At 35.1% G+C, this 71,271-nt stretch overlaps 7 protein-coding genes across 8 annotated transcripts in view; 3 read left to right on the forward strand and 4 right to left on the reverse strand.

The window, feature by feature from the left end:
• Positions 1-560, reverse strand: part of LOC135831432 (zinc finger protein swm-like) — a 3,236-nt gene extending 2,676 nt beyond the window's left edge. The window contains exon 1 of the mRNA XM_065343918.1: positions 1-560. This exon is cut by the window's left edge and continues 2,676 nt beyond it. Coding sequence (XP_065199990.1) covers positions 1-275 — 275 coding nt within the window. The 5' untranslated portion in view covers positions 276-560.
• Positions 561-3,633: 3,073 nt separating this feature from the next.
• Positions 3,634-5,416, forward strand: LOC135831441 (uncharacterized). Its single transcript, XM_065343930.1, has 2 exons — positions 3,634-4,175; positions 4,268-5,416. The coding sequence occupies exons 1-2, from the start codon at positions 3,823-3,825 to the stop codon at positions 5,190-5,192; spliced, it is 1,278 nt and encodes a 425-aa protein (XP_065200002.1). The 5' UTR covers positions 3,634-3,822; the 3' UTR covers positions 5,193-5,416.
• Positions 5,417-5,482: 66 nt separating this feature from the next.
• LOC135831448 (uncharacterized) lies at positions 5,483-9,547 on the reverse strand. 2 transcript variants are annotated; one of them, XM_065343953.1, is made up of 5 exons: positions 7,765-9,547; positions 6,971-7,687; positions 6,750-6,882; positions 6,345-6,636; positions 5,483-6,264 (listed from the first exon to the last, which is right to left on the reverse strand). In XM_065343953.1, the coding sequence occupies exons 2-5, from the start codon at positions 7,013-7,015 to the stop codon at positions 6,000-6,002; spliced, it is 735 nt and encodes a 244-aa protein (XP_065200025.1). In that variant the 5' UTR covers positions 7,016-7,687; positions 7,765-9,547; the 3' UTR covers positions 5,483-5,999. The 2 variants fall into 2 exon arrangements, with proteins under 2 accessions (XP_065200025.1, XP_065200015.1); XM_065343943.1 differs by having other exon boundaries at positions 6,971-9,545.
• A 2,754-nt stretch (positions 9,548-12,301) lies between these two features.
• On the forward strand, positions 12,302-20,468 carry LOC135831455 (polycomb protein Asx-like). Its single transcript, XM_065343968.1, has 15 exons — positions 12,302-12,593; positions 12,674-12,833; positions 12,924-13,163; positions 13,236-13,554; positions 13,696-13,846; positions 13,921-14,155; positions 14,226-14,704; positions 14,780-15,005; positions 15,077-15,184; positions 15,293-15,696; positions 15,779-15,965; positions 16,073-16,353; positions 16,430-16,599; positions 16,689-16,839; positions 16,917-20,468. Exons 2-15 carry the CDS (start codon positions 12,728-12,730, stop codon positions 17,277-17,279), a joined length of 3,420 nt encoding a protein of 1,139 aa, XP_065200040.1. The 5' UTR covers positions 12,302-12,593; positions 12,674-12,727; the 3' UTR covers positions 17,280-20,468.
• Positions 20,469-21,164: 696 nt separating this feature from the next.
• Positions 21,165-25,020, forward strand: LOC135831464 (uncharacterized). The gene is made up of 7 exons (XM_065343979.1): positions 21,165-21,889; positions 22,053-22,212; positions 22,290-22,458; positions 22,531-22,643; positions 22,726-22,912; positions 22,984-23,120; positions 23,193-25,020. Exons 2-7 carry the CDS (start codon positions 22,100-22,102, stop codon positions 24,385-24,387), a joined length of 1,914 nt encoding a protein of 637 aa, XP_065200051.1. The 5' UTR covers positions 21,165-21,889; positions 22,053-22,099; the 3' UTR covers positions 24,388-25,020.
• Positions 25,021-36,355: 11,335 nt separating this feature from the next.
• LOC135831474 (RNA polymerase II elongation factor ELL-like) lies at positions 36,356-39,007 on the reverse strand. The gene has a single exon (XM_065343991.1). The coding sequence runs from the start codon at positions 38,781-38,783 to the stop codon at positions 36,897-36,899; it is 1,887 nt and encodes a 628-aa protein (XP_065200063.1). The 5' UTR covers positions 38,784-39,007; the 3' UTR covers positions 36,356-36,896.
• Positions 39,008-46,584: 7,577 nt separating this feature from the next.
• On the reverse strand, positions 46,585-50,573 carry LOC135831484 (nardilysin-like). The gene is made up of 2 exons (XM_065344002.1): positions 47,003-50,573; positions 46,585-46,916 (listed from the first exon to the last, which is right to left on the reverse strand). Exon 1 carries the CDS (start codon positions 50,296-50,298, stop codon positions 47,038-47,040), a length of 3,261 nt encoding a protein of 1,086 aa, XP_065200074.1. The 5' UTR covers positions 50,299-50,573; the 3' UTR covers positions 46,585-46,916; positions 47,003-47,037.
• Between the last annotated feature and the right edge of the window lie 20,698 nt (positions 50,574-71,271).

Here is a 71,271-nt window from a genome sequence, read left to right on the forward strand (position 1 = left end):
AGGTTTACTGGTTCGGATGGTTGGAATTCGACGTCATCGTTTAGATACTTTTCGTTTTCCAACACGTCGATTAGGAAATTAACAAATTCTTCGGTACTCGATTCGAGAAATATGTCTAGTTGAGATATCAGACTTTCTTTCAACTCACCATCACTTTTTTCTTTTTTCAATAACGCGCAAACGTATTTAGATACTGGTTCGGGATTCGCTTTACAGATCGGCTCGAGTTGTCGTATTAACCACGAACGAAATAGTTCAGGATTTTTTAAATTCATTTCAATATTACTTGCCAAACGATGGACGGATGGAAGCTTAGATGCTCGAAGGAATGTCGTTGAAAACTATACAATACACGATTGATATCGAGCGATACTGAGTCGACGTTTTGCAGCAGGATTAAAGTAACATTATCACCGTTTATACTGATTTATCACCAATAATTAATTACAAAAAGAACACCAAAATAACAGCAATTTTACTTCTCAAAATTTGAGTTTGTTGAGTTTTCGAAAAAATTATTTTGAGGAAAGTTTTCAATTTTGTTGGGTTGAGAGTTGAGACTAGAGCCCGGGCGCAGTTGCGCATATTAGCAAACCCTATCTGTTCACACTGCATTGAACGAATGAACGTTGATTTGACTGGTTTGGCACTTTTGACAGTTCTGTTCTGGTTCTGGCAGGTTTTTTGGCGATTGCCGATTTATGTCAATATGTGAAAAAAAATGGGCATTGTGAAGTGGCAGTATTTTTTGAAATTTTACAGGGCTGGTTTCAAAGTGATTCATTATTCATTCGCAAGTTCGTTATTGTTATACAGTAGAATAAATATTAATAACTACTAGAGCGCGAGCGTAGAGCTAGAGCAATGGAGATGAGATGATACGAAATTTTCCACTGAAAGTTTCACTTTTTGTTTTTGGAAATTTATTGGGAAAATTTCTGGTAATTTTCAGGTTTCAACTTTCAAACCCATAAATTTCCATTTTCCAGTTTCCACGGAAATTTATGAAGGAAAGTACCTAACCAAAGTTATTGGAAATTTATTAAATTGTATCATTCATGGACCTATAGTAATAGGTACCTACCTACATGTGAGTTGATAAATGACATTTTTCCAAAATAGGTAAGTGTATAGACTATGTACATTGTACTAGGTACCTCAAAATTAAAAATTGAAATTTCATCAATAAAATTTATAATTATTGTTTGAAGTTTTTTATTCTTAATTTGTCTTTGTCGTGCTTTTAGTTTCATTTAGACTTTTATAGTTTAGAGGGGGAAAAAATCAAAATGTTACCAAATTCAAATTAACCTAGAAAGCTGAAAATTGGGATGTACCCTATTTTTGACCTTCCAAATCGATTGAAAACTGTTTCAAACCGTTTTGAGCAGTTCTGGAGCCTCCAGCAGATTTTTAAAACTTGAAATTTCCCCAAAATTTCATGAAATGTAATTGGAAAGCAGAAATTTATTCTGCAAAACTAATTTCAATTCTCTACGCAGTCGACTGCAGGTGAATTTGAAGTCATTTTGGGGCCTCCAGCGATTTTTTGAAAATTACTGGAGCCTCCAGTAGATTTCTGAAACTTGAAATTTCCTCAAAATTTCATCAAATAGAGATGGAAAGCCAAAGCTAAAATTAACTCTGTACTCTAATTTTAACACCCTCTGAAGACGACTTCAGGTGGGTTCAAAAGTTATTCTGATGGAGCCTCCAGTGACTTTTTGAAAAGTTTCATGGCGTTTTTAGGAAAATTGAAATTTCCAAAAAGTAGCTGAAAGCTTCAAAACCACTTTAAACCACTGTGCAGTCGACTTCATATTGTATTGAAATTAGTTTGCAGTGTAAATTTCAGCATGCTAACCCCATTTGTTAAAATGTTGTGAAAATTTCAAGTTTCAAAAATCTGGTGGAGGCTCCAGTAATTTTCAAAAAGTCGCTACAGGCTCCAAAATGACTTGAATCCAGCGGAAATCGTCTTCAGAGGGTGTTAAAATTGAAGTAGAGGGTTAATTTTAGCTTTCCATCTCCATTTGATGAAATTTTGAGGGAATTTCAAGTTTCAAAAATCTACTGGATGCTCCAGTAACTTTCAAAAAATCGCTGGAGACTCCAAAACGACTTCAAATTCACCTGCAGTCGACTGCGTATAGAATTGAAATTAGTTTTGCAGAATGAATTTCTGCTTTCCAACTCCATTTCATGAAATTTTGTGGAAATTTCAAGTTTTAAAAATCTGCTGCAGGCTCCAGAACTGCTCAAAACGGTTTGAATCAGTTTTCAATCGATTTGCCAGGTCAAAAATAGGGTATAAATTTCAGCTTTATAGGTTAATTTGGTAACATTTTGATTTTTTTCCACACTTTTTGGTCAAAATTTGATTTTTGAAAATTCACCAAAAATCGAAAAAGTCACTCTAGCACTATGGAAATGTTACAGATTTAAAACTATAGATAAATTTATCGAACCACGAAAAGAGTCGCAGCTAAAAGAGTCTGACTCCTCTCAGACTCCTTCATTTGAAGAGTCGCACTTTGGAGTCGCGGACTCTTAAAATCCAGGAGTCGCGCTAATGAATCGTGGACTCTTAAAATCAAAGAGTCGCCCCAGCTCTGCTTTACCTACATATCGCATTCCCATTCTCCCTCCCAGGGAATGTGATGGCAAAACTTTTACATTTCAGTTCGAGTTTTCAGTTTTTAATTTCAGTTTTCCATTTCAGTTTCACTTTTCAATTTTCATCATTTTTTGAGGTTCAAAAATAAACCAAAAAAGGTGAATTTTTCTTTTCATTCGTGAATTTTCGTACACTAATTTGCACTTGGCAACAAAAACTTCAAATTTCAAATTCAAACTCAAAAATTATGAAGAAATGGAAGAAATACGGACATCTCAATTGCAGTGATGACAAAACTTTTACATTTCAGTTCAAGTTTTCAGTTTTAAGTTTCAGTTTTGCTTTTTTCCATTCAAGTTTTCACTTTTCACTTTTCAGTTTCGGATTTTCTCATTTCAGTTTTCCATCACTGCTCCCTCCTCAATCAAAACAAATTTGATTTTTGAAGTTTTCTCTCACACGATAGGTGTAAATCAAGCAATTACAAACACCCCCTCTCCCGCCCCCTCCCAAAAAAATGTTTTAAACATCTCGTAGTCCGTAAGATAAAATTCAGGTCACTAATATTTTTGGCATAGGTACAACTCGTACGAGTCCTGTAGCTAGGTATAATTATTTTCAATTTTCGCTTGTTGCAATTTGTGTACCTATACTATACCTACGTAACACTTCATTTTCCTGGCTTCTTGTCTGATGTCTTGAATGAAACTTCAAGTTATAGGTACCTATAATTCTCGCAGTGTAATAGGTACTTATGAGATCACCAAATCAGTATGTTAGGTCTTTTCTAAACACCGTTTGACAATAGGTATGTATTTTATTTACCTACTGAACGAATGTAAAAGTAAAAACACTATTCGGACATAGAATAGGTATGGAGCGCTAGTGTACAGGGTGGCCAGAAATATCGGGTACCCCTAAGGCCCGTAACACACTACTGCGATGCGATGCGATGCAACGCTTTCTGAAACGTTGCATTGCAGGACATCGCAACATTTGACAACACACCTCTGGTACTGCAACGTGATGATTTTGTTGCTATTATCAATTATCATTATGTTATCACCAAACAGACCAAATTGTAGGATAATTTTAAAATTTTTCACCTTTGAATAATAATTTGAGAACTTATCTATATTAATTAGGTTGGTGCAAAATTATCCTGAAGTTACGTTTTTGTCTTATGTTATTGCTGTTTCGGAAAGATGGATGAATTATTTGAAACACTGTCATCTTTTTCTGAAGATGAAGAGGATAGTGAATATGAAGATGATCTTGAGGATTTCGCACTGCTGCTTCTGATACGCAGTAGAATGAGAAGAAGAAAAAATCGAAACATATGGACCCATGCCGTTCGAACTGAGAAACACCGTAAGCAGTGCGGAGTTTATCATACTTTACTTCCAAAGCTGACAGATGAACAATTCAAACATTACCTAAGAACTACGAGGACAGAATTTGAAGAAATCCATGATTACATTAAAGATGATTTGAAAAAGCAAGATACCCGGTTTCGTTTAGCGATTTCTAGTAAACATCGATTAGCTATATGTTTGAGGTACCTATATTAACTTAAAACATGATTTTAAGTTGAATAATGTGAATCACATTTGGTGATATGTACCTAATTCGATGTTTTGTACATTGTAGATTTCTTGCTTCTGGAGAAACATTTCGCAGTTTGAGCTTTCATTTTCGTTTGGGAGAGAGCACAGTTTCCATCATTGTGAAGGAAGTTTGCGACGCTATATGGCACCGCATGGCAAATGAATATTTACCAATTCTCAGTGTGAAAGATTGGGAAGACAAGGCAGCTGAATTTAAAATGCGCTGGCGGTTTCCAAACTGTCTCTCATCGATCGATGGAAAGCACATTACAATAAAAAAACCAACTCGATCAGGCAGTGAATATTACAATTATAAGAAGTCGTTCTCAATTGTGTTACTCGCTGGCGTTGATGCGAATTATAAATTTACCTTCATTGACGTCGGAGTTAAAGGAAGATTCAGTGATGGTTATACATTTGCTCAAAGTAACTTTGGTAAACGGTTAATTTCCAATCAACTGAACATTCCAAGTCCTACGAAGATAGAACCAGGTGGTGATGAAATGCCATTTGTTTTTGTTGCCGATGCAGCTTTTCCTCTTTCAGAAAATTTGATGCGACCATACCCCGGAACCAGTACAAAAAGTGACATTCCAAACAGAATATTCAACTATCGTTTAAGTCACGCGAGGCAAACCGTAGAATGCGCTTTCGGTATTTTATCTGCGAGATTTCGGATTTATCAAAGGCCACTGGAGTTTGAGCCAAGAAGTGTGGAAGCATTTGTAAAAAGCACTTGTGTTTTGCATAACTATTTGAGAACTAAAAGCATATCTTTTGAGCATGAGTTGGAAGAAATTCCTAATGTAGATTTTGAAGATCCTCACAACCAGTTAATTGATGTGCCTTCAACAAAAGCACGATCGGCGCGAAAAGCATATCTTATTCGTGAAAAGTTGAAAAATTATTTTATAAATGTTGATCCTATACCTTACCAGGAGCAAGCTGTTCGTAATGGCAAATATTAGGTTTCGAGGTATAATTGATTTCCTTTAGGGATTTATGCTGTAGAGTTTTGAGTACTTATCCCCCTTGAGTAATTTATTCTATCCCTGTAAGTTTATAAGTAACTTATTCTCACATTGTTAGTTTAGTAATTCATTTTATCTCTTTAAGTAATGTATTCTCACCCTATAACAGTGTAACTACATGTTGGCAATAAATAAATGTATTTTTTTTAAAATAAATGAAAGTTTATTATTGAAAGTTATCCGTAATAGTTGAAATAGGTAAGTTGAGCTATAGATACCAAAAAATTACAATAAAAGACATAAAAGTCGAGGTAAAAATTGGAATTAGGTAAGTTGAGCTATAGATACCAAAAAATTACAATAAAAGACATAAAAGTCGAGGTAAAAATTGGAATTAGGTAAGTTGAGCTATAGATACCAAAAAATTACAATAAAAGTTGAGGTAAAAATTGAAATAGGTACTTATATATATGACAGACACAATGAGTAACAAGACTGAAAATTAAAATTACAGGATACAGGACAGTAAAAGTTAAAATAAAGATAAACTAAAAATGAATAACATGATAGAAGTCAACGAAAAAACGAAATAAAGATGAACAAAGTAATGAATAACATGATAAAAGTCAACATAACAATTAAAATGTTATAAAAATGAATAACTAAACAAAAATTGAGATAAGGTGATGCGAGTAGAAATATAAGAAGGATAAAAATATATGATAAGCGAATATTATGAGGAAATAAAAGCAGAAAGCTTGAAATGAAATACAAAATATAACAACAACCAATACTTTTTCGTTTTTATAAATCATTTTCTAATAAACTCTCCTCCTCTTCAATATCTAAAATGGCTTTGCTGAAAATCCGCTTTATTTTTATTTGATTGGTCCGAGACATACTTTTTACAGAAGCATAATATGCCTGAAAGCAACTTTTCAACGAGTCAATTTTATCTGTCCCTTTTGTTTCCTTCGGAGTCCTGGATCTTAAAAATGTAATAACTTCTTTGTCCAGAGCCTGCAGGACTTTTTTACCACGTAATTTTTCATCATTTCTTGAAAGATCACTGAAAATTGAAATTTTTATCATTAGGTACCTCTCCAAAACAAAAATAAAAGGCAAATTTGAGCTGTGAACACTGCTTACCTATCATTAGTTCCTTGAGTGCTTTCCATTTCATTTTCATCGTCAGATAATGCTTCCTCCACTGTTTCCGTTTCATTGACGTTGTTACTATTATTAGTAGGATTTGCTGGAATATTGGAGGAGGTAGACGCTTCATCCATGATGTGGTCTTTCAAGAAGGCCATCTGCTCGATAAACCTCCATGGTTTGAATTTCTTGGCTCTTGAGCCGCTAGCCTCATATTTTGCTACTCTTTTTAAGGCATTTTTATATCCTTGTTTAAGGTTCCTCCACTTATCTTTGGCAGTATCTCCTAATAACACACAAAAAAAAGAATATTTCATCATTTTTTTACCTATAATGATTCCTTTTTACACGCAATATTAGGTATGCACTGAACAAAAATGAGAATGTTACTAAACTTACCATTTTCCAATCCAGTCGCCCTAGCTATCTCAGCCCATACATCACTCTTCTTCTTAATGTTTTTATAATGGGGATCTCGGAAATTGTACATCATGGGTCTTGACCGGACTTCCTCGATCAACAATTCTTCAGTCTAAATGAAAACAATTCTATTAGTTCTTAATCAAAATGATGCTTAAAAGTAGTACTCAACTCAACGAATTTATATTATAAGAACTTACCTCTACTGGCATAACCTCCACCGTCTGTATTTCTTCCGAAGCCATTGTAAAAAGTTGAAAATTTAATATTCAAATCATTAAAATGATGAAAAATCGACAAGAATTCAATAATTATCAAACCACAAGAGAGTAAAAAATTTCATCACTAATCAACCGGTACCATGATAAAAAAACAACAAACTGATAAAATCGACCAATCACAAGAAAGCATCGCATGCAACGTTCTAATTTTTGTGATCGATCTACAACGCCTGCAACGCGTTGCAAACTTTAACCATCAAAAATGCATCGCAATGCATCGCATCGCAGTAGTGTGTTGCATTCCATATACCACAGTATAACTAGCGCTGCGATGCGACGTCACTTTACATCGCATCGCATCGCATCGCAGTAGTGTGTGACGGGCCTAAGAAAGTTTTTCATTAAAAATATAGGTTGGCAACGTGAAATAGATGCATATGATTGGTGGAATGCAGAGTTGGCGCGATTCCAGGAGCTTGAGAATCGGATTCCAAATGGTGTGATTCCACAAAATTTTGAGTCCCGATTCCACTTATCAGATTCGCCAGATATAGGAATCCGAATCCGAATCGTAATTTTCGATTCCGATTCCTTTCGCGACTCTGATTCAGATTCCACTCACGACTCATCTTAGGATCCTCTCACGACTCCAACCAGATTCCTCTCACGACTCCAGCCAGATTCCCATCACAACTCCTTAAATTTCATAAAAATGAAGCATTGAAGATGAAATGAACATTCTAACAAACATTTATGTAAAATTTTCAACTCACCATGTTATTAGTAAAACAATGATAAATTCTAAATTCATCATTCAGATTCACTTTCACAACCACTTTTCAGCGCCAACCGGCAAAAATTAGATAAAAGAAATTTGGGCTTTTCTACAATCCGCGGGTTGCATACTCTCTGCCTGTTCTTATCACTCCTGGTAGGCAAAACATTCCTCTGTGCTATTAAAAATACACGGATTTCGAAGTTTTTATGTAAAAAGTCCAACTTTTTCGATTGTTCGCGGATGCTGGTGAACTTGAATGTGGTCTCAAATTAAAGACAGTGAAATTCCCTATCGATTGATGTATAATTTTTATCATTTCGCGTAAAAATAACGGTTTTATGAATACTTTTATCCACCGTTTCTTCATAATGTCAACTTTGAACTAAAAATACTCGAAATTTCGATCAAACACATAGGTATTTTACTATATCAAAATGTTTGTAATTTTATTCTCTTTAAAATGGGTGCTCGCCCAAAGCTCTACCTTTTACCGTTCAAAAGTTTTCGAAGTTTAAAGTTGCGGAAACAAGCTTCAAGCGGTAAGTATTGAACTTTGAACTAAAAATACTCGAAATTTTGATCGAACACATAGGTATTTTATTATTGCAAAATGTTCGTTATTTTATTCTCTTCAAAATGGTTCTTCACCCAAAGCTCTAGCTTTCACCGTTCAAAAGCTCTCGTAGTTTAAAGTTGCGGAAAGTGGTTAATTCAGTATGTTAATCCGTCCGCCATTACCATTACTGGCCGTTAGTGTTGAACTGTTGATCACTAACCACTTTCCGCAGCATTAAACTACGAGAGCTTTTGAACGGTAAAAGTTAGAGCTTTGGGTGAAGAACCATTTTGAAGAGAATAAAATAACGAACATTTTGCAATAATAAAATACCTATGTGTTCGATCAAAATTTCGAGTATTTTTAGTTCAAAGTTCAGTACTTACCGCTTGAAGCTTGTTTCCGCAACTTCAAACTTCGAAAACTTTTGAACGGTAAAAGGTAGAGCTTTGGGCGAGCACCCATTTTAAAGAGAATAAAATTACAAACATTTTGATATAGTAAAATACCTATGTGTTCGATCGAAATTTCGAGTATTTTTAGTTCAAAGTTGACATTACGAAGAAACGGTGGATAAAAGTATTCATAAAACCGTTATTTTTACGCGAAATGATAAAAATTATACATCAATCGATAGGGAATTTCACTGTCTTTAATTTGAGACCACATTCAAGTTCACCAGCATCCGCGAACAATCGAAAAAGTTGGACTTTTTACATAAAAACTTCGAAATCCGTGTATTTTTAATAGCACAGAGGAATGTTTTGCCTACCAGGAGTGATAAGAACAGGCAGAGAGTATGCAACCCGCGGATTGTAGAAAAGCCCAATTTGAATTTGGGTGATTTCGTTCATTGTGAGAGTCTAGAGAATCGTAATGAGGAGTCGTGAGAATCGTAATGAGGAGTCGCGAGAATCGAAATATCGGAGTCGCGAGAATCAAATTACCGGAATCGCGAATCATATTACATTTGCGATTCCTGCTTGAAAAGAGTCAGATTTCACATTTTTCGATTCATCTGTCAGGTGAATCGAAAATGGAATCCGATTCCGGAATCGGATTCATGCGATTCTCACGACTCCTTAAAAAAATCGGAATCGCGCCATCTCTGGTGGAATGTTATCTCTGCAGTCCAACAACCAATCATGTGTTATCATTATTATCATTCACTGTGACCAACCGAAGTATTTAGTTAGAAAACTTTTTTAGGGGTACCCGATATTTCTGGCCACCCTGTACATATTGTTAAGTAGGTAACGAAAAGGTGAACAACAAACGTCGACAACCAATCATAACATTGTTCCGTTCATTGACTATTGAAAAATATATGGTTCCCTTTGTTCTTGAGGATGGCAGAGAGGATGGCGGAGGGTTTGTTGTTCACCTTTTCGCACCTTTTCAATTTTGTCACCAGAGTTCAGCCACTCCGCGCGCTAAGTCCGAATCCACCTCATCATTAGTTATTGCTTATTAGAGTACAAAAATAGGTAGGTATCTCTAAGTAGGTACCTAAACCTATGTACTTCGAAAAATGATAATAAATCTAGTGAAGAGTGTTTACCGTTTTTCAATCGTAAACTCTAACTACATTCACGTAGATCTACTTGAGAAGTTGAGAAATAAATCTCAATATTTCAATTTTTTTTCTTTTGAAGTTTTTAGTCCATTTCAATATTAATTTTCCAAAATTTCACCAGACACGCAAACAGGTACTGAGGTACAGTCCTGCCTCCTACTGTACCCTGTACCTATACGATACGATACAGTACGATCAAAAAAATCCTCGTTCATTGGCATACACAGTATCTTTGAGTTTTCAGCTTTTCACTCTTCTGTACAAAATTGAATTAGGACATAGAAAATAATGCATGTATTAAAATTCAAAAAACCAGTGTTGGCGTCCCGTAACGGTAACTGTAACGAAAAACGAAAATAACGAAATTTTTTCCGTTACAGGTAACGGAACTGTAACGAAAACGTTATTTTGATCATGCGATGTTGTGTAACTAAAATGTAACGTAACGATATTTTTCTGAAAGTAACGTAACGAAAAACGGAAAAATTTTGTTACCTTTTTTGTTATTTTTTTAGTGACAAATTACAAAAGAAACCCTTAAAAAAAACTCTGATTTGTGAGCAATTTTAGCTGTAGCTATGAAAATTTGAAGTGAAGTCAAAAAAATGAGTTTTCAGTGTTTTTATTTGTATGATTTTGAGTGCTGTAACGCTATATTTTTCGTTACACTGGTATTTGAACCTTCTTGTAACGTTATTTTTGTCACATTTTTTCCGCCACAAGCAATTTTTACATCGAAATATACGTTGAAAAAACACTTCTGTAACGAAAAAATTGTAACGGAAATAACGAAAATAACGTAACGAACAAATCTAAATACCAGTGTAACGAAAAATACTGTTACAGCAATTTTTTTGTTACAAAATACCATAACGAAAAACGTAACTAAAAAAATATCAATTTTGTAACGTAACGAAATAACGGAACGAAAAAAAATATCGTTATGGCCAACACTGCAAAAAACAAAATTTTAATTTCTCATTTATAATTTTGAATTTGAATAATCGTACAGAAAAATTTAGGTAGGTACTACAAAACATTATAGAGAGAGTCAGAGAGACGATAAACCCAAAATTTTGTATTATGGGAATTGGGAACTCGCGGAAACTGTTTAGATGTAGATTCTAGAAATTTATGTTCAAAGTTCAAATTTCAAAATGTGAGGTAGTCCACTAGTCCCTTGTCGGCCTTGTCCCATTTATATTTTATTTTATTCATGAATTTTTTACTTTTTGTTTTGACTTCTGACATTTTTTCCTCATTTTAATTTAATTTTAAACTCTTTAATCAGGGGTGCTAACCTTAATTATGTTTATTAAGGTTACGGTTTCACTCCAATTTTTTTGTTGACATTTTTCGGTTTTTGTTTCGGTTTTGGTTTTAAAATTCAAAATTTCAATTTCGGTTTGGGTTTTGGTTTTATTTACAAAAATTTTGGTCTTGGTTTCGGTTTTCGGTTTTTTTCGGTTTACATATTTTTTAAAAATTTCTTCAAAATTTCTCAATCTCAAAACACAAAGCGATTTAACAACCCTAAAAGCAACAAGTCAACAACAACAACCAAGGACCTAATTTGATAGGTTCATTAAATTTATCAATTTCCCCGGATTTCGAGTCTCAAAAGTCGAAAATGTGAAAAAATCCCCCCAAAAAAAATTGAAAAAACTGAAAAAACCCAAACTGAAAACAGTGAAAACCGAAAAAAACCGAAATAAATTATATCGGTTTAGGTTTCGGTTTCACTCACTCTGCTTCATTATTATTGTTATACAGGGTGGCCAGAAATATCGGGTACCCCTAAGAAAGTTTTTCATTAAAAATATAGGTTGGCAACGTGAAATAGATGCGTATGATTGGTGGAATGTTATCTCTCCAGTCCAACAACCAATCATATGTTATCATTATTATCATTCACTGTGACCAACCGAAGTATTTAGTTAGAAAACTTTTTTAGGGGTACCCGATATTTCTGGCCACCCTGTAATATGGTTTTTTAGGGTTTTTAAAAAACTTATGAAATTTCGGTTTTTGTTTTCAGTTAGGGTTTGAAAATGGCTAAAATTAGGTTCTTCTTTGGGTTTTGGTTACGGTTTTCGGTTTTTTGCGGTTACGGTTAGCACTTAGCAGTGTTAGCACCCCTGTCTTTAATCAATATTTTTCATTATTTTTTTCAAAAAATGATGCACTTTTTTCACAATTTTCTCACACTTTACAACAATTTTTCATTTTTCTCCAGAAATTTCGTTCATAAATTAAAATTTTTCCCGATTTTTCCAGAAACTTTCCGAGAAAAAGAAGTAAGAACGAATTTGAACAAAGTTTTGAGAAATGTGATAGGGTTTGCTAATACGCTACCGACTTGGCATCCGAAAAATCTGGCAACACTGTCGATCGCGCTTATCAAAAATGCCAATTTGAGGTGATACCTTAGAATTCGTTATGACTTAAAACTTGAATTTTGATATAAATTTAACGTTTTCCCTATAAACGAACAATAATTCATGATTATAACCATTATTAACGATGTTCTCTGCGTTTCATATGCATCGAATTATATTGCAGTGGATGATTCAGGTGTTTCGTTGATATTCGTGTGATAACTTTGGTATCTGCGTTGTGTTTATTTTCATAGGAGTGTTTATCTACAACCAAGCATATTCGTTTGTTTCCTCGCATATATCAGTTGTTTTTGGTAAAAAATAGTAAATTAGTACGAGGAAATACCCGAGTACTCGATTTCAGCTAATTGTTGAATATTTTGGTTTTCAAGAGATCGGTGTTATGCTGTAAAATAATGTGGAATTTTGATGATGGTAAAATTCGATCATGGATGAGAGCGGTGATAACAAGATATATCTTTCCAGTTCATTATTTGGAAACCATAAAAAACCTCAAATAACTCTATCGCCCGTCAGATTACAGAAAGTCAGAGGTAATTTATCCATCAAATAATTGGTAATCGTACCTGTATATTTTACCTATTCATTGTTACCTACTAATTTGCCCCTTGACTGAACTGTAGGCGAAGAAGGATTCGATGGTGATAAGAATAAGAAATCATTCTCCGGTGGAAACACCGTTTGGAGTGTTTCAAAAGAACAGACCACTGAGTCGATACGTCCGGTGCATTATTCACACTCACACTCGAAGAAAGTCATCAAACACGCTTTACGTCAACAAGCCAAAAGGCGACGTAAAAATACCACAATAGCGGCCGGTAATTCAGCCCCCGTTCCTCGTTATGTTACTACTTCTTTAGACAGTAAGTTTCCAGATGAACTAAATTTATTCACACAACTACGCAGTTTTACCTAATTGAGAATTTCCTCTCTAGACACCGAAGAAGAACCAGACAATCGTTTCAAAGAACCAACAAAAATGATCGATATATTATCGACAGTACCGGATTTTCGAATCAAACATCGTAAACGAACCAATAAAAAATTATCAACCGCAGCTCAACTGGAGCAAACCAAAGAAGGATGTGTGGATTTAGAAACTCCAGATTCCATACTATTGCAAACGAATCTGAGGGATTTGCTGAACAAACACACGTTTTCATCGTTACCGCCGTTTTATCAATACAAGTTGGTTCAGTTGCTGCCTCAGGTCGACCGTATCCCCGTCGGTACCCAGTCTGATTGCGTATTCAGGTAATTTTCTAACGCAAATGTCAACTTTTTCATATAGTAAACCACTTGAGTAAACACAGCTCGTTTACCTACCTGTATGGTGGTGTTTTAGAGCCATCCAGCGTTTATGTGACTCTAATGTCGTATTGTACTCTTTTCTAGGCTTAATCCTACCGGTCTCAGTAATGAATTTTTCAATCGAGCTTGTACAGAATGGAAAGAACGACTGGCAGAAGGAGAATTCACGCCGGAAAATCAACAAAAACGAAAACAGGAAGTGGAAAGGGAGAAAAACAAACTAGATCCGTGGAAGGTAAGAATTGTTTTAGTTTCGTTGAATTCGATACTATCGAACGGTCTGGGTAATAAATGTTTCGTTTAACGCAGGTGAAGCATTTCGAGCCAATTTGGGGCGAAAATTCCAACGTTAGTAGCACGTTTTCTGTACCTGAAAAAGAAACAGTCAGTCCTAAGTCAGCAAATAAAGTTCCAGTCAAAAGGCCACCATCTCCTGTACTAAGGAATCGTACGGTAGGCGCTGTTACTCGATCTGTATCGATGTATAGGGAAAAACGCGAAGCTGAAGATCCTCCTAGCGATACTGTGAAGAAGTTTAAATCCGGTGAGCACCTTTTTTTTGATCGGTATGTGATGCAAAATTCGTTACTTTATCGGTATAATTATTTCCTCAGTTACTGGCACAGAAACTGAGACGGCAGTTGGTGAAAATACCGACGAAGAAGTTGACAGAATGACTGTATTCGCCATTTCTGTGGAAACTACTGATTCGACGGAAAAGCCAAATGACCATGTCGATGTACCTGTGGAAAGTGGTAGCTCTCTAGATAACGACGAAGCATCGTCAACGCAGCCTGCCATAGACTCTGAAGAGACTGTCGTTGAACACGAAGTGAATTTGGAAAGTCCTTCTGCGGAATGCACAAACGATGAAAAACCACCATCGCCGGAAGTGGAGATGAAAGAAATATCTATCGACGAAATCGATAACGACGATAACCTGCTCGATCACGAAATCGGTATTGAGAATATAATTTGCGAAGAACATAATAACTGGAGTAACGTTCAAGACGATGCTGCGATTCTGGCCGCTGCTTGGGATGAGGTAGAATGCGAATCGGATAATTTATTAGCCGAAGTTGATCTCGAAAGGGTATGTGACACAGCTAACGAAATGTATAATTTGGGTGTATTCGGAATTATGAAACCGTACAATGATTACTTTCAGGATCAAGGCGATGAGCTTGTGACCCAAGAAGAGGCTGAGGTTTCCCCCGAAGAAGAAACATTATTAGCGATCTCGGTACAAGAAGAAAAATTCGAAGTAAAAGTCGAAGACGTGCATTCGCCATCGTCTCAATGGATTAGTGAGAATCAGCCGATTGAGAATGACGAAGAAATCAAACCTGAATCCGAATGTGTGCAGGGAGTCGATGAAAGTACCTCGGATGATGGTAAATATTTCAGTTTTTAGGCAGGTTTTAATAATTTCATCGTTTAAAATCTATTTTTGTGTTGTATCTAGTTTCGGTTTTGACCCAACAAGTTGAAAATCAAGTAACCAGTACCAAAGAATCACCGTCAGAAGTGCTGCCAACGGAAGATCCACCAGCTGAAAATATCGTCGCTGCTGGTACGTGTATTAGGTTAATCGCCATAAGATACTGAAATTTAAACCGTCTCCCTCCACTTTGAAGATGTATTTCATATAATCTCTGAATTAATAATTGTGCTTCTGCAGTTGAACATAAAGAAGAACCTGTCCTCAGCGACGAAACAGAACTGGAACAAAAACCTACTGACGATGTTACTGTCGACGTCAATCCTCTCGAAGATGAAGAAAATTCTCCAACGATGACGACGCAATCTGAACCTTCCGAGGAAATCCTCGAAACAGCTCAATCTGGCGTCGAAACTGCTGAAGGATCTGATGCTGAAGATGAAGAAAAGCCTCAAGATGATCAGTCACCTAACGACGAAAACGAATTGCTCAATCAAACCATCAATATAGAGAAAATGATATGCGAAGACGAAGCTTGGGATAATAGTAAAGAAGAACAGGTTCAAGCAGCTATTTTAGCAGCCGCTTGGGATGCTGTGGATAGCAATACGGAAAAGTTACTCGCCGAAGTAGCCATGGAAGGGGTAAAGATTGACTTTTAGGTTTTTGAATTGGTGGTTCAAAAAGTGTTTGAACTAATTAACACGACATCTTTTCTCATTTCAGGATAATGAAGTCGCTGTTATTCCTATGCAAGAAGAACTCGAGGTTAGATTAGAAGAGAGCAGTTTGCCGGCTCCAGAATGGGTGGATTACGATAGTAAGTCAGAAGAGAACTCTCAATCGGCTGATGACGATCAGAAACCAAAGTCTATTCAGTATCCAGGAGGTCACGTTAAAATAGAATTAGAAGGTAAGTCATCCGGTGAAGAAATCCTTTCATTTGTCACTCGATCAAGATTCTAGTCAGCTTAGAATGAGTCTGAGGCAAAATTATAATTCGAACAATACTGTTTTCAGTGACACTAACGCCAGAAGTGGATAACCAAGTGACTAGTTCAATGGAAGGCAGCACCAGTACGTCCACAAATGTGATAACTTCTTCGAATACGGTTTTGGCGCCTAATACGATCATACCTCCGACCACTATCGTCTGTTTACCGTCCTCAAATCCAGCCGTGCCTACTCCGCCTACTACGCAATTGGTTACCAATCAAGCAGTGTCATCTAGTGCACTTCCCTATATTGCCCTCACAACCAGTACACCTGTTAGAGCTGTGCCAACAAAAACCCAAGTCAAGGTACGAATTTTTGTCCGAAAAATGGTACTAATTTCTCTCGAATATGATTTTAATATTCGGTTTACTGTTTTTACAGTCTGGAGGTCGTGGCGGCCGCAATACGTCGAATAAACCGCCTCCAGGAGCTGTCAATTTGGAAAGAAGCTATCAGATTTGTCAGGCTGTGATACAAAACAGTCCCAATCGGGATCAATTGAAATTCCAATTGAAACCGCCTCCATCTTTATTGATGAATAATAAAGCACAGTACGTAATTTGAACATTTTTTCTTTACGGACTTCTCGATGATCCTTTGGAAATTCCATTTATGATTCTCTTTATTTATATTTTTACAGAAATCCTTCTCGAGGAGGCGGCCATGCAAAACCTACCAAAACGTATAACGCGTCGTCATCAAAATCGTCGTCGATGCTGATTAAGCATGTATTCAATACACCTCAAGGCATACCCGTTACCATGGCAGTTCTGCCTACTTCAAATACCGAGGTATATTTTCATTTCCATACGTTATTTACTCATTCATTTACGTAGATATTTTCTAATCCATTCATTTATAATTTCAGTTAACCGAAAGCCAAATGGGCCAGTACGTCTTGGTTCAAAGATCCGGTCTCGGAAGTGGCGTCCGCAGATCAAACAGCGCACCTCCTACCAACCAAAAAACCACTTACGGCGTCGGTGGACGCGGACGTCCAGCCAGTGTCGGTTTGCAGCAACAACAACAAGGCGCCCAGCCTCCAAAAATCCGTACCATAGTGACCAATCAGAACGCTCAAACGTACTATTCGGTTCCGCAACAATACGACATCAGAATGAACGACGATTGTTCCTGTAGCTTCAAAGCGATGGTAATATGTAAAAAATGTGGAGCTTTTTGCCACGATGATTGCTTGGGTCCTTATAAAGTCTGCGTTAATTGCCGATAAATTGGTGCTGATGATGAGACTGATTGGCAAATCTATTTGCTCTTGTGGGCCTTTTCTCTTTTTTATTACGTATTATTATTGTTTTTTTGGGAGGATTTTACGCTCTCTTTGTTTGTTCATTTGTTTTATTTTTTCTCTTCATCCGAGTGCTTGTAATGCAAATTTTATTTGGCTTCGTGTTTTTTTCCCTTTTTTTTTGAGTCATTGCTCTTACAGACGTGTATTTTTTTTCTTTCTTATTATTATTTTTCTAGTATCTAAACTTATAGTCTAGTTATTTAGTGTACTGGTTGAAACTTCCGGTACACTCTAATTTTATCGCTTCTTTTCCAAGCTCATTTCATTCATCGCAGATGCTCTCGTTTATTTTTAAATGCTTTTTTAAAACTGAGTATTCGAATGACTTCAATATGATTGATTTTCTATTCAGTTCGATGGGTATTATTACAATTGGTGAAAACCCAATTTTTTCGATTTCAGTTACTTCTCCCGAATGTATCAGTATTACATTTTAGAGAGGGGGCGGGGGGCTCCCAACCTCTAGGGAACGCTTATCCGTAATAATAAGTTGGCAATGATGAAATGTACTGAAACCGGTTTCAAATGATGTTTCTAAATGAACCAGTTTCCGATGAATGGTCTTTTCAAGTGTAACTCGTTTAAAGTGAAATCAAAACTGGTTGAAACTGGTTTCAACCGGTTTTGTTGCTGGATTTTGGAAAATCTATTTGGGTTTCTTGAGAAAGAGGAAATTGCTTTGAGTCTGCCTTCATTTGAATGAAAAATCAGATTATTGGCTGAAATCATTTGGTTTTAAATCCTATGATCCAACCGGTTTGAAGCCACTACTCAAATCATTTCTTTCAAAAAGAAAAAAAAAATCATTTCAGACTCAAGAACCAGTTCATCAAATTCCTGATCGGTGGTATTTGTTTGAAACTGATTTGAAATTAAATCAAAATTAGCTGAAACCAGTTTCAACTGGTTTTGTACCGGGTTTTGGAGAATCTATTTGAGTTTTTCGAAAAAGAAGGAGCTGATTTGAGTGAGGCTTCATTATATAAACAATCGGAGCATTTCCTCAAATTTCTGATCATACGTAGATATCTGTAATTGATTTGAAATGAAATCAAAACCGGTTGAAACCAGTTTTAACCAGTGTTGTGTGTGTTCCTTTTTTCCCTCGAAGAACTTGGCCAGGTTTAATGTTTATTCAGAAGGGAGGAACTGGTTGGAGTTGAGCCTCATTTATTGTGAAAAAATCGGATTTTTGTATCACATAAGTAGTTGGATTTTAAATCATGAATGCAACCGGTTCGGAGCTGTTTTTTAAATCGTTTCTCTCACAAAAATCAATTAGGACTTGAGAACTAGTTTTCTGGAATTATTGATTAAAAATAGCTGTCTGTAACAAAATGAAATCAAAACTGGTTGAAATCGGGATCAACCAGTTTCATGTTTGGTTTTCAAAAAATTTGTTTAGGTATATTGAAAAAAATAAAGACAGGTTCGTGTCTTCTCCACTTTCATTCACAGGCTGATTCTCTGTAATGAGCGGAAATTAATGAAATGAGTTGAAACCGGTTTCAGTTGATGTTTCTATATGTGACCCGCTCTGACAAAACCGACCATTTCGACAAAATTTCAAAAAATGTTTTTTTCTCAAAAATCTGATCTTTCAACCCTTAAAACTCATTTTAAACATCATTATTTTGGACACTTTTTTTTGTCGAAACGGTCGGTTTTGTCAGAGTGGGTCACATATGATGAACCAGTTCTGGTGAATGACCATTTCGAGTTAATTGACATGGAAATTAATGTTCTGAAATTCAGTAACAGAAATATAACCATTTGTAACTGGTTTAGAATGAAACTGAAAACTGATTAAAACCGGTTCTTACAGGTTGTGTTTTGAAAAAAAAATGGATTTAAAAAAAAACCTGGTTTTAGTCTGGTTTCATATGAATACGTATAAAGAAATTGAATTATTTACCAATATCGTTTGATTAAAATTTCAAGTCCCGAGTGCAACCAGTTTGAAGCCCCATTTTTCTCCCCATTTTTCTCGCAGAATTCAGCCGAGAACCAGTTTTTTTTAATTCGTGATTTGCGTGATCTGGATATTGTTCATGAAAAGAACGATGTGATGCTCGCTTTGAATGAATCCAATTATTCAATTCTGTCGAACTGAGAATCAAAATTTTTGATCACATGCAAAATTATTTATCAATAATTTTAAATTGATTTAAACTACTTTCAATCAACATTTTTTTTAAACTGACTTAGTTCATTTTAACTGTAAACTTGAACGTTAAATCTCTCAAATAATGACGATGTGTCATGAGCACGTTAAAAATGATTAGTTACCAAAAACGACGAAAAAACTGATATTTCAGTTGTGTTCATTTTTTCAAATTTACGAATTTTTAAAATCGAAATTAAACGGTCCTTTGAAGCTACCAAATTGCATATTATCTAATAATAACTAATTTTTAAAAATTGATTCGCATCTTTATCAGTAAAAAAGTTTACATAAGTAGGTATATTTTTAATTCTTAAAGCATTTTTACTTTGCTTCTTTTATTTTTCCTATAAGTAAAAACTGTAAGATTAAAATGTAAAAAGATGTGTCACTGATTATAGGTTCCTAAATATAAATTTTGTAATTTATAAGATATAAACTTGTGTATATTGTTCTTTTTTCTCTTGTATAATTGTACATATAAAAAAAAGTGTCATTGTACGTAAATGTAGTTAAACATATGTTAGAAGTGTAACTATTATACAAATGTTATTTTTGATTATTTCGCTATTGAAAATAAATTTTTTAATTTATAAGTTATGATCTGATATCTGACGATTGCTGTATACAAATAATATAAAAAGTGCAACTGAACTGAGTCATCATCGATCGATTCTGGTACAATTTTGGTTTTTCAGTATTTAAATTCACGAGTCTGGTAAAAATTTGATTTCATTTTATGTCTTGAAAAAAAAAATGTCGATTGATGATTCCGGTATAATGATACAAGTTAATTTACTTAATATTATACGAGTAGCATTTTTTTTTCTACGTGAAGAAATACTTGAAATGTAGACTTGTTACAGTTGAATCAGAAGATTACTGATTATGGTTTTTAATTTAATAATTTGTTACTTTAAAAAAAATAAACGGATAATTACGTATTATTGGACGAATATTATTCATGTGATGTGCGAGGAGGGGTTCAATCAGGAGAAAAAGTTATAAAAAATAAGTAGGTAAAATTTCAACGGGGAAAAAACAAAAAAACACTTAACAACTTGATAATAATTCTACTGACAAACGTTTCAAAAAATAATGAGTAAAATTTTGAAAAATGAAACTAAAACAAGAAATGAAAGAATAAGAACAAAGAACAGATAAAGAGAACAAAGAACGGTGGAATTTTTTCCATTTTTGTAATTGTTCTTGGGAAATCTGAAGAGGCTACTCAAATACTGTTCTTGTTTCTTGTGCTTTTGAAAATTGGGTTCACGTTTTTGTTTTGTTCTTATTCTTGTACAAATTTGTATTCGATTTCTGTTCTTAATACTCTTGTTCTTCAAAAAATGCTCCCTTCGTTTACCATTCTTTCAGCACTGGTTAAAAAACACTCAAAGAAGTTTTAAAATCCCTAAAAGATACCAAAAACTAACGAATGAAACATCAATTTGAAATTTAAACTTCGTCAATAATGCAAAATGTGTAGAAAAATTGAAAAAATAAGTTAAAAACTAAAAAAGTTCAGAAAAATATTCAAAATTCACCGGCTTAGCATGCTCGTTGGAATCCAAAAAGTAAAAACACAAGAAAAACACCACAGTATCGGAAACAGAAACACATGTTGTGTTTGCGTTTCCATTGCTGAAAAGAATGAGAAGAAAACTTTGATACGCGTTCTCGATCATTTTATTTTTTATTGAAAACATTCTACGAATATTAAAAAATGAGAAATATGAAATAGTAATCGTAATAATTACTAATTACTCTAAGTCGTTTCCGAAGTGCGAAGAGTGATCATCCGAAAGGAACTTTCGTGGCTGTATCATCCGAAGAATTTCTGTGTTGACAACTCGGACTCGAACTGATTTTGTGATTTTGTATTCTTTTTTTTTCTCGAAAAATTTAACGCTATTTATTTGCTGTTATTATTCTTAATCCTTTGACAAAAGACTGATAAACTTAATCTAAAATCGTTCACGTTGTTGACTCTTTTAGTTGAAAATCGTTTTATATTCCGTGTTTATTCGTTTAATTTACCTACATTCTTTCAAGTTGTTGTAATTGTATAATTGATCGTCGTCGAAATTATTGAACTTGATTCTCAGCTGATAAGTATTAGTCGTTTCGTATTTCTTTGCTCGATAAAATTCTGATCGTTTTATATAGTAATCGAATTCATTAATCCTTCAAATTTCAACGTAAACTTTCAAGTTGGTAATTTGAGTACCTCAATACGTAAAGAATAAGGTGTTAACGTACTACACACTATGGAATACAAATTACGAGAACAAAAGGTATGCTGAGTTAGTTCTGAGAAATTTCAGCCAAATGGAATGATTTGAGGATGTGTTTTAGCTAATTATCGGTAAGTGACGTTTACCAATTTTTTCTAGTTTATGGTATGTATGATTTGTTTCTATTTACACGCAGTATACTTGGTTGATTTGCTTCTCAACTTACCTATACTCACTCTAATCATTTTCGGTATTTGGTTCATGTGTTTCATCTCGAGTACTAATATTTTTCAGACTCTGGTTTTCGCAATCGAATCCCTGTTACTTTAACTCGACTCAAAATGCAGCAACATAGTAATATGTCACCGAAGGAGTTATCCGATAATGATGATCTGGCCACTAGTTTAATTCTCGATCCTCTTTTAGGATTCAATACGCATAAGATGAATATCAGGTACGAGAAAACGAATAAATTGGGCAATTTATCATCTGACTAAGAACAATTTCGAATAATTTGATGACTTTTCGTAGATATCGTCCCCTGAAAGCGAACCAAGAAGAACTGAAAAATATAATCTTGGAATTTATCGAATATCAGGACTACGAAAGAACTTATGCTCGATTAGCTGAGGGAGAATGGATGCCAAAAACGATGAGGTTTTTGAAAAGTAAACTACACCAGCAACGATTAAAGGAACATGTATGTGTTTTTCATGTCGTATGTATTTAAACAGTGACGTAATTCTAATGACGACCGATTTGTTTTACGTAGATTTACAGATATTTGAGGGTTTTCGATAAAAGTGCAGGGTTCGTGATTGATGCTTGTTATCGGTACAGTATGGAAGGTAGAAAAGGTGCTAAAGTCTTGGCTACGAAGAATTGGTGAGCAATACGAATTTACGAGTAGATAGAGTCATAATGACGTATCAAAATCATAACGATACAATTTAACGTACATTCGCAGGAGCAAAAATGACAAAATATCTTGTTTGGTTGGTTGTATCGCCGAGTTGACTGAACAAGAAGAAAAACAATTGCTGCATCCGGGTAAAAATGATTTCTCTGTCATGTACAGTTGTCGTAAAAATTGTGCTCAATTATGGTTGGGACCTGCTGCATTTATTAATCATGACTGCGGAGCGAACTGCAAAGTATGTTCGTGTTTAATTTCCTTTTTAACAAAAAAAATCACGACTTGAACGTTGTTTTTTTTCTTGTACAGTTTGTTCCAACTGGCCGAGACACTGCCTGCGTTAAAGTATTGCGTGATATTGAAGCTGGCGAAGAAATCACATGTTTCTATGGTCAGGATTTTTTCGGCGATAATAATTGTTATTGCGAATGTGAAACTTGTGAAAGGTAATCACTCATCAAAAAAAAATCTCATCCTGCCTTCAAAATATATTCTTAATTCAATATTTCATATTATAGGACTGGATCCGGTGCATTTGCTACGAAACAAAACACCCAATCCGAAAGTGTTCGTTATCCCCTTCGCAACGCTTACAAAAAATTAAACAAAGTGAAGGAGAATATTCCACTTTTGCCTATACTGGCTGTGACTAAAGAAAAACTAGAACTGAAACAAGACGAATACCTTACCGCTAATCATATCAGCGCTAATCGTAAAAAAGGTCTTACGAAATACGATCAAGACCTTATCGAAAAATGTACTTTCACCGAAAGTCGCTGCCGACCATTGGCTGGTAAACGTAAAATCGACATGGAGAGCGTGTACACGTCGGTAAAACGACCTAAAAAAACAGTTCACATTATCGCTCGTTCGAAACAAAACTCAATTTCTAGCCGAATGCGTAACGGCAAATCGCGTCGTAATATATCGCTGAAAAAGATAACATTCCATCCCGAAACGGATAAAAATTTCAACATCAAGCATAAAGTTATACTTCGCAGTATGAGACAAAAATCCAAACTATTGAACCTCGGTAAACCCAAAGACGAACCGGCGCCGCCGGTCCAGTTCAAGCAACCTCCGGTGAAAATAAAAGTGCGTAGAAAAAGTAGATCCAAATTAAAGCTAGAATCTGTTAACGGCTCCAGTCAAACTGCTCCGAACAATAATAACGATCAGACTGGCAAATGTGAAGGCGGCACCGGTTGCGATAATATACTGAATTTTCAAATCAACTATATTTGTAAAGACTTAGACGATCTGAATCCTCGCAACGTCGATGAACCCCCTCCGAGAACGCTTCCTCCCCATGCCGATACTTGTGTTCAAAAGGCAACCAAGACTACTCCGAAAGTGCCAAAAAATCAAACGCTTAGTGATCCTTATTCACTGCCATACGAAGAATCTTTATCGCCCAATGATGGAAAAGACGTTTACGAATTCGACGAAAACGAGGATGAAACTATTCAACCTTTGACTAGAAAAAGCGCTTCTTCCAAGAACGATCCGGTGGTCGTTAACGAAACGCCGAAAAGTGAGCAGAAAAACGAGCCGGAAGAAAAACGCGATTATTCCGGTAAATTGAAATTAACGTTAAAGATGAAGAAAAGCTCGGTTCTGGACGACGTTTTAGAAAAAGGTAACAATATGAAAAGCATTAGAGAACCTCAGTACGAAGTTTTGCGTTTACAAGTCGATGGTCCGGTTGAATGATGAAAGTTCTACAAAGTAGTAAAGTACGTTTCGCCTTCTTCTTCAAAGAGTTTATACGATATTTTAAACTCTCGCGAGTATTTTCAAGTTCGATACTTGAGTTTTCGTTTCTCCCTTTCATATACGTATTTTTTTTCTTTGTTATTATTTTATCGTGGATAAAAAAAAATCATTCGTTTATTTCCGCTTTATTGAAATATATACGTTGGTACTTTAAGTACGAAAAATGTTTCATTTATATCTTCCATCTTTTTTTTTTCTAATTTATTTTTTATATCGGTCTTATTATTAAATGTATGTGTGTAAAAAAACGTCTCTCTCTCTCTTTTATCGATACGATAACGCATTGAAAAATTCTTCGATGTTGTCTATTTTCGAGTATTATTATAAAATTCTTGATCTATTAGTAAATGTTTCGGTTTATGTATGTTTTAAGTTTGACTACGACGATTTTTGTTAGCTGTTAATTCAAACGATTCTTATTTATGAATTTCTCGAATTTTAAATTTGTGTTTTTGCAAGTTTTATTTTTTGTGATGCATCAATATTTTATTTATTTCCTTTGTTAATATTTTTTTTGTTTTGCTTGTGCTGTATAATGCAATAATTATTAAACGTATTATATTATTTTTCGTCGGCGTTATTACGTTCTGTCGGGTGTCTGGACCTTTACTTTATTGCATTCTATTTTTCTTACTTTGATCTATCCTATTCGACGTCGTCAACGTATCAAAATCAATAATTGAGTGCATTACAGTCGGTGATTGTTTCCTGTTTTAATAATGAAACAAATCTTGAACCAAATTGGGTATTTTTCTATTTTAATAATGGAATTTTTTACTCTTGATGATTTTCTACATTGTTTTATTGCTTCGCTCATCAAAATGAAACTTATTAAATGAAAAAGAATGTCCGTCGTGTAATCGCGTTAGTAATGTACGAGGTTTTTTTTTTCAAATATAAACTACCTATTCCCTTGTTAGCATTTCATTTGCTTTCGATGTTCGAAGTATTCATTTCGTCAATTTTATTCCATTTTTATTCGAATGTGTCATGAAATTTGCGGTTTAGTCGTACTGAATTTCTAGAGTTTCAACGGCTTGAGAATGACAAAACTGGTAACACTGATTTGAAAACACTTAGCACGTGACGCTCTCTACGTAGAAATGTAGAAATATTTATTTTCTGCGAACTCGTCAATTTTTGTTATCACACGTTCACACGGGTAGGATCTTGTTCGTACAATATTCGATGTGGAATTTAGAGCTACACAAAAAAAAGGAAAAGACAAGTCCAATAAGTAAATCATCGATCAACAGTAACTGAAACGTTCAAAAATTCGTTGTCTATCCGTAATTTCGCTTCAAAAATCATTACTGTCCCATCAAAACTATCAGAAGGGTCAGCTCTTAAAGTAATTAGAATGGTTGAAAACTGGAACAATAAGCACCACATTTTCTTTTTGATCAGCTGAAACAGTAACCAGAACCGATAGAACCGTTTGAAAATTAATTTTTTAGAAAAGAAAAATCCCAAACGAACCATCAAGTTGGTATGTAAATGAAATGATTTTGAAAAAAATATAGAACTACATATTTGGTATCGATTAGATAGGGTTTTTGAAGAAAAGAAAAACCATCACAAGAACTAGAAGTAGTGTTGAAAGAATGGTAAAAGAGCAGTACAAAATTTAAAAGAAAAAAGGGAGAACGGAATTCAAATTTTTCAAGAACAAAAACGCGAAACCAATTTTTAAAAGAACAAGAACAGTACATCAAATTATTTTATTTTGAAATCGCAAAGAACAAGAACAAAATCGCGAAAAATTCCCTAGTTCCTTTGTTTTTGGGGGGTTCTTTCAAGTTCTTTCATATTTTTTTATTTGATAAAATTTTTTATCAGTTTGTGACTGAAATAATTTTCAATTTTGGTTTTTTGGTCAAGTTTTTGCATTTTTATTCAAGCTTTGAATAGGTAGGTAGGTACTTAGACTTACCTACTGTATGCGAATATATTTTTTTTCTGTACATTTGATAATTTAATATTCATGCTCACTTTATTTTTGATTGAGGTTTTTTTGCATAATATTGGTTTTTTGGTTTAATTTTTTTTTTTGTCATTTTAAGTTTCCTTTCGAGTTTTTTCAAAACTAATTTAGTAATTTTACCTTGATTTTTGCCAAATTTTACAAGAATTTCATTTGATGTTTAATGATTTACCTATAGGTATTCATGAGGGGAAAAAAATGAAACAAAAATAAATCAAAATCTAGAGATGATAAGAAATTTTCAAGGGAAACTTTCTGAACATTTTTCAGAAAAATTTCAAATCCGCATTGATAAATTTCCATGGAAATTTGTGGGGCCATTTTGATTGACATGGTCAGCCGAAATCGCAGATTTTGCGTTCCAACATAGGACTACCATGAAATTTTTCAAACCATACAGAGGTAGATTGAAACAGCAGGCAAAAATTCAATACCTGTCAAAATTTCAAGAGCTGAAGTGCCTTTTTCGATTTTTGGTGAATTTTCAAAAATCAAATTTTGGTCAAAATATGAGAAAAAATCAAAATTTTACCAAATTGATCTAGATCGCTGAAATTTGGAACTCGAAATTCCCACAAAATTTTATCAAACGGAGATGGAAAGCCGAAATTTACTCTGCAAACTAATTTCAATACGCTACGAAGTCAACTGCCGGCGGATTTCAAGTCGTTTTGGAGCCTCCAGCAACTTTTTGAAAATTACTGGAGTCTCCATCAGATTTTTGAAATTTGAAATTCCCACACTTTATGAAATGGAGTTAGCAATTTCAATACGACATGAAGTCGACTACAAGGTGGTTTCAAATGGTTTTGAAGCTTCTACATATAGCTACTTTTTAATTTCAACTTTCCAAAAAACGCCATACAACCGTTCAAAAGTCACTGAAGGCTCCAAAACGACTTGAAATCCACCTGGAGTCGACTTCGTAGCGTATTGAAATTAGTTTGCAAAATGAATTTCGGCTCTCCATCACCATTTGATGTAATTTTGGGAAATTTCAAGCATCAAAAATCTACTGGAGGCTCCAGTAATTTTCAAAAAGTCGCTGGTGGCTCCAAAACGACTTGAAATCCACCTGCAGCTGGCTTCGTAGCGTATTGAAATTAGTTTTCAGAGTAAATTTCGGCTTTACAATTCCATTTCATAAAATGTGGGAATTTGAAGTTTCAAAAATCTGGCGGAGACTCCAGTAATTTTTAAAAAGTCGCTGGAGGCTCCGAAATGACTGAAACCCACCTGAAGTCGTCTTCAAAGGGTGTCAAACTTGGAGTGTGGAGTAAATTTCGACTTTCCATCTCCGTTTGATGAAATTTTGCAGAAATTTCAACTTTCAAAAATCTACTGGAGGCTCCAGTAATTTTCAAAAAATCGCTGGTGGCTCCAAAACGACTTGAAATCCACCTTCAGTTGACTTCGTAGCGTATTGATTGATATTTCAACACTGGCCAGAACAAGATTTCGATTAGAAGGCCCATCAAAACCCTTTTCAGGAATCCGTTCATTTTGGTTATTTGGTTCCCTTACCACTGAAATTTAGTTTTTCTACCAAACTGAAATAAGAATTCTAGTTCTTTATTTAGGCAGGATTTTGTACAGGGAGGAAACTGAAAGTTTCGTTTGGGGGAAGGGGGGTTGCAACCGAAAATTTTCCGTCTGATATGAGAAAAAAAATACTTTTGCCGAGTGAAACGAAAGATGAGAAAACAATTCTGCCAGTTGCCAGGCTATAGGTCTTCTTCTTTTAGCTTATCATGACTTTTAAAAAATTTTAATTTTCTCTATATTCAATTTTTAGAAGGCTTAAACATGGAATTTTTTATTTTGTAAAAGAGAAACAAATGAGCCCGAGCATATCCCTAGAAAAAATACTTTCCAAAATTCGTATTTTGATAGATGAAAACAAAATGTTTTTTAATTGAAGACGAAGAGTTTAGGATTTGAATGGTGATTTTTAGAAATTGCAAGTTTGACAAAAAAGCAAACAGGGCCAAACAAATTGAGGGCAAAAGCTTTCAAAAATTGATTTTTTATGCGAGGAATTTATTTTTTGGTTTAAACATTTTTTGAACGTAAATAATAGATTTTTAAATATGTATAGTTTGATTTAAAAAAAAAAAAAAAAAAAAAAAAAAAAACGGTCTGAGCGAAGCGAGAGTCGAAGTTTTCAGGAATTTATGATTTAAGAGGTAGGTGAATTATTGGGTATTTTTTTGCAAGAATACAATTTCTCTACATGTGATCTGTCACGAGAAAACCAACCTATGTAATGTCCAAAATGTAAATTTTACAGGAAGGGCATTTGAAGTTTCGAGTCTATGTATCAGGCGATCTAAAATTTGAAGGTCCGTGAAACTTGCATCACTTTTGGCCCCCATGAATGCCAACATAACCCGATACTTTTTTTTCAGAATCATCACATTCAAGGTTGCCAAGTCCAATAATCAAAATTTCCCAAAATCAATTTTTTCGATTTTTTTTGAATTTTTTGCCAAAAATGTTGCAAAAACTACCCGAGTATGAATTATTAATGAAGAATAAGTTATTATTATTTAATTTATCACGTTTCTTAACAAAGTTGTTCAAGGTGAAAAGAGTTAATTTTTCCAGCTCAAGCCTTACTCAAATTTCAAAATATGGCACAAATCTTCCAAATGTGAGCCGATTGTTGCAAAAATTTGCATTTCGACTCCCCAGAACATACCTTTCAAGAAAATCAAAAAAAAATTTCAATTTTTACTGTAGTTGACTATAGTTGCTCTATTTTTTTGATCTAAGATTTAGGGTCAAGAGAATCGTTCGCGAACGTTTCAACCCCCACAGTCGGATTCAGCATCCTAAGTAGGTACTATTAATATCCACCATAAAAAAGATATCGATTTTTATTTGTTATTTTTGAAAGTCAAGTAAGTAAGTAGGTAGGTAGGTACCTAGAACAGACATTTTCCGTGTGGAGAAATTCAGAAACAGAATCCTATAGATACTTCAAAAATGTGTCTTCTCTATAAATGTCGCATCCCTCATCAATTTCCTGGTCTTTGCAATCACGCTGATACTTATTACAAACTTGCAGAAAGCGAAAGGCTAATTACTTCACAACAATCCAGCGTCACGATCGCCGAAATAAAACCATCACAACTACACTCGCCTCGCCTTCCTTCGCAAACAATACCTTTTTTCTCCATAAAATATTAGATAACTAATTAGCGAGTCGTCGACGAGAAGTGTAGGTACCTATCGTATGGCGAACTCGATGGTATCTCTTCAATGCAGACACGATGAAAGGTGTCGTGTATTTTCTGATATGCTTGGCCGTTTAGTCGGTGGTTTTTCTTGGATCTATGACCTGCAATGGCGGGGTGAGGTGGGGGTGCGTAGGGGATCGTAGCTATCGCTATATCTATGTAGCTCATCTGTGAGCCTAACACCAGGTCTTTAGGCTCAAGAAGATCATCTCTTCTTTGCTGTTTGCTTAGCCGAGCCGCGCCGGGGGAAAGGAGATGGTAGAAAAAATTGCGTTGAATTAATAATAATATTAATTTTTAACCTTTTTTTTATTACTTGACCCCAACAGAGCTGTTCGCGATAAGTGCGTTTATTTAATTCGTGTGGTAGGCTGCTTTGATCGAGCATAGTGTAACCTTCGAGATGCGTGTACGCCATGTTCCGAAGGCGGCCGATGATTTATTCGCGTTATTAAAATTAAAGTAAATATATTTTTTAAAAAAGTATTATGGAAATGGGAGCGACGAAAGAGAAGAAGGTAAATACACGTTGGATTCTAGTTCATCTTAGATGTGCGCCAAATGAGACTCTGCCCATCTCTTCTAGTTCTATTTCGCCAATACGAGTACCTATTGCATCGTTTATTCGCTATGTTGTTCTTATACTTGTGCGGTTATATCCGTAATAAAAAACCACGTCCCCGTTGCGTTTTTATTATTTCTTTTTACCATGTAGTATTTTATTACGATACTGTAAATGGTCCAACTCCAACATCGGGTCGCATGCCATCAGCGAAACTAAATCGTGTGTAATTAAAATCGGGCACCCAAAGGACGCGACCTTCGGAACGATGCGTCGTCTTACGTTATGATTTATTGACTACTTGTTTGAGTTTTTTTTCTCCATCTCGCTCTTACTTGCTTGTCGCTATAGATACGTAGATAAGTGCCTGGATTTCATTTGCAAAGCAACGCAGGTGAATCTGAACTGTATTGACCAATTATTACATATGGAATTTTTACGAGCACAAGACAGTGATATGTGTTTGTATAATAAACATCATAATATTAGGTATGGTCTGCTTAATTGAGAGAGGATTCTTCGTAGTGTGACTCTTGTGGTCATACCTACCCGGATACAATTTGATCGATGATCGCGACCATGAATAAGTTTGTCGAATCTCATCATTGTGGAGAAGTTGCTAGCTCGGTTCTGATTCTTTTTGGTAAGTAATTTGAATACCTATACGATGTTTCTCAGTACCTACCAGAAATTTGACTGATTTGAATCTTAATAGGAAAAGTGGAAAAGATAAAAAGAGGAAGATAGGAGGAAAAATTACAAAGACGATAATGGATCTTTAATGAAATCAAGTTTGGTCGTGGCATCTTCTCAGTTCACTTGAGTGATTTGATTTGATATTTGATTCATCAGTGATTTATTCATAGGTACTTATGCCTATTGAATGATTTTTTCAACTCAAAGGAAATCTTTTAAAAACTTATTGATGGATTTGGAAATTTGAATTTTTCTCCGTCCTCTATCGTTGTAAGTATTACTTCAGTAATGATTCAGTCGTTCGCGAACGATTTGTAGATACAGGTGACAGGACTCAAAACTGTTAAGTTTTTGATGCAGTTTATAGGTACCTAATTTTATTCAGTGATTCATTCGTTCGCAAACGTTTCTTATTCTTGGAGAAAAACGTTCTTGGGAAGAATCATATTCGATTTTTACTGCCTGAGTGATAATTTTCGTTTTATTTTGTCGTACCTATATCATCATGGCTAGTAGAAGAATATCTATCGTATTGCAATTTCGCTCCATTTAAAGGGTAAGGGGTAAGATGGCGGTCAAAAAATTTCATCTGAAATGTACCCGGGTAGTTCTATCAATTTTACACTATTTCATAGTATCCCTTTGGGGAGGGGGGGGGAAAGAAGCCATTTGAAAATTTCCATCGTCGTGGTCGGCTATGACGATGGAATTTCATTGCCAGTGGTTGACCACAACCATAGAATTCCGTAGATTTATACGTAGCTTACCACAATAAATGAAAATTTACAACTCGGGGGGAGGGGGGTGAGATCATATGGGGGAGTGGGCCTATTTTTCACAAAAAATCGACTCGTATGCCGAAATATAGATTTTCGAGGGCGCTGATTTCGGAAATGCTGCCGATTTTCAATTTTGGTCGAAGCCAAGGGGATGGAACTGCATTCAAGGGTTGGCGGATGACATTTTTCACAAAAAAATCTGCATGAGACCATGAATTTGAACGATTTTTATGCAAAAATTCCTATGGCATGGTAAAAAAATTAGCCCTGCCACGGCGAAGGAAATCCCATCATTCCCCACGGCGGTGGATGAAACGTTATTAAATAGAGAAAATACAAGTTTAATATAGTTTAAATTGATCATGTTTTTTGGTGTAATTAGCATCAGTACTCACCACCAAATATTTTTTCAACACTTTTCAGTTTTTTTCTATTTATGTATAGCAGAGCTGATAACCCACGGCGAAAGAAGCAGAAAAAGATAAACAATCGTATTTTCACAGACTCACATTATTTTGTATTCTGGGTAGCGGTTTTCGGATTTGATATTTTATTAGTGGGCAAGATTTGATGAACTACATACCTAAACAGCGTTGCCATTTTCAGACACCAAAATACGTAAATAGCGACTAGTGAGCCGTCTGGAATGCATTGAAAATTGACCACGGCGGTGGAACAAAAACTGTAAGACAAAGGTTTAAGGTCACTCCTCAGCATATAGGTGTCACTGAAGTACAATATGCGTGCAGTTTTCAGGAATAAAAAAACAAATGTCAAAATTGCAGAAAATCACCATTCTTCATGCTAACCAGCCATATAACCATTTAGAAACAAGATTTGAGACAGCCACGGCGATGGAACTTTTGTCTCATATAAGGAGGTCTGTTGCCACGGGGGAAGGGGGTAAATTCATTAAATTCATGGTAGCCTGAGAATGTTTGATGGGGATGACTTTTATTGACCAAACCATTCGCCATTACTTTTCATGTGCATACTACATATAACGAAATTTTACACGGACGTGTTATGTTATAGTGTAAGACTGATAGAACTACCCACCTATCGTATTGCAATTTCGGTCCATTTGAAGGGTAAGGGGTAAGATGGAGCGGTCAAAAAATTGTATCCGAAATGCACCCAACCATAAGGTCTTGGTTTAATTATTTTGAAAACTTTGAGCTCAAGCCAGGGGGAGGGGCACACGTTTACCAAAAAATTTGAATTTTTTCTTGCATCTTATTGGGGTCATTTGGCCATCAAAATTCGAAAAAAGTTGAAAATTACCTTAACTAGTACCGGTTTTGAGAGTTGAAATGCAACATTTATTCCCATTGTTTTGTTTGAGGGGAAAAAATCTAAAATTCTAAAATTAGTAATGATAGCAGCTTAGCTGCTTATTTGAACTTTCAAAAATTCATCAAAAATCTGAAAATCAATTTCCACATCTGCTTGGAATTTTGATTTCAGAGTTTTTAAGATGATATTCTCTCTATTCATCTTACAAGGGAACCGCACGATTTTTAACCAAACATTTTTTCAAAAGTAGGAAGATTCCTAGGGTAGCCCACTTCAAAAGTTGTAGTAGCTCAATTCCCAAACTACGAGACTCACAGGGGTCCAAAGGTCTAAAATAAATTCAGATTTTTGGCCAATTCCGCCAAAAAATGACAAAATGTGTCTAGAGAACAATAAAAAGGTATTTTTTTCAGTCCAAAATTTTAGAAAAATTATTGATTGAGCGCAATTACATGCTTTCGGAATCGTCTTTTCTGGTCACAATTTCAATTTCCCGGAGTTTTTATACGATTCTGAGTCAACGTATCCGATAGGGTAATGTCTAAGGGCGATTTTCTGAAAGTTTTGGCCTTTAAATATATTCCCTTTTTTATGTGCAGATTCAAAATCGCAACTGAACATTTTAGAAGTCTTCGGCGTAGTTCATTAATTGCGCCGAAATATTCGCAAGGGTTTTCAAAAAGGTACCGATGTTTTCGAGATGAAGTTTGAAGTTTCGACGTTGAAAAAATGTATGACATTTTTATAATCAGCGATGCTAAATTAGTATAGATAATAAAATCGAGCCTTCGTCAAATTTTTGTTCCTTTCTATAGCGAAGATATGCAACCCAAACGACACCAACCGTAACTGAAGATGAGGCATTTTTAAACCCGAGAAGGGCATTTACAGGCCCGAAATTTATTCAAGCCTGTGATGTGAATGTCCTCAGGGGGACTTTCTTATACACGAGGCCCAGGCATAAAAAAAAACGCCCTGCTTTGGATGCGTGAATGTCCCCCTCGGGCATTTGTAAACCCAAGACCGGTATGAATAAGTCCTCCTGGGGCATTTGTATACCGAGATTCGGGTACGAAAAAGTCTCTCTGGGGCATATTTCGGGTCCATATTTACACGGTGCCCCCCCCCCCAACGACATAAAAATGTTGACAAAAAGTTGGATGAGTTGGAGAAAATCGGGGAATTTTGGAAAAGAAAAAAAAGAGGAAAAAAGTCTAAGAAAAGTATCTTATCTTTTCCTAAAATTGGGAAACAATTTCTAATTTCTGTCATTGACTTTTTTCAAAATTCTGAAAATATAAAAATAATGCTCTGAAAAAAATTAAAAACTTTGAATTTTATGAGAGCTTTTGCCTTCCCATCGCCTGAGCCAAATTCTTATTTTAAAAGCTATCTAGGTACCTACCTATTATAATTTCCCAAAAACTAAAAATTCTAAAACTACGAAAACCTACTTTTTGCATCTACAAGAATTCAAGAATGATTTTGTTTCTTTTTTACATTTCGAATTACCAAATTTTCAGTTTTCACTCTCGCGTCACACGAGCTAGATCGTTTTCCTTTTCTTTTCTCTGACCAAAGTTGAAGAGTAAAAAAAATGACTTCTCTATTCTCATCCATCAAAGCTAAATACTTGATGTTTTGCTTTTGAAAAATTATTCATTTTCGAAATCCTTTGCCCTCGCTTCGTCCGGGGGTTTATTCCTATTTTTGAAAATAGGTATTGGTATTATGATTTCCTGAAAACCATTGTTAAAATTTTAAAATGTTGAAAGGTTCAAACCATGAAAATCAACTTTTTTCAAAGTTTTTGCCCACACTTCGCTTCAGCACATTTGAATTCGGTACTACACAATTTTCAAAAAATTTTCAAGAATGAAAAATTAACAAAACCTAAAAAATTACTCAAAAAAAGGGTGCAACTTTTTGATTTTTGATTTCAATTTCAAACTTATTGCAATAGAACAATCCAAATTTTTGTAATTTTGTCAGTAGGTACAAAGCATCGTTTTTGAAAATTTTAAATCATTCAACATTTTTGTTTCCAAATCCCCCTTCCAAAATTCGTTCCAGCCACACTTGACTAATTAGCTGGTAAAATTCTGGAGGGAAGGGGGGGCAGAAGGTCTGGGGTAAAAAGTCGGTAAAATCATTTTAATAGGAAATTTCAATTTCAAAAAAAATCTCAAAAAATTTTTGAAGTGTGTACGAATGGCTGTTTAATCCCATGAATCCGAATTTAACCATTTCTGACCATTCTGCAGCTTTCGATGCAATTTTCAATTTCTGCAGAATTCCAAATTTTCTACAGAAAGTGTCGGTCTGCTTGGAAATCAACTTAAATATGTATAAACTCGTCGAATAGATCGAGAATAATCCACGACACGAGTTTTAGCTGCCTAAATAAATTTTCACGTCGCATCATCGAATATTACTCGTATCATCGTATAGACGTGCCTACATACTGAAGAGTTTAAGTAAACTCGTCGCTTATCGAATATAAACAACCCATCTGCATTCCACCTTCTGACCTAATTACCAAGTAAAATAGTTCTCCACATGTTGTCAAATAATATGGGTAAATTTCTCAGAAAAACATTAACGAAGTCGTTCACCTCTTCTTTTGAATAGGGCTGTAAACAATTTCAATGATAAGGAACCAAACAGAACCGATTCCTGAAAAGGGTTTCGAACTTTCGATGGTTAATCTATCTTATTGAAAATCTTGTTAGGTACCTACTGGTTTTTGTGATGGTTGTTCCTCTTCTCAAAAAACTCAATCGATACTAAATAATTATTAATTTTTTACGAAATCATTTTACTCGTATTAGGTGATTCTTTTAGGATTTTTCGTTTCAAATTTTTCAAACGGTTCCGGTTACCATTTCAGCTGATGAGAAGTGAAGGGTGGTGGGGCGGTTCCAAACGGTTTTCAACCCTGCTTTTGAAAATGTTCTAGTAACCCTCCTCATTTTGATCTCGAACACCGAACAATACAAAAATGACTTCGAAGGGTGATCGACTTTAAACGAGGGTAGGTAGGTATAGGTAATTCAATTCTTCAGTATGTGTTGATTTTTATAACCACAGTTATTTAATTTCATTAAAGAGAGGAGTCGAAGATAATTTGCGAATAAATTTTTCACCGAGTCAGAATTCTCTCCTCGCATACGACACGACGATTCTCTTTTAATACATTTACATAGTGTCTGTCTATATACCGCGTAATGCAATTATTTACTAATGCCAAGTTTTATCGCAGTCGTGCATGAAGCGTACGTATTTATAAACTCGACGATGAGCGAGAGAGTGAAAAAAAAATGTCAAATATACTAAATTAACAAAACACGATTGAAATACTTTATTAAGTACAAAACTGGAATACATGATAAAATGAGAAAAAAAGGAAAGAAAAAAAAATTCACATTAATTCTATACATTAAAAATTTTTTTTTTTAAATATCGTACAATTTTTTTTCTATCGATAATTTTTTTTTTTCATTTATACGAATAACCAGTATCCCTAGACCCCTAGCATAGTAGAATGCGGTTTAATATTCGATAGTATGTAGTAATTTGGCGAGTTAAATGAAGTGTGTAAGTGTATAACAACATTCGTCTTACGTATAGATAGTAGAGCTGCTTAAAGTAGTAATCATAATCTAATAACAACAACAACGACGTTCAGGACATGAAAGAGAGAGAGAGAAAAATAGAAAGTCCGAATTACGTATACGAACGTGTGTCCGAATTGACTGCGGTCATATCTTTTTTAAAGTGGCTGAAAAAATAAGGGTGTGATGTAATTTTTAATACTTTTTAAAGAGGTCGAGTCTCTTCTGTAATAACGAATTTTTTTTATATCCCCCGAACAAAAATGGCGGCGATTATTTTAAAAATTTCTCGTCGTACTCGTGTACGAGATTTTTGATATGCGATAATTTCTCGTGCAGGTATTCGAAACGCAGCTTAGCAGCTTGAAATTTCTTGCTGCTTTTGATTTCGTGATACTTTTTAAGGATCTCTTGTTCTATTTTAGCGTATTTGGGGGTGCCTTTTGTATGCTGCCTGAGCGACTCGCCGAGTTGAGCGAACGTATTACTAATCGAGTCGATCTCCTCGTGAACGCGTTGGTATTCTTTGAATATGGAATTAAAGTCGGACTTGTATCGGCGTCGTTGTTCCATACTGGTAATGGTAATATACTCCTTCATGTACTTTGGTTTCGGGCCCTTGATATCGGATACCTTGGACTTGGCAGGAGAGTATAACGATGGTTTATGGTCCAACGACGAAGTAACGCCGTTACCGAGCGAAGCTGCCGCAGGAGGACTGGTGATCACAACCGAAGGTATTGGTTTAGGTTGTTCGGTATCGAGCGGCGATTCGGGCGAATAAAACGAACCCAGTTTCGAGGCTGGTTTATCCAGGCCGGATTTCACAGACTCGGCGCTGGTATCCGGCGAATCGGGCGAATATTTGAACGAGCTGTATGCTTTGTTGTGTGGTCTATCGGGAGCTGACTTGGCCGAGTTTAGTTCGTCGAAGCAAGCGTTATTGGTGCGAGTATGAGCATTTTCTTCGATCGGAGCTGGTTTCGTAGAAACCGAGCCAGGTTCTGGTTTGATGTAGTGCGATATTCGTTGACGTTTCGTTTGGAAACCGTCGACGCCGTTGAAATATCCTGGTCTTTTGTAAGCGTTCGAAGGCGAGTTATCGATGGAAGGCGGAGGCGCTGCTCCGGCTGTAACGCTAGGATTCGGCGAATGATTCGAACTGACGGAGATACCGCTATCGCTGCTGCACGGCGACGTCAGCATACGTGATTTAGCTCGTTTAATCTGCTGTCTTTCAGCGTCCGTGTAAAAATACCAGTCTTCTTGTACATCGTTCCAGGCGTGTTTAGATAAATGGTAGGTATTATCGCGTAATGTAGCCACCGACGTGAGCGTTTCCGATAAACAAGGTTTATCGCATTTACGTATACCGTCTTTTTCGAGCGCCGATATCAATTCGAGCTTTTTATAAGGTCGTAAAGCTAATAAATGAGTAATACGATCTTTGAGCGGTTTTCTAATCATACACGAAGCGCTCAGCTTCGAAGGCAACGTACTGGTAATCGGACGACTCTTATTTCTAACCATATTTGTTTCTGGCACAGTTATCGGTTTAGCTTCGTCGTTGGTTGGCGTCGTCTGAGGCGACGGCGTCTGCGACTGCGACAACGACGACAACGACGAATTCGGTTTAGCGAGCGATGGCGACGAAGAGTTAGGTTTGGCTAAACGATCCAGTCTATTGCGACGATTCATTTGAGGCGAATTTCTGTCCAGCAGAACGGTACAGTTTTTCCTTTGTTCTTGTTCTATGGCCGCCATACGATTCTTGGTCGTCTCGTAGACGTCTTCGTTGGCGTGTACTCTCAGTCTATGCGTTAATTGTCCTAATTTGACTAATTGTTTGTTGCCTTTCTTATGCTGGATGCATTCTAGACGGCCTTGCCTACCTTGCATTATTTCGTTACTAGTGACATTAAACTTAAATTGAGCTAATTTATCCGTTTTCGCGTTATCTTTCTGGCATGTTGGAATCAACAAGCGTCCTTCGTCGTTGTTGAATTCGATGGCTGGCGAATCGAGTTTATCGCAGTTCTTTAAATAATTATCCAACGCTCGTAACGCCGAATCTGTCAGTTTCACGAATAACATCGACTTCTCTCCGTCCACTGCCTTCTTTTTAATCAACGTATACTCACCAGACGTTAACATAGCCATTGTTTTTCACCCTAATGTTTTGTTCGATAGTCGTCTGTTTGCGACGGGTACGACCATTCGCGAACGTACTCACACGAAACGGTAACGCGTACGATCGACTATTTCAAAGCATCGCGAACAAATTTCATTCTAAACGATTATTATATTATTCGACAGTTCGAGTTTTTTTCCCCTTATTCTAATGACGTGAAGAACATTCTGAACTTTTACTGATAACGTTGACCTCAGCGATTAACGAACCGAGTAACCGAGTACGTTGAATTTTTAACGGTATTGTAACAACTCAACTAGCGCTTCTATCGTCGAATAAACGAACTAATCACCCGTTTTTGCGGTTTCTTTATGGAAATTTACTTTATGACTGCGTAATTACGCGTATTTTATGTAAAATTACGCCAGTTTCGGTGTAATTTTCCGTTTTCGTATTTTTTTTACGTTCACGTCAGCTGTTCTGCTGTTGTTGTACGTCTCGTTGTGCACGTTGAAACATTGTTGATTCGTGAAAAATGATATCAGATATCGACACGGCGGCTGGATTGGTGGCATTTTTGGGCTGGCTCTGGCATTTTTCTAGGACATGACGGTTGAACGCTTGAATTTCCGGTTAAGTTAATGAAAGTGGATCAAACTGCTTTCGGCCAGGGTCGCAGAGAAATTTTATTCAATGAAGTTTTATGAATGAGAATTGATTGCAGAGTGAGAACCAGCTATAAAACCATCAAGGTGGGGATGATGTTGAAAGAGGTGGACCAAATTTCAGTCAAGCGGATAATTCTTTTACGGATACGGTGTGATTTATCAAAGGAGTAATGGCAATGGATCATGTACTTGGGAAATGGCATAGGTTTAGTTATTTTTTTAACAGGCGTATTAATTTATCGAAGGTATCGATTATATTGTCGACAGTGTCGAGATTGGTTAGTGGTTACACGTTGCATCATATGCAGGGTGTCTTACTAAAATCCAGAAAACTAATTTCGTGCATTTTTCGTACCCTCAAAAATGAAAATTTCGTACCTTGGCAATGTCTTCAAATCTTCCCATATCCCCCCTCTCGTTACTCAATCAAGTCTTCCGAGGTTTCTCCAGATGTGTACATAATATTGTACATAAGGCGGACAGGCTTTATAATTCAGTATTCACAACCATGATGTGTACCTACTGACAGTATTTTGTCACACGTTTTTTTTTCTTTTTCATCGACTTCCTGCTTCAAAATAAATATAGGTAATTCATTATCAATTCATGAATGGTTGCTATATAGTCACAGTCACAAATCGTTGTAAAAAATTCAACCAACATGTCCCTTGGCTTGGGTTGTGAAAATCACCAAATTTGATAATCCTTAAAAAAGCAAAAAAAATAAATAGCTGGTCTTTATGCCCGAAACACCCTCTGTATGCTCCACAGTAGTTAGTTCCATCATACTTCACACTATTTTGAACTTTTTTCAAGGTTTGAGCAAAAAAGTGGTACTGGGGTTTTCTTTTTTGGCAAAGAAAAAACTTATCTATTGTGGTAGGTATAGGTACTCTAAGGGTTAAAATATTCTAATAGGAGATTTTTTTGATATTTTTCTCAATGAAGGTACCATATAAAATTTCAAGATTCACCCTCTTCTCTCCACTCCACCAGAGTTCATTGAAATCTAGAGTCAATACATTTTTGTGATTTTTGAACTACTTTTTTAAATTAAAAAAATTCTATGAAATAATCTGCAAAATTTTCATTTTAATCCGTCTTACCTAAGAATTATATTTGAACAATCATTTTTCCGACAATTTGAAAAATAGCCAAGTCACCCAAGCGAAACGAGGTTTTTTCTGTACTTTCTCGAACCATCTATGGCAAAAAAAAATTGAGAACCCTATAGGGAAAAAATTCGCAATTATGAATGAATTGCATAGGTACCTATCTTTTTTACAACTTTAGCAATCAACTGTTGAATTCTCAAAAAAAAATTGATTTATAATCGCGAATTTTCCCATAATTTTCTCACGTTTTGTATCCTAACTCATAACAGTAAAAGAAAATTCAATTTTTATTATTTTTTTTAAAGGCATCGTAAAAAACTGATTTTGATTCCATTCTCAGCGAATTTCAAAGTTTTGAAGTGACGAATTTTAATTACATACCTAATTTTTCCTCAATCCTCAACACAAAAGCAAACAGGTTTCAAGATTTATTCTCCAATGTTTTTGGCATTTCAAGTTTTAGCTTATAGTAAGGTACACTGGTCGAAAAATAATTCTAAATTAAAAAGTCGTAGCTGTCTGCCGCTACGTACGAGCCAAATTTTTGCAACAGAAACTTTGAAGGTTTTTCAAACACGATGGCAACGTTTTCTGTTAAAAACATTCAGTTAATTAAATTGTGACATGATGAGTGTTTCTAAACATTGTGTTTACAATTCCACTGCAATGCTTTCTTCGTGTTCGGATTTTTCTTCACAAGTAAAGTGTTCTTTTTTAGCATGTTCGCGGAGAGAATTTCATGGAGGAAAATCGCGGGGGGGGGGGGGTTGGTGTGGACGAAGAAATCAAATGGGTTTGGAAGGCTGAAACCTGCAAAAGGCACTTGGGGTATATCCTCCCAATGTACTGTGAAAATTTGGACCTTCTAGGTCAATTTGAAGGAGCTACAGTGTGTTCTAAAAGTTGAGAAAAAAACTTGAAAATACCCTGTGGGCACGTTTGGCACTCGGGACGCAATGCCAGCGAAAAAGTGCCAAAATCTGACACTAAGTGTCACATTTTGGCACTCAGTGTCAGATTTTGGCACTCAGTGTCAGATTTTGGCACTCGAGTGTCAGACATTGGCACTGAGTGTCAGATTTTGACACTGGAGTGACAGGTGACGACACTCGGGTGTCAGGCATTGGCACTCCAGTGTAAAATGTTGGCACTGGAGACATTTTCCAACAACACAAGTCTCAATTTTTTAGTTTTTAACAACAAAAACGTTTTTGTTGTTTAAAACTTTGCTTGAACATTAAAAAAAAAATCGCAAAATTTCAGATTTATTGAAAATTGAATTTTAATTTAAAATTACTCAAGTTCAAAAAATGTTTATGCATCAAAAGTTTGAAATCAAGTTTGTTGGTAGGGTGGTTTAATTATAACCTTATAATGAATGAGTTGGTGAGTGGTTTCAGAGGAAATGACCCAGTTCTAAAAGATAAGTATTCAAGATTTTCTGTCGATGTAGACCTTTGCCTTCAAAATCCATTAGCACTTTTCAAGTTTCATATTTCTGTTGAGAGATTGGAAATTTTCAAATCTATTTTTGGATAAAGGAGAAGTCCCGATAAGGCCATTTTCTGGCCCCACCTAATTTTCCACTCAATCACTCTAAAGTATAAATGTTGTAATAAATGTCCGAAATACGAATCGGTGGTTGGTTAACCCAAAATGACCATTTTCTGGGCTCCAGGGGTTTCCAAAGTTGTGATTACAAAAAGAATTTTAGGAACCACTGAGTATTATTTTCAAAACCTTTTTTAGGGTAAAATATCTGTTTGAACTCGATAAACGTTATGCGAGGTGATTTTCCTATTTTCGAGCCTCGGGGTCAGAAATGGGGGGGGGGTTTGATTTTTGAAAAATTTTGGAACCTCCATTTTGAACCTACCCCTTTGAGCCCCCCTAAAAAGCTTTTTACAGTTCATTAGTATCTGAAAGACCTTCATCCTACCAAATTTTGAGCTTAATAAAATTTTCCGCTGGTACTCAAAAATCCAGTTTTCCATTTTTTCGCAATTTCGAAATTTTGGGAACCCCTGAAAAACTAGAAACGTACGATTTGCGCCAAACGTAACGTTTTGAGGTATATATTCAATTATCTTGATGAAAAAGTTTAATTAAGCTTCCTGTATATTCGTAATTTTGAACCCTTTTTTTAGAGCCCCCCACTTTGGGCACCTCTAAAAAAGGTGTTTAAGCACAATATTTCAAATAAATTGAAGAATTTACATTTGAACCACACTGGCAAGTGCTCGGTGATTTTTCATTTGATTTTTCCAGTAACTTTTAAAATTAAGCTTTTTTGGGCCAAATTCTGAGATTTTACTTCGTTGAAATCGTGAAAACGTGATTTTAGCGTTTTTTCTAAGAGCAAAATCTCAGAATTTGACCCAAAACAGCTTAATTTTGAAAACATAAAAATTTCTTCGCTGTACATGTAATTATTTTCTTTTCAAAAAAAGAACAGGCGCTTTTCCAACAAATAAAAATTCGTTTTTTTCAAATATTAAAAATTTTCAAGGGTAAGTAAACCTCAAAATTAAAAATACTTTTCCAAAAAAAAGAATTTTTATTAGTTGAAAAAAAAATTTTTTGAGAAAGAAGCATATTCACTGGAGCTTAAGAAAAAGTTGCAATAAGGTTTCAAAGCAAATTTTTCTCGTATTCGAAAAAAATAAATAAAATGAAAATATTATTGATAATGCTGATCCTAAAAACTTTTCTTGAAGATGAGTTTTTTTTCAAAAGTCATAGATTATATTCTTTTTGAAAAAATCTATGACTTTTGAAAAAAAAAAACTCATCTTCAAGAAAAGTTTTTAGGATCAGCACTATCAATAATATTTTCATTTTATTTATTTTTTTTGAATATAAGAAAAATTTGCTTTGAAACCTTATTGCAACTTTTTCCTAAGCTCCAGTGAATGCTTCTTTCTCACAAAATTTTTTTTTCAACTAATAAAAATTCTTTTTTTTGAAAAATATTTCAAATTTTGAGGTTTACTTACCCTTGAAAATTTTCATTGAGAAAAAAACGAAAAATTGGAACCCCTCTTTTTAAAAACAATATTTAAAAAATAGTGTTTTTTATAAAGAAAAAATAGAAAATTGGATTGAATAAATTTAAAAGGATAGGTAATAATTTCAGAGAAAAAAAATCTTCAAAATATAATTACTAGTGTCTAAAAAGTGCAGTGATGCATGCTCAAGTCAAAATGAATGAGCAATCAACTAACAGCCGCTTCATCGCGAACAAATTATGTATGACGCGGTGGCGTAATTGGTAAAGCAGCGGACTGCCACGCAAGAAACCCGGGTTCGAGCCCAGTCGGAGCCGAAAAATTTCATTAGAAAAAAGCGGGAAAAAAAGTAAAATGGAGATAACTGCACTCAACGAACTCCTACCCAGGCAACACTGCCGCGAAAAAAATACTAGATTCGACAGTAAAACTTTCTCAAACTTTTTCCTCGCTGACACTGGCACTGGCACTGGCACTGAAAATTTGCATTGCGTCTCAGTCCCACATTGACGCAATGTATCAGTTCTCAGTGCCAGTGGCACTGACACTGGCACTCTGACACTATGACACTGGCACTAAAAATTGGCATTGCGTCCTAGTCTCAATTTGACGCAATGTCAAATACTGGCACTAAAGTGCCAAACGTGCCCACAGGGTAGCTGAAAAATCCACCTTTCTCATCTTGGAGAGGGGTGAAATGGGTTTGGAAAGCTAAAACCAGCAAAAGGCACTTCTTATACATCCTCCCAATGTTCTGTGAAAATGTGGACATTCTAGGTCAATTTGGAGAGGCTGTAGGCTTTCCTAAAGGTCGAAAAACATGTAAAATAGCCAAAAAATCGACTTTTTTGACCCTGGAGAGGAATCAAATAGGGCTAGAAGGTTGAAACCAGCAAACGGCACTTCGGGTACATCCTAGCTCCCAATGTACTGTGAAAATTTGGATCCTCTAGGTCAATTTAGTGAGGCTGTGGGCTGTGGGCTTTCCTAAAGGTTGAAAAACACATAAAATAGCCAAAAAATCCACTTTTGACCCTGGAAAGAGGTCAAATAGGGTTGGAAGGTTAAAACCTGCAAAATACACTCAAGTGGCACCATCCCATTGCATGCTGGACATTGGGGGTTCCTTAGGTCAATTTGAAGAGCGAAGTGAGGTCAAAAATAGGGTCAAAATTTGTTTTTTTTCCACCTTAAATGGGCTGGGGATGACCTAGGAAGCTGAAATTTGGATATGTTGTTCACAATGGCGGTACTCACCAATGGTATGAATTTGGACTATTTTCATCAATTTAGGGCCAAATTATGCTTCTCCAAAAAAATGACCTTTCTGTAATTTTCAACCTCGACCCTTCCAACTGCAGGGGTCAATTCTAGCTTCCAAGAGAAGAGAACCGTATTCCTCAAGTTTGACTTTATTTAATCAAGCAGAACAGGCTCCGGGTCATAAAATGCAAAAATCACCATCATGCTGAAACTTATAAATAAAAATGCCGGGCCTACCGCAAAAAGGCCCATTTCTTACAAAAATTTGGCCAAAAACATTATTTTTGACATGAGAATCGCTTTTTTAAATACCTGAATTTTTCAGATTTGAAGGATGTAAGTAATTTCCAAGGAAATTTAATCTATAAAAAAGAGAAAAATAATCCGAGCGAAACGAGGGTAAAAAACTTTTGAAAATTTATAATTCAAGAAGTATATGGATAAAAATTTGGAAACAACGACAGTTTTGATGATGACGCCTAATTTTAAAGAAATTTTCTTATCTGATTCAACGATGAAATAATTATTTCTCCCAAGTCCCAAAATGACAGAAAAGTTTTGTCCATCATCGGTTACTCCCACTACAAACTTGACCAACGTTGAATTAATCAGAACAGATTTTTTTTTCATTGCTCTTCAGTAGGAAGGAACATATCTATGTATGTACTTTGAAAAATTCTTAGGACAAACTTTCCAATGTTGAACGATTATTTTAATGATCCGGATGAATCCAAAGTTTGAATCCGGTTATCGGATGTAAACGAATACCAGTTGGACAAAAAAAAAAAAAAATACAAAAGATCAAAGTCTTTTTTCATATTTTCATGTTAAATCATGTTGGCGATATGAAACTATTTTTGAAATATTTTTAGTCAATCACTGATGAAGAAAACCGAAAAACTGAAAATTGAATAAAAAGCACCGATAATTCAGTAACTGGTAACAATCCGGATATTCGGATTTCAGATTCGAAACGGTTATTCTTTCCTAATTCTTAGCTTCGTTCATCTGGTTAATGTCCAACTCTAAAAAATAAAAATGTTTGATAATGCACTTCATTTGGCTCGAAATGCGGCGGTCATAGTGTAAATTCCATCAATTAAAAATTAAAATAGGTAATGCATTTTTTTTTTTTTTTAGTGATTAAGCACTTGAATAAATTTAAACGCATCAGAATTCTCGATTTTTCAAAAAAAAAACCTGACGATTGTAAATAATTCTAAACAGCTAAATGAAGTCATCATTATGTTTTTCAATTGAAAAAGAGAAATCTTGTAAAAATGTTCCATTAATGACACGGTAGGCTACTTACAATACACCAAATGCGTTGCCTATTATTAGGCTTCAGGGGCATGGATGATGATTCGAAGTCCAGCTTTCCACCGTAAATATAATATTAACTTCGTTTATTAGAATTAATTTAATTAAATTATTAAATTTTATATATTTAAATTATATAATTTTTTTAAATTGATTAGAGATTTATTTTTTTAGATTTTTTTTTTAAGTTAATGATTTAAACGAGTACAAAATGACGTCGTCAGTGTCAATTCCAGAAATCAAAACAGTGCAACAAACTCGTATTACTAATATACATTGAGTAATATGAATATTCGTTAGTGATGATCGAGTAATTTTCAATTGATAATATACTGTAAATCTGCGCACAAAAAGTGCTCGTGCTCTCATAATACAGTCATTTCGGAATCGATGAAAAAAAAAATACCGAACTACCAAACACATCACCTAGAATTCTTCTCAAAGGAATATCAATCATTCGAAACAAATAGCACGTTTATTTAGCGATTTCGAATAATATAAACGCATACAAAAAAAAAAGAAAAAAATGCGAAACATACATTAGACTAGGTAGCTCAAAATTGACAAAAAATTTTATTCGAGTTTTGAACACAGCTTCATAGAATGAGTATGTTGATCGAATCGCTGAACAATTGTAACCGAATAAGGAGCGTAGCCAATAAAACGCACACAATTACGAAGGAACGTACAAAAATTTCGAATACCATAGTCATCTTCGTACATATAAAACATCGACTCGTGTATGAATTTAGGCGCGATCATCGACACATTATCTTTTTCGTAGATAACTGAAAATGAAAACAAGACGAATTAAAGACCAGTACGACCATGACCAAAAAGTAAAAACGCAACATCGAAGCAAAACCCAACTCACCGGCGGCGATGGCGATTATCGCGAGTAGTTTTTCGTCACCGTATACTGGGAACTTTACCGTTCATTATTTTCGATTTAGGATACAGGAATAAATTCGATTTGAAAGTTTTGATTTCTTTGACGTAATAATTTTTTAAATTTTCTTCTCCTTCGAGTAATCGAAAATCAAACGCTTGGTCATCCATTAAGGCGACATTGGTAGGAGGATCGGCTTTGTTACCGATGACTTGAATAGTCAGTCTTCTATTTCGATCACTGCCTTTTTTCGTAATTGACGTCAACATCGCTTTGATATCGGATAGGGATACTTTATGCAGCCAATCGATTTCCTTCCAGCGTCTGTCGAATACGTATTCTTCCATGATAATCTCGTGTAGATTGTAATCGACTTCCTGTTTCAGATTATCGTACACGATGCTTTTGGTTTTAATCAAGGCTTCGCGCTCTTTGTAGAATTCGTCGTGTTTGTAGTTATTTAAAGAGCTGGAGAAATCGTCTAAAAATAGAGAAATACGTTCTTCGACGTAGGACGTTTCGAATTTCGATGTACTCGAATGGACGGTTATGGTGAAGCCGATGATACCGAAATTATTCCTAAACGTGCAGTAAACTTCGTAACCGAGCTGCTCTTGCGTTCTCAGAACGTTGAATACCTTCTCTTCCATCAATTTGACCAATAACTCTAGTTTAACGTACTGCATCATGTTAGCGTTACCCCATTGGAAGTAGTTAACTGTTACCGAGTTGCTGTCTAATTCGTTGAATGTTCTCATGAAAACGCATTTTTGACCGACTGGTATACGTCTGATTCGCACGTAGGGTAGATCTTTCTTAGCGATTGGTTTCGAGTTGAACATCTTGACGCTGTTGTGACAAACGTTGATGGCGTTTTCGCGAGAGATGTTGCCTTGAACTAAGCATTGGACGAACGAGTTACCGAGAAAGCTGTCGATAAAAGCGACGAATTCTTTTTCGTGTATGTGCGAAACGACTCCGTATTTTTCGCTCGTGTTGAAATACGGTTCTTCGATGACGGTGAAGCGTAACTCTTGTACGAGATTGTTTCGTTTCAGCAAAGTATTACGATACGTTTTCTTTAGTTCGACTTTTAGAGTGTTGAACATGTTGACGTTGAATTCTTTGGAGAAATTCTTCATACAATCGATCACAGTGGCGAGCAGTTTGGGTAATTTGTGATTGAATCCTTTCATCTTTACCAGAACACCGCCTCTGGGCGAAACTTCGATAGCGTAATATAACTGAGCTAAATTGGCCGGATACGTATCTTCCATCAGTATATATGTGATCATACCAACGAACAGATCCAGCATTACTAATGATTTACTCGTACTCATTCCGGCCGGCGATAAAAAGTGCAAATTGATACTGGCTATTGGTAACTTGAACACAGTATCTAATTTATACCATACTTCCATAAATTGATTATTCTTTATTTTAGTCGGGTATTTGCTTTCGTTGCCGGCAGGTAGTGCAATGCGAAAATCACTCGAAATAAACGGATTACTGCTCGGTAATTTGAACTCCGGGTACGGTTCTACGTTCTGCCAATTCGATAGCTGATCCGGAGGGATCTGCACCGATCCGTATTTCGTCTGGAACCAAGGTTCGACCTGATCGATGACTACGGAATCGCTGAATTCTTTGGCTCGTACGATGATATTGACCGTTTCGGGTGTTATGTATTCCAACAGTTTGGTTACTTCTTCCGGACTATACTTGAAATACAAATGAGGACCGGTTAGGAAATCTTTCGAAGGATAGTAATGCATATCTTCGACTATGTTCTCGACGAATTCGGTGGTAGTTTGTTCTTCTTGGAATTTGAAATCTAAATCGCTCAGTGTTTTTACTTCGTCGTACAGTCTGCGTTGCGGTAACGATGCTCGAACTAGTTTCAGATAACTAAACGTCGCTGTGATCACATCCATTAGATGAGCGAAGCCGTCTTCGGATAGGGCGATTTCCATTCGGAATAACGAATACAGGGAATTACAGTATACCGAGTCGTTGGTTATACCGCCCCATAATCCTAAAGCCCATAGTTTACTCTTCAAGTACGATAGTAAACTACCTTTGCCTTCGTGAGCTACGAGCCAACTAATTAGTTCGTCCGGTTTGCTATGGTAGAGACTTTCGACCGGTGGCATTTCCCACATAAGTACGACTTTGGTAACGTTTTTCACCGATGTTACGTAATACATTCGATGGAATTTTTCGTGAACGAATAACGGTTTCGTGATATTATGCGTAGGACGAGATACTTGATGATCGGGAACGCTGGTGAAACACTCTAGAGCGCAATTTTCCAACGTATCGATAGGTAACTTGGCTAGTATGGCTACGGTCATCAAATTAGCCGAATAATACTGCTGATGAAACGACCGCAACGATTCGTAGAGTTCGTCTTCGGATACGCGATCTTTGAGGGTTTTCGAATTACCCCACATGAATTTACCGACTGGATTCTCTTCCGAAGCAAAAGTACCGATCAATTGTTCAATTCGAGCCGAATCTGACGAAGTAGCCAGGTCGAATTCGGAATCAACGGCTTCACGTTCGCGAACCATAGACTCTTTCTTCAGCAACGGTGAAATGAAGAATTGAGAGAACATATCCAACGCTTTGAACAAATGACGAACGTTGCAATCGAAATAGAACGTCGTGCATTCGCACGATGTAACCGCATTCGTCGATCCGCCGTGCTTCTGTATAAAAACATCGAATTGATTCTCCTTCGGGTACTTTTTACTCCCCATGAATACCATATGTTCTAGAAAATGCGCTAAACCAGGTATAGCGTTCGGATCACTGAAACTGCCAACGTTGATGGATAACGCGCAAGCGGCGAACTTATCGTTTTTAACATTTTCCAATGTTCGACAGCTTTCGTACGCCGGATCATCGTCGTCGTCTTCTTCGCCGCTCGAACCACTCGTCGATGCGCCGCTGCTACTCGAAGAATCGGATATATTGTAAAAGTCTTCTATATGGTACAGTTCAGGTCCATCTGACACTAGTAACGCCGTTAGATTATTAGGAAGTCGAACTACTTTGTATTTTTTCTTATCACTCGGCGATTTATCCGGCGCTGGTAGTATGGTCGGTTTACCGGGTACGGCAGGTTTTTGACTGCTGCTGTTATCACGTTTCAGCTTTTTCATAGTATTTTTCGCTTCTATTTCCTGTGTCGATCTGCTCACTTTGAACGATTGCGAAAGCAAGATGAGTAAGGTTAGATACAACTTCACAACCAATTGATTCAAGAAAAATCGCATACCAATTCTTTCATCGTAATGAGGCGTTACGTGAGCGATAACGTACGGGCATGTGCGAACAATAATACGGATATGACGAAAGATAAAATCACACGGAATAATTTACGAGTTACATATTTAACTATTTAAAATTAATCGAAAGAAAAACGACCGATTTGAACTCCGAGTTCCGACTCTTCCGAGATACATTTAATACACGCGAATTTTGTTGTTTATGTTACGAACTGTACATTTTTGCCTTTCAAACTAGGCTTTCCACACAGCTGTTCTAGCTGATATTAATCTTTCATAGATAATACCAGACAGGTATCTGAGTGCAGGATAATTTTACGGCGAACCGCAACATCATTCGGAAGTGTTCGGCAATGTTCGGCCAAGCTATTCGGCTAAGTTCGGTTGGACTTTGACTTGAGACTTGAAAAAATCAAAATCAAAAATGACTAAATCAAATTTCAATTTCTTTCCATTTTATTTTTCCTTTAATGCTTGTGAGTTATGATTGTAATTTTTTATTTTGTGTTGAATAAAAAATTAAAATGAGGAATATTAAAATACGAAGTTTAAAATCATGGACATCATGAAAAAATTTTAACATTTTAAAAATTTAACAGTTAGATAACTGAGAAGTGAGAATGAAACCTAAAAATTCTAAATAATTTGTATATTGAATATAATATTTTCAATTTTATTTTATAGCATGTAATTTTGATATTTCTGCGCACCCTCTCACCCTGTATGGTGTATGTAGGTACTAGGTAGGTGCTTGAAGAATGAAATTTTGAAAAATGAAATTTTTCTAATTAATTCAATTTTTTTATGCAACAGTTTGCAAATAATAATGTAATTATATGTGACCAACCAAAATATTGAACATTAAACTTTTTTGGAGGGTACAAGATATTCTGCACAATTTGTAATGTACGTCTTATGTACATTAGGTCCCACTGGTACCTAAACCTATTTATTATTTTCAATTTTATTAGTTAATTTAATTAAAGTGTTCGGCACGGAATACAGAATGAATCCGGAGTCGTCTGGTTAAATACAAATGTAGATAGTACTCGAGGAGACGAATAAAAAACGTTATTATGATAAGTTGCCTATCTTGTAAAATAAAGGTGCTACGTGCTCCGCAAAACCGGAAATTTACCTATTTTGAAAAATTCATCAAAAATAACTAATAAGAAAATGTTTGAATCATTCAAAATGATGCCGGGGCCCTAACCCATAGTATTCGAGTGGACGAACAAAACATGTTATTATGACCAATTGCCTATCTTCAAAATTGAAGGGGCAAACCTGATTCAAAATTTGAATGCCCCAAATTTGAATTTTGAAATTGTGCTTGCCCCTTCAATTTTTAAGATAGGCAATTGGTCATGATAACATTTTTTGTTCATCCACTCAAGTACTATGGGTTAGGGGCACGATTTGAATAATACAAACATTTTCTTACTGTCTGCAAATTGAAGAAATTAGAAATTACCCCATTTTTTAACTAAAATTTATCTATTTTGAAAAATCCTTTTAAAATAAGAAGATGAAGAGTGATATTCCAAAACTCGCTTTGTCCATTTTCACAACTTTTCAGGAGAGAGGAAAAACAGTTTCCCTTTAAACGGGTAAATTGGCTTTTTTAGCGAGTTTAGCACTTTATTTGGGTGGATTTATGATGTAGGGGTGTAGGTATACATTTCATCCACTAAATACTGCTGAAAAAAATTTCAATAAAAATGGACAAAACGCGTTTTGGAACGTTATTTTTTTTTTAATTTTTAGTGAATTGGCTATTTAGGTGAGTTTAACACCTCATTTTGGTAGGTTGATGATGTAGGGATGTGAGTTAATACTTCATCTACCAGGTACCACTAAAAACCCAACTTTGATAAAAATGGACAAAGCGAGTTTTGGAATATCACTCTTCAGATGTTTGAATCATTTTATTGATGCCCCTAACCCATAGTACTTGAGTGGACGAACAAAAAATGTTATTATGACCAATTGCCTATCTTAAAAATTGAAGGGGCAAGCACAATTTCAAAATTCAAATTTGTGGCACTTGAAATTTGGAAATTTTGAATCAGGTTTGCCCCTTCCATTTTGAAGATAGGCAATTGGTCATAATACCACTTTTTGTTCGTCCACTTGAGTACTATGGGTTAGGGACATCACTTGAATGATTCAAACATTTTTTTATTTTTGATGAATTTTTCAAAATTGGTAAATTCTTGGTTTTGCGAAGCACGTAGCCCCTTCATTTTACAAGATAGGCAACTTATCATAATAACTTTTTTTTTTCGTCTCCTCGAGTACATTTGAATTTAACCAGAAGACTCCGGATTCCATCCTGTATATGGATCACGATTTCGCGAATCGGATTACTTACGGATCGGGATCACAAAGTGAAAACCTGAATCGGATCAAGGATCAGTGGATTACTACTGTAGAGGGTCATTGAACATGAAAAATTGAAAATTATTATGTATTTTTTTCCTATTTTATTTTTAACGATTCGAATCGTGAAAAATGTGATCCAGCTATACAGTTGCGTTCACTTTTCACTTTACTTTAGCTATCAAAATTGGATTGGACATATAGGTAGGTCTAGGTACTATGTAGGTACCCAATTTCAAATTGGAAATTATATATAGGTACGAGTAAAACTTTATGTTGCACAAAATGAGTTCTTTTATTGTTTAGGGAAATGAAATTCGCATAGAATGGAATATCTATGGGGAAATTGGAAAATTAATTGGCTAATAGCAAATTTCTCAGAATAAAAAGAATATGTTTGGTACGCATCACTTATTTTCATTTGCCAACAGAAAACCAGACAACCAACAATATTTTTGTTTTCTGAGTTAAAATTAACGTTGTGTTTAGTCGATCCAAATCTTTCAAAGAACGAAAAAATCTGATTGGCATAGTCTATTTATACCCAGGGCTTTATTGTGGGGGGACGCAGAGGGACGCCGTCCCCCCCAAAGAAATGTTCGAAATTATCGAAAAAATTTCCATAAAAACTAAAAAAATGAACGAATTTGAAAAAAATGAAAAAATGGCTAAATTTTGATAACTTTTTAAAAAAATGTTGAATTATCGGAATAGTAAAGTGCGAAAACGAGATCAGAATTACGATGAAAATTCGTAAATCTAAAATTTAGCATTCAAGTATGTACCTCAGTACTTATCTTGCACGTCGGGGAGCCCGCTCAAGAATTATCGCACCCCCCCTCGTCGATCCTCTGGGACAACTTTTTTTAAAAGCGGGAGTCCTGAGGAACATTTCTAAACCTTGTACTCAAAAAAAAAAGTGACCCTACTTACAAAATGGCGGTCATTTTGATTGCGTCATTTCGATTGACAGATCAGTCGAAATCGCAGATTTTGCGTTCCAACATAGGCCTTGCACGAATTTTTTTGAACCTTACAAAGGTAGATCGAAAGATCAGGCAAAAATTTTTCGCCTGTCAAAATTTCAAGTGCTTAAGTACATTTTTCGATTTTTGGTGAATTTTTGAAAATCAAATTCCTGCAGGCCAAAAATGAGGAGAAAAATCAAAATTTTACCTAATTGACCAAGAAAGCTGAAATTTGGGATATACCCTATTTTCGACATGCCAAATCGATTGGAAACTGTTTCAAACCGTTTTGATCAGTTTTGGAGCCTCCAGAAAATTTTCGAAACTCGAAATTTCCACAAAATTTCATCAAAATGGAGTTGGAAAGCTGAAATTTATTCTGCAAACTAATTTCAATGCGCTACGAAGTACTGCAGGTAAATTTCAAGTAGTTTTGGAGCCTCTAGCGATTTTTTGAAAATTCTGGAGCCTCCAGCAGATTTTTTTAAACTTTACATTTTTACAAAATTTCATCAAATGGAGATGGAAAGCTGAAATTTACTCTACACTCTAATTTTAACACTCTCTGAAGACGATTTCAGGTGGGTTCAAGTCATTTTGGAGTCTCCAGTGACTTTTTGAAAATTACTGGAGGCTCCAGCAAATTTTTTAAACTTTACATTTTTACAAAATTTCATCAATGGAGATGGAAAGCTGAAATTAATTTCTCAGACTTATTTCAATGCGATATGAAGTCGACTAAGTACATGGTGATTTCAAATGGTTTTGAAGCTTCCAGCTACTTTTTGGAAATTTCAATTTTCCAAAAAACGTCATACGGCCTTTCAAAAAGTCGCTGTGTATTGAAATTAGTTTGCAGAATAATTTTCAGCTTTTCAACTCCATTTTGATGAAATTTTGTGGAAATTTCGAGTTTCAAAAAAATCTACTAGAGCTCCAGTAATTTTCAAAAAAGCCGCTGGAGGCTCCAAAATGACTTGAACCCACCTGAAGTCGTCTTCAGAATGTGTTAAAATTGGAGTGTAGAGTAAATTTCAGCTTTCCATCTCCATATTTTGATGAAATTTTGTAAAACTTTAAAGTCTGAAACTTCGATTTTTTTCTCTAAAAATTCAAATTATGTACAGTGGGGGGGGGGGGTGGTATGAAAATTAGGGGCTTGCAACTTCAATTAAGCGTCCCCCTCAGAAAAGAAATACAAAAACAGGCCTGTATTATACCTATGTCAGAGTTGTCGCGGATCTTGTAAATTTGAACCGGATCATGGACCACGAATCGTAAAGAAAAACTATGATCCGGATCATGGATCATAGATCATAGATCACGATTCACCCTGGGAAAAAATGATCATGGATCATTTCTCACGGATCCTTTTTTCAAGAGTTCAGAATTTCTAAAAATTTAAAAGTCAGAACCAAAATCACATTTGGCACTTTTTGATTGAAAAAAAAAATTGAAAATGTAAAAATGTAGGTACCTACCTAATGTTAATGTTATAGACTTATAGGTACGAGTAGGTAACTAGTATTAATTGAACAAACAACAAAAAATTGCATTTATTTTCAATTATATTGAAACCACTCAAAACTAACTACATACATAGTGAGTAAAAAGCTAAATTTGAAACCATTCGAAAGAAAATTCAATTTCTGTAAGATTAATTAACAATCTTTCCAAACAGAAAAAACGGTACCAACAATAATTGATTTGGGAGGATTTTTGAGGGTCTCATATTCGTATACCTACAAGAAATATTCTGCAAAAAACCGTAACTTTGCTGTTTTTTAGTACATTGAATCATCCCAATGTGAGAATTCTTCAGCCAAAACTGTAAAAAAAGTAGCTAGCTTGGAATCATCCAAAATTCACCCAAAATTGAAAAATAGATTTCGCGAGGTGGAGGTGCATTTTTTATGGCTCTTTCGATTTCTCTTTACTATTCAGTACGAAAATTTCCCTGTCGCTTGGAATAGTTTACCCTTACTAAAGCTGCAACATCGAAAAGACAAGTTATCGAATGTGATTTAGAAGGAAAATTACCATAGGTATTCATTTTAGCATAATTGACGAAATTTTAGCATAATTCTGAATTCCAAAAAGTTGCAGGTGCTTTCCTTCATTTGCCTCTATTGTAGGTACTTATTCCGTATAATGTGAAGAGAATAATAAGTAGGTAAGAATTTAAATTATGAAATTTCAGTAAGGGTAGTACAGTATTTATGAAAAATACGTTAACTTTCAGTTTCAATTACCTAAGGCTAATTTTTAGCACGAATAACATTTTTGAGCTTTTAGCATTTTTAGCAAATTTAAATTGTAGGAAAAAATTGTAAAAATTATTAATTTTTGCAACATTAGGTACGGGAATTTTTGGTAAGAAGGCCATATAATTTGGGAAAAACAGTTTTGGTATTTTTAGCATTCATGTTGAAGCATTTTTAGCATTCATGTTGAAGCATTTTTAGCATCAAAAAGCATAATTTCTGACATGATCTAGCATCAAACAAAAATTTCATTCTGCGACAAAGATACCATGCTGCTGTTTTACAAGAAAACGTAATATTGCAGAAAAGTAGGTTTGTTTATCAATTTTTTCGCAAAACACTCAGCAATTTTCAAAAATTATTAAAACCATGATTTTTTTTAAATCGGCCAGAATGGCCGAAAAATTGACATCACTGCGTTCCAAAATAATAACTCAGTTTCAAAAATGACATCTTCTGATGTTTCGGCATGAATGATGTGAAGTATTTGGGAAGAGAAAGTTTTTTAAAAGACGAATTTACCACCAAAATGAACTTTTTTTATGGATTGACATGTAGGTGTAGGTGTAGGTAAGAAAAGTAAGTAATTGTTTTATCAATTTTTTCGCAAAATACTACGAAATTTTCAACAATTATGAAAGCCAGTATCGCACCTAGGAACGCAACAAAGCGAAGGTCCGACATGAAAATCCTGCAAACCATTGGGCTCTGCTGCAGTTCTACAATATTTTATGATGTAGGGAATACTACTTAGATTGAAAAATTTTATAGCAATTGACAAATATACTCGTACGTATACTTATTTATAAAAAAAACATTTTAGGTACAATAGAAGACGAAAGAAATTTGCCTCCGCTTCTGCTCATGTATAATAAATACATCGTACAAATACATAAAAGTACCACATAGGTACTCGCATACCTACACATTCAATGCGAATACGGCACATCGGTCGACCTATATTGTACACCTAATAGGCTATTACCTCTACTTAGATATGTGGCTATGATTTTTTTCAAAGCTTCATTTTTGATTTATTACTAGGACGAACGGCACGCCAAACATTACTATGTTTGCCGTTTAATGTAATCAAGTTAAATTAATTCGACCGGACAGGTGTAAATTAGAAAGAAATTGAATAACTATTTACGGTGAAATATCGGCATCTGTAAAAGAAGTTATTCGTTATTTTTTTTTTTCGACACATATACTCGTATCTATTAGACAAGTAGTTACTATACAATCAATTTAATCTGCCTGTATTTTTATGCAGATGAGTGGAGGAAAAAAACACTCGTAATGTCCGAAAATTAGACATATCACCTCAGGAGGCGCTCACTAAACCAGTTTTATGGAATAATCGTGATATGAGCGAGGAGCATGAGGAGGAGAGTGAACACCTAACGTTCGCCGGAGAATTGTAGAGTGATTTCTTTTCTGCACTTCGCGTGCCTACATAATTAATTGAATGCGTCGCAGTAGGGTTCAAGTTCCTTTTTAAGCGTCCCCCGAAGATTTGGATGTACAAGTGAAGTGGTTTCACCAAGTATTACAATTAGCTGTCAGTTTTGAGTTTAGCTACCACAAGTGAAATTTTGAATTTTGAATTTTTCAAAAATTGCTACCCCGACACTCGGGTTTATCCCACGGGGTTGTCGTAGGAAAATTCTGACCTACGTGCTTGCACAAAAGACTTTTTTCATTTTCTCATTCGACTGAATTTTTTACATTATATCTTTCAAGGATTATTCAAATTTTCATCGAAAATAAAGAATTTGAATAATCTTCAAAAAATATAATAAATGAAAAATTGATTTGAAAGGGAAAATAAAACCATGTCCTCGATCTTCAAGTCCAGTGCCTGGATCAAAATTTTCCAACGACAACTCAGGGAAAACCCCGAGCGTCGGGGTAACGATTTTTGAAAATTTCAAAATTCAAAATTCTACAGGCAGTTTTCGTTTAATTTTGAGTGACTGATTTTGTTCCAAAGTTTTGTATTGAAGAATTAATATCGACTGTTTTTTGTTTCTTTTTTTTTGTAAAAAAGTCATCATTTTTCAAGATGTTGCTATTTTGGTTCCTGAACAGATACTCATGGATTCAATTTTTTTAACGTTCCCCCAGTAGCGCAACTGAATAGATGTCACATAAATGTGAAAATGTTCAAGAAAACAGCTGTTCATTTGAAATAAAAGGAAACTCATTCATAACAGAAAAGAATTACATGGGTGAGGAAAAGGCAGAGCTCTTTGCAGAACATCTATCTATGCAAAACATTTTAACCCCACAACATTCCTTCCAGATTTATTACCACATCTCCAAATAAAACCTGTAACTCCCATGGAAGCTGCTACAGAAATTATAACAAGAAAATCTTAATCCAAGGAAATCTGCTGTCATTGTTTTAGAAAAAGGTACTATTTCATCAATATTATGGTAAGTTGATATTTAAATGTTCAATCTAAATTTTGTGTACTGTCTATATTGATGTATTTGAGATGGCCAGGTACCGGTAATAGTGATAGGTGATGAAGTTTTGCTAAAAGAATGTGTGTCTCGGATATAAGATGAGGGTCATTGCGAGTACCTACATAAAATTGAAAGAGATGTTTTTCTTACTAGGTACCTACCTTAGGTACATATGAGGTTCTTCCAATGAGACATACCTAACCTACAGGATGCCCAGAAATATCGAGTACCCCTAAGAAAGTTTTCTATTAAAATACTTTGGTTGGTCACAGTGAATGATAATAATGATAGCACATGATTGGTTGCTGGACTGGAGAGATAACATTCCACCAATCATATGCATCTATTTCACGTTGCCAACCTATATTTTCAATGGAAAACTTTCTTAGGGGTACTCGATATTTCTGGGCACCCTGTACTTACCTAAATTTTTCAATTCCAGTAGGTACCTTGGTGAGCTACTCCTGCATTTCATACGTAGGAACGATTTTTGTAGAAAGGTCCAGGAAATCATTGCGAATCTTATGGGTTCTCAAAGAGGGAGGGGGGATTTTCAAGGAAATCGTGGTTTTTTTGCTTTAGCCCTCACTCAAACCGTTTTGGAAAAATTGTAATAAGTACTTATTTGAGATTTTAAATCCAAGAGAACTCTCAGGGGTTCACTGAACTGTTGAAAATGTGCAAAAAATGCTTCCTTTTTAGGTAAATTCAAATTTGTGGCATGAAAAAATGTTCTTCCAAATATTTTGGATTATACCACAATCTCGAAAAATATCATAGGTACAAGTATAATTTCTAAAACTAAAGAGTCCATTTTGGAATACAGTGGTGCTAATTCTTTGGTTATAATTGCAAATTCCAAATGTCAAAAAACCGAGAAAATTGATAGGTAATTTGTTGGCTAATTTCCTCGATTTATTGAAATTAACATGTTATAAGGTGCCCCGGGGTAAATCGGAACACCTGCTCTAGCACCTAGAGGTTTGCACATTCCAAAGCACTACCTAACGGTGACTTGAGGGTACTATCCCTTCTACACCATCGCATAAAAATTTTTGGAATTCAGTTCCATTTCACATGTTTGGTGGCCCTATCCAAATCTTCCACTTCTGGAATTGAAACCGCATCATCGACGAGCAATGGCGACTTGAACGATGATTCAAGGGATATCGAAACGCTATCCAGTAATCGTTACACTGTTTTTCAACCATTCGAAGATACCACTCGGCAGTGCATGATCATCCTTTTCTAAATCCGTTTTGACTTTCTGACAACTTTTCTTCTGCATGATCTGCCAGTCGTTTTGACACAACAGGAGGAGATAGCACGTTCGGTATTCCACCTGGAATAGAAACCACCTTGAACCAAGAATACAAAGAAAACGAGTGTACGTCAGAAGAAGAAAAACGAGTATTTTTTGAAGTAAGTATCATCCAAAAAGCTATTTTGGCCAAAAACATCTAACAGTGTACCACAACCATATGGTTTTCCATCAAGAATTTACTCGATAAATCGAGCGAAATATAGCTTTTTATACAGAACCATCAATTTAAAGTAGGTACCTACTACCTACTTATATATTTAACTTTTTAAAATTATAGGCAATAAATTTTATATTTACTTTACAGTTTAAGAATAAATAGCCGCATGGTAAGTTGATATTTAAATGTTCAATCTAAATTATGTAAGAGGTTCTTCCAATGAGACATACCTAACCAGCTACCTAGATTTTTCAATTCCAGTACCTTGTTGAGCTACTCCTGCATTTCATACTTACCTACTATTAAACGATTTTTGGAGAATGGTCCAGGAAATCATTGCGAATCTTATGGGTTCTCAAAGAGAGCGGATGGGGAGGGGGGGGGACTTTCAAGGAAATTGTCTTTTTTTGCTTTAGCCCTCACCCAACCTGTTCTGGAAAAATTCTAATAAGTATTTGAGATTTTAAGTCCAATACTACTCTCAGGGGTCCACTGAACTGTTGAAAATATACAAAAAATGCTTCCTTTTTAGGTAAATTCGTGACATGAAAAAATTTTTCTTCCAAATATTTCGCATTAATTATACCACAATCTTGAAAAATATCACAGGTACAAGTATAATTTCTAAAACTAAGAGTAGGTTTTGGAATGCAGTGGTGCTAATTCTTTGGTTATTATTGCAAATTCCAAATGTCAAAAAACCGAGAAAATTGATAGGTAATTTGTTGGCTAATTTCCTCGATTTATTGAAATTAACATGTTATAAGGTGCCCCGGGGTAAGTCAGAACACCTGCTCTAGCACCTAGAGGTTTGCACATTCCAAAGCACTACCTAACGGTGACTTGAGGATACTATCCCTTCTACACCATCACATAAACATTTTTGGAATTCGGTTCCATTTCACATGTTTTTGGTTAAATTGTATTTTGTTGTTGTTTTGAATTTGTTTTCAAATACAGATTTTCTATCTTTCAGTTTTACAGTACATCCTAGTAAAAATCTGGTGACTGTAAATTATTGTAATCCAATAGATAATTTCTCTACCATTTTGTTTCCATACAATTTTTCTAGGACACTCTATTTTTAAACTAATGTCTCATGTGTTTGCAAAGTCGGGCCTGTTCGGACTCCTCCCCCCATCCCCCCAAAATGGGGTAACTCGGAACAATTTACTTATATTAGATTCCACTGAGCAAAAGCTACTACGACAGTCGCTCTCAAATTTTCACCATAGGTTAGGAACCCTTATGGGAACATACACATGAAAAATTTGAGTCATATTGGTTCATTTGTAAGAGAGTATCAGATGGTCACAGTTGAAATTGTGAAAAACCCGTTCTGACCTCCCCCGGTGCATCTTAACATGAAAAAACATTCCGAGTTTTTCACGGAGATGCCATATTTACTCAGCACCCAATTAATGCAGGAGTGCCAAAGAATATTATAGTGTTCTGGGACCAATTCCCTACACAGCTGATAGTTACCCAACATGGCCAACAACAAGAGAAGCTAAAACTACTAGGTATGTTTGCTGATGACACTGCAATTTTGTAAGTTCATTCATCCCAAGCCTAAGCAACACAGAATCTACATAAGTAAGTATAAAAAGCCCTTGATGGAATCTCAAAATGGGGAGATGAATGGATAAAGTCTTATCTGAAGACATGGTCATGGGTAATCTCGATGTCATATAACCATGTTATTGTTAAAAAATGTAATGTATTGTTAATGCCAAACACTGAACCATACACTTACTAGATTTACAATGATTTGATGGTAAGTAAGTTGATATTTAAATGTTCACTTTTGTGTGACATTCTTCCAACGAGACAAATGTCTTGTTCAGCTACTCATGCGTTTTATATTTATAAGAGAATGATCCATACAGCCTATCACTTAGCTGGTCCAGTAAAAAACAAAGCTTGGTCAGCGTATCAACAACTGAATCGTAGTATATAGCTCTTGCTGAAGCTGCTGCTGAGCTTCTGTGGATTAGAAAATTGCTCTTTGATTTTCATTTATGCTGGATTGATCCTATTGTAATTTTTGAAGATAATTTAAGCTGTATTTCTTTCTCTCAAGCTTCAACTTCCTCAAAGAGGACACACCATATTGATGTGAAGTACCTATTCGTTTGTCAAGGATCTCATTTTGAAAGCTATTCTGAAATTGTCTCACTGTGGATCTGTGGATCAGATCACCGATGTCTTTACCGAGTATCTGGCTAGTCCAGTACTCTCTCGATTGTGTAACTTTATGTCTCTGTACTGATTATGTTATTATTTGCATTTTATTTATCTTTTCATGTTATGTTTTAATTTAATTGAAGATGTGTTTTCGAATGACTTTCATTCTAATATTGTATTTTAAATGCTGGTTTTAATCGAGTGCTATGCACTTTGCAGTTTGTTGTGATGTTTTATTTTAATTTTTCGAGTATTTCTTATACTTTGTGCTGTTTAGCTTTAGTTCGAGTGTTTATGCACTTTGTAATGTTTTATTGAAATTTGAAATTGTTTGTTTAGTTATTCTCGATCTTTTTGTCATTGCTTTTTTTAATATTTTAATTAGATATAGTTGCTAAGTTTCTCTGGTTTGAGGGTGGGTGTTGATTTTTGGTAGACTCTATCTAATACTTACTAATAGTGGCAAACCAGAAAACTATATTTATTTCTCGTTTCTCAGAAGTTCTTTGTGAGCTGTGAGAAGGAAAATATTCATACTCGTAAATCATATGGCCGGCTAAACTTTTATACTCATTATTTTAATTTGTTAATTACCTATTTGCTATTTTATTTTAAATTGTTTTATTGAACGTAATTAAAAGTGTCGTTCATTATACGAATTGTTTTATGCGTTTTATTCGAGTTCCGGTTGAACTTTGGTGATTATTTTATATGATGGCTGTGAATATTCAAAGCTCTCTGAATGAGCACGTTATCCGATCTCTTCTTATTTGAGCAATTTTACCTGAATAAATCTAACAAACAAAATAGACATTTTGCAGTTGCTTTAAGCTATCATCTCATTTCTAAAACTGGGAGAACATTTTGGAATGTAGTGGTCTAGTGGTGTTAATTTTTTGGTCATTATTGCCAATTTCAAAAACCTGAGAAAATTGATAATTTGTAGAGCACCTAATTTTCTCTCGATTTATTGAAATTTGCAGTTTTATGTAATTGAAAAATTGACCTAACTAAAAATTAAAGCAGACAACGAACTTTACTGATGATTCCACAAGATTTTTTGCTTTCGCTCACTATCTAGGAACGAAAAGTTCATTCCAGATACAAAAAACGATCAATAATGGACGGTTTTTGTGAAGATTTGCTATAATGCATTTCATTTTATAAATTGAAATTGACCTTCAGTGCAGGTCAAAATAGGTACCCACATACGTAAATTATCCATCTGTTTCTCGCTCTGTTTATTTACACATCTTATAACAAATCGAGCCCACAAAGATACACCAAGTTCGAGCACAAATATAAACGTATAGGTACAAAAATGCCGCCCACTTCACCTCAATCAACGCAGAACGCAGCACATCGACGAAATGTAAATAGAAAATCTCGAAAGAGACCATAATATTACGTAAAACGTGTAACATCCGCATGTGGAAAAATACATCAACGTCCACGAAATCGGTGCCATAATCTCGAACTGGAATGAGCTTAATAAAGCGAAAAATATCATAGAAGAATAAGTATAGGTAAGTATAGAATGCAACAACAGATCATTTTTTTAGGTTGCTGTGTGATCTATGTCGCGACTCTGATCGTCACAATCCATAGATTGAAAATTTTTTAATGTACACGGAAATGAGTCATTTACCTAATAGAAGAACATACGACTTTGTCAAATAGAAATGAAAAAACTCGTTTCCGAGCTGCATGTTTTTTTTTCGGCGCGTCGTCGTCGCCTTGTTATCTAAGCTCATTTTCATTCTCGAACTTAAAACTTGGGTGCGGATAAATTGGCATATTAATTAAGGTCGATGTCCATCAAAATAAACAAGCCGCTGATTATTTTCACCAAAACTAACGTCTACTCGTAATGGGCTTTCCTTGTAGCTGCGAGTACGCGTTTATATGCAGATAGATTAGGCGATTGCCTACCTACACTGCCAAATGCAAGTAAGTAAATTAATTTCATTTGGTTGGTATTCGTGAATGATAAGAATTTCCAGTACTTGTGTTTCATAATGCCCACATTTAAATTAAAAAGCAACAGATAAGAATGATGGTGATTTAAAGTGCAAAATAGCAATATCATTCATGACCATCTCATCACATAAGTTAGGGAATTCCGTTATAGTGTCAATACAGCTTCGAAGTCTTGCCAAAAAAAAATTAAAATTCGCTCAAAAAATGATGATTTCAATTCGCTATCGTACCTATCGAATGTTCGTAATTGAAATTCCGTGTTTATCCAAGTATCTATAGGCAGGAAAAGAAGTTCTCGAAGTTATTAATCGTTATAAATCTGGACCGAATTCCAAAATCAGGGAGATGGTGAAGGATCTAAATGAATTAAACGGAGGAGGAATTCGAGTAACTAGTAAGTAAAGTAATGTATTTATTTTCGATCAAAAAACTGTGCTACAAGAAAGTGATAAGAAAGATAACTATGCATGATAAGCAATACAAGCCGAGGTCGCGGGCAGACAGCAGACTCTTTGAAAAAAAGAGCTGACTCTTTCCAAACTAGAATCTTTTCAAAAAGAATCATGAATTGAACACTTTCCGAACTCTTTCATCAGAAGAATGATGAATGAATCTTTGAGTTTAACTCTCTACAAAAAAAATTTAAACTCTTTTGTACCTACCTAACTCTTTTTTGTTCTACAAAATTTGGAAACTCTTCATTACTTTTATAAAAATTCTGAATGGTTTATACTTAATTATTTGTATGTATCATACCTAACTACACTTCAGCTGAGTAATGCTGTGCTAAGTACAAACATATAAGGAAACATGAAATATTGAGCTACGTAGTTCCTAGTTCAAAATGTGTAAGCGTGATCTATCGTGTAAATCACGTCAACAATGAACTGAGAAATCAAAGTAGGTAAGTGGGAATGAAATGAAAGCGGTTCTTAAAAGAATTTTGAACTCTTTCTATAACAGAATCGAATTCACATGACTCTGTCAGACTCTTTTTGAATCAGAGTCCAACTCTGAGTTAAACTCGGGAGTTTTTTTCAAGAAGTTTGGCTCTTCAAAAAACTCAGTTCCCATCTCTGAATACAAGCATCCAAACTTCAAAGATTTGATAATTGTACTTAAAACCCAATTTCTACAAAAATCTGAATGGTGGGTAACTCCAAAACGGTATTTAAATAAACCATCAGCTAATCGCTGATTGCAAAAGAGTTTTTACGTTTCTTAAACACTCCAAATTAATTTCAATTTTTTATTATACATTTTTCGAATTGTTTTTCATAATTTGTAGTATAGGAAACAATATTTTTATCAAAATATTAAATATATAGGCATCGAATCAATTTCTTAATACCTACGTAGGTAGGTATATTTAATTTTATCCTGTGACATAAACAAAGCATTAATACAAGTACTAATAATGAAAAATGAAAAATTGAATTTCTAAATCAGTCTTGGAATTGGCTTTTTGACCCAATTCAAAATAAAAGCTTCATTTTGAGTGTAAAATCGCCCAGAAATTTTTTTAACCCTGAGGGTGTTTCTGAAGGGGAGATATGGGTAGATTTTCAAAGCAAAAAAAAACAAGATTTTGAAAATCCCTCTCTTTGGGGTTCCTTATCTTCGAACTAGAGACACAGATCTTGAATGAATTTTGGTGAAAATTCTTCGTCGATTTTTTATTACTCCACAGAAATGCCAGGCATTTTTTTTGAGATCAACTATACAAATTTGAAATTCAAATTACTCACTATCAGCTGAATTGTTCAAAGCATTGGCATTTAGTTCGCTTCAGAGATCTTTGAATGCAGCAATAAACTTCAGGAGGTAGGTAAACAAGCGATATCACTGTGCACTGAAAAAAATTCAATGATGGGTAAAAAAAACATTGATTTTCAATACAAATTGGTATCTACCTAAATAATATTTCTACTAAGGAAAAATCCGCCTTCATCATCACCTAAACAACATTCTCCTAAATTGAAAAACCAACGTGAAAAAAATTGAAAAATTGCAGTTTGTAAACATTTTTGACAACTTTTCAGTTCTGGCTAAATTGAAAGAATTTTGACGATAGAAATTACAAATTTTCAAAAACTTATTCGTTCCATTTTTTTCAATTTTTTTCTCTCGACCTTTTATATTTGTGTATAGCTCTCTTATGATTTTGATGAAAGAGTGAGGTACCCCCTGTCTCCTGAAGGCCAACAGCAGAAATTTGTGTTTTAGTAGATTGAAGGCTTTAGTGAAATCTATGAAGGCTAGGTGGAGTTCTATTTGATATTCCTTACATTTTTCTTTTAGTTTAGTTGGTCAAGACTTGAAGGTGATCTATTGTGGTTGTGGAAACCCTGAGCAAAAACCAGCCTGTTCCCCAGGTTGGGCCAAAAAGGGTCTAATATTCTACTTTCTAGAATTTTTGAAAAGATTTTACAAAAGTTTGAACCTAAGGAGATAGGTCTGTAATTATTAATCTTGCCCCTTTATCATTTTCAAAGATTAAAAATGACACCTAACTAAAAATCTTTTGGTATTTCTTGTTCTTTCCAGATTTTGTTAGATTTTGTTAAAAAATCTGGTCAGTACTACTACATTATAATAATTTTCCCTCCTGTTATAAGACATTTACTTATTTGTAATTTTATCTGGACCACGAGATTTCTTCTTTTTGAAGTTTTTTATAATTTCTCTCCTTAGAAATATGTACCTGTTAAGGATGGAGAACAAAAAGTTGAAAATGTCTACATCCATCAGACTGAAAAAGTCACAGGAACACTCTCGATTCAAGAATACATTGAGGCAGCCAACACAGATTATGCACCTCCATCCAACCTAGAAACTGACAATGATTTTGAGAAGCGGTACTGGAAGGACATCAAACCACCATCAAACTAATGTCATCTAAAGAAACTGATTGGGGAAAATGTCCAATGTATGGTGCTGACAACTGTGACACCATTGCACAGATCCGGATCGTGAAGTATGTTCTTTCACAAATTTTGTAATAATCTTAGTTTTTATTTGGTATAAAAAATTGTTTTTCTGTTCCTTAGGTATATGGAATTTGAACAAATGAGACTCGGAACTGAAACTGATAAAGAGTGAAATTCCAGGAATTACAAATTCCTACACCTACTTCGGAATGTGGAAATCACACATGAAATGATTCCATTCCAGAAAGTAATTGTTTTCAATAGTATTCCTGCCCGAAATAATAAGTTTTTGAAAACAAAATGGGCGCAAAATTTTTAAATACAAATTAATCATAGCTTCCCATATTCACCGATTCGAACGAAGTCAAGCTAGATCGAAAGAACACGCCATAAAAACCTCGTAGGTAAAACCAAAACATCATAGGTAGAGCTAAAGTTAATTTTTGGATTTTTGACAAATTTTTGACAATTGAAAAAAATTCAAAAAAGCTGTGACGATGATATTTCTGATTTTTAAACTTTTCCTTAAAACATGAATTTTTTAGAGAAAAGTGAATCAATGTGAATAATTTCCATTAATTTCAAACTCTCATACGACAACAACTGAGATAGGTAGTTTTGAGCAGAGCCTCCGGGGATTCTTAAATTTTCTCCAGATATTTGCAATCGCTCTTGAAGAGCCGGAAATGAATTCTGGCACATATTATTCTAATCGGTGCTTATTGGGCACCCTTTCAACAGTTTTAATTTCGCCATGATCAACTGCAATGGTCAAGAGAGTGACCATACTAAGCACCGATCAAAGTAATGAGATGCTTAAGCTCATGTTTGACATTTCCAGAGCAATTTGAAATTTTACACAGAAAATTGAAAAAAAAATCGCCAGAGGCGCAAGAATGGCCTAAAACTGCTAGTTGTTGTGTGGAAATTGAACTCGATGTAAAATTCATATTACCTACTCGTATTTGTAGTTCACTTTGCTCAAACAATCCAGATTTCACGAACAAGTTTAAAAATTGCCCTAAAAATAGTTTCTTTTAATTTTTTGGATTTTTGAAAATTCGCCAAAAATCCAAAAATGAACTTTAGCTTTTGACATTTTGGCTACGGTTTTAGGTACTCTTTCATATCTAGCTTGGTGTAAGTAATATATAACATATTTCAATAGAATTGAATTGAATTGAATTTAAATCGTCGGTAAGCTGTGTTTCAAAAGTTCCTTCACTAGACCATTTTTTTTTAGAAACTTCCAGTTTTTGTCTATCTTTTTATACCTACTGATTTTTGTGGAGCATTTCTGAACTATACACATCAGACTTCAAAGAAAAATCACTATTTGAGTACCTATCGAAGAATAAAAACTCGCCAAAATAGACCTAAGTATGTTCCTCCAGAGCAACAGAGAACTTCTCTATACTGGTTATTTGTACGAGTACGAGTAGGTATGTGAAGTTCAAGAAAACTCTTTCTTAATATTATTTTTAGTGCTTTTATTACACAAATGACGACAACAACTACGAATACCCAGACCAGCCAAGCCATAGCATGAATGTGTACTGTGTAGGTATGGCAAAAGAAGTCCAAGCTGGTTTCGCAAAACACCAACTAAATTAATTGGAAGCTTACGCAGTAGTTATACGCCATATTAAACAGTAGGTACTCGTACTTGCCGCAGTATAAACTGCACACTGCACGGTGGGTAAGTATAAGTGAGAGTACCATACGAAATGTTGTGATGATTATTGGTAGCTAGTTGGAGAGATGAGAGAAAGAGAACCCAAGCTAAAGAAAGAGACAGAGAATAGAAGCGTGTACTCGGGTGAACCTCCTACGCTTTTAATAATACCTATATACGCCAAAGAATAATTCTCTCACGCTAATCCGCCTCTATGTCTTTATGTAGACGCTTTGTATAGACCGGTGCCTGCTGCGTGCTACTGATTTTATAATAAAAACCGACCGGCATCATTGACCATATGATCGTAGGCCGTATAATAATCTATGTTAACACAGTATTGAGTCAATAAAAAGAGTAAGTATATAAGTAAGGTACACGCTCGCTGATGCTGACGGATGCATCTATACGCTATTTAATATTTTTATAGTGCAGAGATAGAGCAAGAGCTACATAATAAATACGTCTTAATATGGGATTTAGACATTTAGTGAGCGATTTTACCTCTTCCTTACTCTCACATGATCGTTCGCATTGCGTCGCAATACTTTAAAATAACGACTAGGTACATTCGTACATATAGGCTATATAAGATTATTTCGACAGATAGAACACACAGTCACACACTACATATCTACATGAGGAATACATCTTCACATATACCTATTTACACACACATATGTACAGGGTGGACAGAAATATCGGGTACCCCTAAGAAAGTTTTTCATTGAAAATATAGGTTGGCAACGTGAAATAGATGCATATGATTGGTGAAATGTTATCTCTCCAGTCTAAAAACCAATCATGTGCTACCATTATTATCATTCACTGTGACCAACCGAAGTATTTAGCAGAAAACTTTTTTAGGGGTACCCGATATTTCTGTCCACCCTGTAGGTACATACCTATCCCAGCACATTCATTGCAATCTTTTACGTATTAAACGAGCACTCGAGAAACAATGTAATTAGAAGAACCTGTCGATTTTATTACTGCCTGGCAGTGATTCGTGACGAGAGCACGGTATTTTTTTTGCTTCATTTGGCAAATTTCATCTGCGAAAAATATTAAAGATGGACGAATAAGCATTGCGTGTATATTAGGTAGATGAATTATTATGTAAGAAAATAGCTGCAGATATGGTATTATCACAGTATGATATTATGTAGGCAAAAGGCTGAATGGAGGAAACAGGATAGGTACCCACAGGGTGCGCAGAAATATCGAGTACCACCAAAAAAGTTTTCTGCTGAATGTTTCAGTTGGTCACAGTGAATTATAAAAATGATAGCACATGATTGGTTGTTGAACTGAGGTGATAACATTACACATCCTACATACTTCACATTGCCAATCTATAAAAAAGCTGGTAAGCCCTTTTTGTTTTACAATAATAAACGGCTTTCACTGCAATTCTTTTTTTTTCTGTTTTTAATTTATTTCAAAGCTCAGATCCAAGTTGGTTAGATTGTATATTATTCTAATGTTGATTTTTTCCTACAGGTGCAGATGTCAAGGAATCTACAACTGAGCAACAGACTGATGAGCAGGAATCTGCAGACTTGCTTAGAGAGAGTCGCGATTCTTTCAGAACCCTCGATGAATTTGAAGGAGGTAAGAAATTTCATTTCATAGGTAATTGATTTAAAAAATGAGTCTATAAGAGTGCTATTTCATGTATCTGATGCTTGAAGATTCACCTGAAAGTAAGCAATTTCATTTCATAATTGATTTGATCCTTAACAAAATTATTCCTGGTGGCTAGTGTTAATTTATTCCTACAGGTTTGAAAGACATAGACAACCTGCCACCTGGACATACTCGAGCGTATCACACAAGGTATCATCATGGCCAAAAATAAGAGTTGGAGATAGAGTTATTCACAATCTTAAGTTGAAAAATGGGCCAACAAAATCAGTTTTGGTTCTAAAGATCGAACCATAAGTTTTCAAGTGTGTTTTTATCATTTTACTATGTAGAAAGAGGAACGTTTTGAATTTCAGTTTGTAGAAAACCATGATAATCTTCAGATGTTGGCGCTTTGGCTGCAGCCAAATGAGGTGCACAGCATCCCAATTGGATGCATCACAGCTACATATGCTAATCAGCAGATGACGGGTGTGGTGTCAATTTCCACCAGAAATGGCTCAGAAAAAAAATTAAATAAAATTTCAAAGTGGATTTTTAAAATTGAGTTTCATTAATTTAAAAAGGTAACCCAATTTTTCAGATACCATTGTACGCTATAGCAGGTGAAGCGAGGGTGGTATTTGAAGATACCACCAAAGATGGAACTGGCAAAAAAATGGGTCATTTGCCCCTCATTCGAGGGAAAATTCAAAATTCTAAATGATGGGGATACGGGCCTGTTCATCACAATACTACCAATCCGGTTGTTATATCCCTCTGAAAAACTCCGAACAAAATATTATATTTGGTAAGAGCAATTTTTTGTTTTCTAATTTTTTTTCACAGGATAGTTACCTATACTTATTATACTTAATTTACACGGCAGCGAATATACATAGTAACTGATATCAGTCAAAAATCGAATTGACCAGTGGCGGATTGGCCTATCATGTTACCTGGCGATCGCCAGGTATGAATTTTTTTATCATGTTT

Source organism: Planococcus citri, chromosome 1, assembly GCF_950023065.1.
Source record: "Planococcus citri chromosome 1, ihPlaCitr1.1, whole genome shotgun sequence".
Classification (NCBI taxonomy): domain Eukaryota; kingdom Metazoa; phylum Arthropoda; class Insecta; order Hemiptera; family Pseudococcidae; genus Planococcus; species Planococcus citri.

What these genes read in the sequence shown, in the direction of transcription:
- LOC135831474 (XM_065343991.1), bottom strand. Translation starts at nt 38,783, where the DNA reads ATGGCTATGTTAACGTCTGGTGAGTATACGTTGATTAAAAAGAAGGCA.
- LOC135831455 (XM_065343968.1), top strand. Translation starts at nt 12,728, where the DNA reads ATGGATGAGAGCGGTGATAACAAGATATATCTTTCCAGTTCATTATTT. An exon ending in TGTGAAGAAGTTTAAATCCG is followed by an intron (nt 14,156 to 14,225) that starts GTGAGCACCTTT and finishes TTATTTCCTCAG; the next exon opens with TTACTGGCACAGAAACTGAG. An exon ending in CCGAAGTTGATCTCGAAAGG is followed by an intron (nt 14,705 to 14,779) that starts GTATGTGACACA and finishes GATTACTTTCAG; the next exon opens with GATCAAGGCGATGAGCTTGT.
- LOC135831464 (XM_065343979.1), top strand. Translation starts at nt 22,100, where the DNA reads ATGCAGCAACATAGTAATATGTCACCGAAGGAGTTATCCGATAATGAT. An exon ending in AGCAACGATTAAAGGAACAT is followed by an intron (nt 22,459 to 22,530) that starts GTATGTGTTTTT and finishes TGTTTTACGTAG; the next exon opens with ATTTACAGATATTTGAGGGT. An exon ending in GTCTTGGCTACGAAGAATTG is followed by an intron (nt 22,644 to 22,725) that starts GTGAGCAATACG and finishes GTACATTCGCAG; the next exon opens with GAGCAAAAATGACAAAATAT.
- LOC135831484 (XM_065344002.1), bottom strand. Translation starts at nt 50,298, where the DNA reads ATGCGATTTTTCTTGAATCAATTGGTTGTGAAGTTGTATCTAACCTTA.
- LOC135831448 (XM_065343953.1), bottom strand. Translation starts at nt 7,015, where the DNA reads ATGGCTTCGGAAGAAATACAGACGGTGGAGGTTATGCCAGTAGAG. An exon ending in GGCGACTGGATTGGAAAATG is followed by an intron (nt 6,637 to 6,749) that starts GTAAGTTTAGTA and finishes GTGTGTTATTAG; the next exon opens with GAGATACTGCCAAAGATAAG. An exon ending in ACTCAAGGAACTAATGATAG is followed by an intron (nt 6,265 to 6,344) that starts GTAAGCAGTGTT and finishes TTCAATTTTCAG; the next exon opens with TGATCTTTCAAGAAATGATG.
- LOC135831441 (XM_065343930.1), top strand. Translation starts at nt 3,823, where the DNA reads ATGGATGAATTATTTGAAACACTGTCATCTTTTTCTGAAGATGAAGAG. An exon ending in CGATTAGCTATATGTTTGAG is followed by an intron (nt 4,176 to 4,267) that starts GTACCTATATTA and finishes TGTACATTGTAG; the next exon opens with ATTTCTTGCTTCTGGAGAAA.